Source organism: Cryptomeria japonica, chromosome 5 (assembly GCF_030272615.1).
Source record: "Cryptomeria japonica chromosome 5, Sugi_1.0, whole genome shotgun sequence".
Lineage (NCBI taxonomy): Eukaryota > Viridiplantae > Streptophyta > Pinopsida > Cupressales > Cupressaceae > Cryptomeria > Cryptomeria japonica.
The window spans coordinates 331191014-331263102 of record NC_081409.1 but is presented as its reverse complement, the minus strand read 5'-3'; the positions used below and the strand labels follow the sequence as shown (position 1 = coordinate 331263102).

The window sequence follows — 72089 nt, the reverse complement described above, 5'->3', positions numbered from 1 at the left end:
TTCTTACTACTCCATGAAACAAACCTTCCTCCAAGAAAAAATGCTCCACCGATTGTGCTTTTTCGGTTATCAACATTTCCTGCCTAATTTGCATCTGTGTACACCTTCAAGTCAAAATTTTCTCCATATGGATACCATAACCCATAATCAACAATACCTTTCAAGTATCTAAAAATTCTTTTGGTTGCTATTAGATGTGTTTCCTTAGGATTCTTTTGAAATCTAGCAACTATGCCCATTGCATGAGCTATGTTTGGTCTGTTGTGAACAACATAGTGCAATTTTCCAATCATTGACTTGTATTCCTTCTCATCAACAGATTTGGACTCATATTCCTTAGACAACTTACAACCTGTAATCATAGGTGTCCCAACTGGTTTAGAGTCACTCATGCCAAATGTCTTCAAGACCTTTTTCACATACTTAGGTTGTGTGATGAAAATACCATTCTTCATTTGTTGTATTTGCAAGCCTATGAAATTTTTTATTTCCCCCACTAAAGACATTTCAAACTCATTTTTCATTTCATTTCCAAAATTGTTTCTCATGTCATCATTACTTCCAAATATGATATCATCTACAAATACTTCGTTGACTAGTATTTTATCTCCTTCCGGTTTGAGATATATGTTACTGTCATCACTAGTTCTTAGAAATCCTATCTTTATCAAATGTGTATGAAGCCTTTCATACCATGCTCTAGGTGCCTGCTTTAATCCATATAAAGCTTTATGCAATATGCATACCATGTCTTCCTTATCAGACAGAGCATAACCACCTGGCTGCTCAATGTATACTTCTTCTTCAAGTAATCCATTCAAAAACACTGACTTATTAACATCCATCTAGTATACCTTGAATTTATTGTGTGTTGCAAATGCAAGTAAAGTTCTGACACCGTCGAGTCTTTCCACTGGTGCAAAAGTCTCACCATAGTCTTCTCCTTCCTCTTGTGCATAACCTTTGCAAACCAACCTAGCTTTATTGCGAACTACAACACCATCTTCATTCAACTTATTCTTGAAAACCCACTTAGTTCTTATCCAATTTTTATTTATCGGTCGGGGTACTAGGGTCCATGTGTTTTTCTTCTCAATTTGATCTAATTCCTCATTCATAGCTTTACCCTAATGATCATCACCAAATGCTTCCTTAGTAGTTATTGGTTCTATAGTGGATATCATGAAAGAATTTTCTCTTATTCTTCTTCTGGTTAGTACTCCAATATCCTTATCCCCAATAATCTATACAGGATTGTGATTCAGTCTCACATATCTTGGAATAACATGATCATTATCTTCAGGTTCATCTTCTCATTATCATTATCTTCTTCTGAATTTATTCGTTCCGGTTGGATTGGTACATCAATATTTGCTTTTTTGGTTTCAGAGTTAACAGTTTCTAGTTCAAAAATCAAAATGCAAGGATCTTCATCCTTTTCTCTGAACTGGTCTCCTCTAAGACTTCAGGAAATTCATCCACACGAATATCAACTCTCTCAACAATTCTCTGTGTCTGGTTGTTAAAACACTTGTAGGCCTTACTCTTGGTGGAATAGCAAAGAAATATACCTTCATCACTTTTAGCTTCAAATTTGCTACTATAATCACCTCTCTTAATAAAACATTTGCTTCCAAATATTCTGAAATAACTAACATCAGGTGATCTACCATACCAATATTTATAATGAGTGTTGTCCTTGCCTCTCTTTACTAGAAGCCGATTCATAGTGTAGATAGTTGTGCTGAAAGCTTCTCTCCTAAAAGTTTTCCCTACACCTCCTTATATCAACAACGTCCTAGCAGCTTCAACAACTGATCGGGTTTTTCTCTCTGCGATACCATTATGTTGTGATGTCCTCAATGCAGAAAGTTGTCGCTCTGATACTAATTGATGGTATGATGAAAGAATAAGTATCCGTTCAACTACTAAGAGGGGGGGGGTGAATCAGTAGATAGAAAAACTGATATTAAACTTCACCAATCAATCTCTCAAAGTAAACTTAGAATAATAACTTTGTCAAGATAAAAACTCATAAGATAAACCAGTTGTCTGTTACAACAAATTAATAGTAAACAACTTCTTCATATCACAATGCTTCTGGTTATCATGACTTATCAAAAATAGTTAAGTATTTAAGTAAATCAACCATGAAAACATAACCACAAAAACATTCACCACTTGACACAAATATTTTTGACGTGGAAACCCAAATAGGTAAAAACCATGGTGAGATGAGACTCACAAGATAATATCTGAACTCTTCTAAAGTTTGCCCTTTTAGGAGCCTAGCCTGTTAAAGCTTAACAAAAAGTCCTATTAAGAACTGATCCTGTTAGGAATCACCCGGTCAAGGGATTGACTACAAATGTCTTGTTAGAAGCAATACCCTGTAAGGAGTAACCTTGGTAGAGGATTTGTAGATCCAATCTAATTGACTACCTTGTTAGAGGATTTGAATAGCACCAAACTTGTTAGAGCTTACCCGGTTAGGGGATTTCAATTCTGTTGTAATTGTTAGAAAACAACAGGAGTTTGCTTATTTGTCTAAATAGCACTACAGTGTCTTGATCAGATCCATTTCATGCTCCTATCTGCCTTTACTCAAATTGCAGATACATCATCCGGTTCGACAACCACACACTCAACTGAACTGTGTCTATCTCTTTGCCAACTCTCTTAAAACTAAACAACTTCATAGAACTTAAATACAAATCAATCAAGTCGGTAACACAACAAAAACCTAACTCTCATCGAGATTACAAACAAATTTGGTTCAAGTATGACCACTGGATTACATAGCAATCTTTCCACATCAATCAAGAAAACCTTGATCGCTCCTTGATCTCCACTTCATTGAACTTAGTAACTCATCACGCGCTTTGCATTAGATGCAATGCATTTGTTCATTCCCTAGACAAAAACCATTACAACAACTCGCCAAAATCTCTTGGAATTGTCTTCATACAATAATCATGCGTGTCATCATCATTACTTCTCATCATCACATCATAAACCAATATAACCAATTCACCAAACTTAATCGGTCAGGGTTTATCAAAAACAATAGGTAGGGTTTACTGGTTACAACAATAGATAAGTTTTACACCGGTTATTGGTTCTCCTCACAAATTCTTCCTACCAGTTACAGTAACAATATTAGAACAATATCAACAATATCATTACCAGTTTAATTGACATCAATGACAACATAACATATCATTAATGCAATCTTCATGCAAATGCCAACATTGAGGATGTTAGTGCAACTTGAGCACACCAATGCACCTTGAAGACACCAATCTAGATTTTGTCTGAGGACATACATGGGGCCCTTGAAGGCATGCACACATCCTAGCTGAATGTGTTGCTACTATTTTTCCTACTCAAATAACATGCTACAAATGAAATCAAAACATACAAAAGTTTGGCCTACCTTGTCCAGTGGCACGTCCCCCTCTAGGAAGCATGTAGCTCCTCGACTTAGGTCGGATGCAAGTCTTATCAATGAGGAATTTTCACTAATACTCTATAGAAATGAGCACAAAATCATCATCATGAATAGTGAAAATGACCCTTCTGTGGCCCAAAAATTGAGTATATAGCTAAAATTTGCCCAAAATTTAATAATTTTTTGTGGTGGTTATGGATCATCTTCCTTCTTGTTTTTACCCTCTAGGTAGGGAGAAAAAACATGAGGGGGCCTTGGTCTTTATCAAATTTTTTTTTGGCTCACTAACACCCTCTTAAGCATTCTTCTCACCAAAGTAGCCTCTACTAATTTTGGTGCTAACTAAATTTTTATTTCTGCATTACCTATATTTTCACATCTGATATTGCAGTTTTTCGTTGAGCACTGGGGACATCACCTACATTCACCTGGTTGAAATTTGTGGCATATACTATATCCTTTCTTGAGGTAAATTTGCATTTAATGCACTTCATGAACTTAAAATTTTGCATCTTTTTAGCTTCTTTAGTGTAGCTAATCCTTTTGGATGAGCAACTCACTAAAGTGGGGGCGAAATATAATGTCGCAAATTGGACCCTATGCCAATTTACACTTACACATTTCAACTGGTACATTTATGATAATATTCATGATTGGGACTTGACAATTACAACTTCATGAAAATATGAAGCATTAGCAATCTATGGTTTGAATTTAGGATGAATTTGACTAGACGACCTCCTAGAGCGCAAACATACAAAAAAATTGTGAGATTCAAACAAGTATATTCCATATCATGGCTGTTATGACGTGTGTCCCTTCACACAATCAAATATGAAATGACTATTTTCATCCATTCCAAGCAACAAAACTCAGATTTCTTGCTCATTTTTTCTCTCTAGCCATTCTAGTTCTATATCTCTCTCTTTGATCTCATAGGAAAGCTTTATTGAATTTGTTTCACACTCTTGTAGTAGCCAAGACTTCTCTTGATCTACTATCATGCTTATTGTCTCAAGAGAGAAGCCACAACTTCGTAATGTTCTCTTGCTCATATTTGGATCTCATGCATTAATCTCGCATATATAGATGTATTTATATCGTATTTATCATAATGTGATCTCTAGTCATAGGGGTTTCCCTCCACAACGGGGATTGTTTCTATTGAGTGTCTATTTGATATTTTATCTGGCTATTTATGGAGGTGGAAACACCAAAATGGGGGTTGGACTAAGGCAAGCCCCTTTACAACCCCAACATTTTTCTCTATCTCCATATGTGTAGGTGGTGAAAAAGTTCAAGGAGAAAAAAGATACATTTTGGTAGATTTTTGGGTTCTTTCCAGACTTTTGAGTGTATAGATGACAATATGATATGCAAACGCCCCTGTAGTGCCCTGGCGTTTGAGGTTGAGGCTTCCTCTTTCAAGTATTTTTACCTTTGTGGTTTATGCTCTCTATTTTGGTAGTATAAACATTTTAATCTTACCATACTTTCCAGTTATTCTATATTTTTAGTTTATGTTAGTAGTTTAGTGTAGTTTCCTTCGACATTGTATTTTCTAGCTCACCAGAGTACTGGTTTAGTGAGGTAGTTGAGGGTCTTTTTTTCCTCAAGACCTCGCTATATTGAGCGTAGTGAATCCCCTCCTCTACACCTTTGTTTAAGCTAACACATTATTATCATAATCATCGCCATTATCTATGTTCCATATCATTGTGAAGGATAGTCTCGTGAAGGCATTAATTTAAATCACACTTTTTTCTTGATTGAGGTAGGTCTATTACCAATTAAGGACTCATTGATTATTGGCTATCCTCTTTCATATGTATATCACTTTCTTTTGATGACATATTACACACACACACACATTCTAATTAAGAGAAAGATATTATTTCTTTTCACAACTTCTATGTATTCATTCTTGCTCTCATTTATGGGAAAAGTGGGGATTTTTTTCAAACAATCTTTCATACATATAGATTGATCATGTAAGTAATTCCTATGTATGCAATTTCTACAAAAGTTCATTTTTTCACATACCATTCCAAGTTTCTAATTTTCTTTTCAATTTTTCTCTCCTTGATTTTTTGATATTCTTTCATAGTACACAATAAATTTCATTGAGTGGACCACTACTAGTTATGTTTCTATTTTCTATGTAGTTCCAAAGTTGGCCCTTCTTTCTTCAATAGTATGATGAACTAATGGATATTTGTTGCATGTCAAAGAGTAAGGGTTTCACAATTATTCTAGAACTTCTTATATTTATAGATTTCATAAATTGTATCTCTTCTTATCAGTATTATTCCTTTCATCTCTACTTAGAAATGTTTTCTTATATTTTCATGTACACCAAACTATGGCCAAAATGTAGACGATAAAAAGTGCACAATTTACCCTTGCACACTTATTTTTTACACCATTTTGTGTGGATGTTGTTAATGCATAATGCTAGCACATGTTTTTTGTATAGTATTAAAGGGCCTCTTCTAGAGATAGCTAACTTAGATGGCCTTAGGTCCTAAGAGGTCTAGAATTGCATGTTAAGCCCATGTATTTAAGGACATTATCTTGGAAAATTTGCAATTAGTGTTCATTTATTCAATCAAACACAATCTTAGTTTGCAATAATTATAGTTTACTTAGCATGTTGATATTCAAAATTATTTGATACATTATTTTGATATTGTTAAATTAACCTAGGGGGTTAAATATCATCAAGGAAGTTGACCAATCACTCTTCCTTTTGTACAAAGTAGGCTCCTAACAATTGCTCTTAGCACCACACAATTCTTATTTGAACACATTTATACAATAATGTAAACTTTCTCTATCTAGACATTGAAGGATAAATTTAATGTGATTTAAAACTATGATAGCTCAAATAGAATCAAATTAGTTGAACTAAATTTCAGTTGTAGTATATTCCAAGGCTTAAAGATTTTCAAGTTTTAGTTATATCAAGCCTTTGATTAATTATTTAGTTCTAAGTTTTGTTCCTTGTATTTTTCTTATAATATCACAATAATCAAAATCCATATCTATTCAAATTTCAAATTAATTTAGTTTAAAATTTCAATCATTTTCTATCAATAATCTTTGATTAAGTTATTGTTTATATTCCCTAAATTTAGTAGAATACTTTTAAAACCCAATAACAAAAATGTAAGCCAAACTTAGACTTATTTGTAGTCGTTAACAAGGAATGAATGGCACATATAAGTTATTTTGACTCTTGACATTTCATTTCAAAACAACATGTTCAACATACCCTTGCATGCAATTTTAGAAAGAATACTTGAAATTTATAAAAAAAAAAATTGACTTTCTATCAATCAATTTCAATTAAATCAATCTTAATTTTAATAATCAAAATAATATTTATTTTTCTTATATATTTTCATAGAATACTTTTAAAACCCAATATAAACTAAACTTAGACTTATTTATAATCATTAAGAATGACACATATAGATATTTTGACTCCTGACATTTCATTTCAAAAGAACATGTTCAACATTCCCTGTTATAGTGCATAAAATCTTAAGACAAAATCCTTGAAATTCATACTAAGAGACACATGACTTTAACACAAGGGCTAGGCTTTTTCCTTGTCACTTCCAGGTGACCTCCAATCTAAGAATTGTCTTCCAAACACAAATTCCATGTATAGTGCAAATGAAAAGGATTGTGTCCACACTGGCCAAAAAAAAATTCAAATCAACCCAAATCCCACGTTACATAACTTTCAACTTCATTGAATCCAAAATAAAATAAAATGTCCCCACTTACCTTTGATTTTTCAACAAATAAAATTAGTTACTTTCTAGTTTTGATTTATTTCATTATATCTTGCGATGTGAATAAACAATACTTCCAAAACTCCCAAGGTGGGCGGTGCATAAATAATATAATAAAAAATAAACAATATTTATTTATATGTTATTAAAGTGAAAGTGCATTGAAAAATAAAGTAAGCAATCAAATAAATAATGCACCCCGTTATGATAGGAGATGATTGATTGTGTACAATGAACGTTCGTTGAACAATTTGGTCTGCAATGACTGCTTTGATTAATTGACGAACCTTCCTTGAAATGTGTGCCTCCTCAACATAAAAAAAACACTGCCATAAGCTTTATAAAAAATAAAAAATTGTGATGATGTTAGAGATGATATAAGCCTTGATTTTAGGAATAGAATATCTTAAGTTCAAATTTCAACAAGAATTTTATATTCCAATGTGTTACTTTCTTGAAAACGAGGTTTGAAAATTGAAAAATAAATGAAAGAAAATTGAATGGTAAAGGTTTATTGGAGTTATCAGAAGTTATTATATTTTTGTATATTTTAATTGAAAATGAAAAATGAAAGAAAATTGAATGGTAAAGGTTTATTGGAGTTATCAGAAGTTATTATATTTTTGTATATTTTAATTGAAAATGAAATTAATAATAAGTCAATGTTTTAGATTTCATACAAATCTCATATATATTATAAGATCGTAAGTGATAAAATAGTGTTAATATATGTTTTATTAGTTGCAAAAATTAAACATATGTATTTAAACACATTGATTATAATATTTTTTTATCAAAATTTATTTATTTTATATCAAACCAAAAAAAAAAAAATTAAAGCTAACAAGAGACTCATTGCATCAAGTTCCTTTCTATAAGTGTTATAGTAGTTATTTTAGGTAGAATAGTTGATGATTGTAATTAGATTAGTGGAAACACGTAGCATTTATGTACATTGTGGCTTATTGGTAGTTATAGATAGTGATATAGTAAATGACTTTCTTTGTACATTCTAGCTCCTTTTTTTGGTGATGTGTTGGAAAGCAAAAGTTTGTAGCAATAAGCAACTTGAGCATAGAATTTTCATCCATCTTATTTTCAATTGACTTGGTCTACTTGAATGCATTTTTTCTACAAGTGTGTTTGGGTAGGTTTAGAACTGTGTGCAAGCAGTCATGTTAAAATTACAAAACACAAACCGTCAAGATTATTTGTAGCATCTTACACCCTTTTTTACAATTCACAACCATGTACTTCAAGAAATAGCTTGTTGATTCCATATAAGAAACATCTGCAACTTAAAAATAATTATTAAAGTAAATTAAGTATAATTAGTAAAATGTTGTTATTAATTAGAATTATTATACATGGATTTAAAATATTTGTAGCTATTTATTTTTATACAATAATAATGTATTGTATATTAAACAAATAATATATACATAAGGGGATCACCTATTAGTGTAACGGTGAAATGACTGTATTGTTTGTGGTGCAACCCAAGTTCAAGTCCCCGCTTGGATCAAAGCAGTATGTTAATATAACGGTTTGATCCCACCTTAGTAGGAGAAATTGATGGCGGTTGATCTTGGAGGATGAACATAGGATCTTGGTGGACTCATGAAGCCTATTCCTCGTAGGCATGTGATGCTCACGAATTTAGTTTCTCGTTGGCATGTGCTGCAAAACACCGTAAAAACTGAGGATCAAGCCCCTCAAAATCAATTACTGATTGACAATACATAAAGTAGGTAGGTATTTTTTAAATTACAAAGTGTCTAAGATTTTTTTAAAAAATTATATATTTAATTGGATAGATATGAATGACGTCACAAATATCATTCAAGGAGACAACAAAATGTTAAAGTCAATAATGTATTTTTATGATGATGTATAATTTTTTTTATATTAAACGATGCAAATTTACAAAGAATATGCTACCAACAGGTAGCTGGAAAAAGAATCAACCGACCTAACTAAATTACCAATAGCCACTATAAGGCTGAAAGAAATAGTAATTTCATCCACTTTAATAATCTTGGATTTGGTCCAAATCCATTACTAATCAGAAATCAGAGTATTCAATAAAATGAAATATTTAATATTTAATCAATTTTTGTCTTTATGTAAATGTAATAACCTTTCAATACTGGATTGTCTTTTCGACTTCCGATGAGGACATAAATGTAGTGGTTGTTCAACTTCTTTGAAAGCTTATAAATAAGCTCAATTTGAATCCAATCGCATGGAGTTGGAGAGTTATATAGTTACAGAATTATAGGCATACAACTCTTAGGACGAATTTGCAAAGCTATGACAAGCATCTCGTCCCCTTGAATCTATCCAATTTGGGCAAACTCTGTAAAAGAGAGTTGTATGTCTGAGCCTGTACAATTTAGGCAATCTTGTGAAGGAGTGTATGCCTATGGACTTCATGAGAGCTAATACAAATTGGCTAACGCAGTAGACGAGATGCATGTCATAGCTTTGCAAATTCGTCCTAAGAGTTGTATGCCTATAACTCTGTAACTCTATAACTCTCCAACTCCCTGCAATTGGATTCGAATTGAGCTTATTTATAAGCTTTCAAAGAAGCTAAACAACCACTACATTTATGTCCTCATCGGAAGTCGAAAAAACAATCTAGTATTGAAAGGTTATTACATTTATATAAAGACAAAAATTGATTAAATATTAAATATTTCATTTTATTGAATACTCTGACTTATTTCTGATCAGTAATGGATTTGGACCAACTCAAAGATTATTAAAGTGGATGAAATTACTATTTCTTTCAGCCTTATAGTCGCTATTGGTAATTTAGTTAGGTCGGTTGATTCTTTTTCCAGCTACCTGTCAGTAGCATATTCTTTGTAAATTTGCATCGTTTAATATAAAAAAAATTATACATCATCAAAAAATACATTAATGGATAGAAGGATCTTAAATACCTTAAATAATGGATAGAAGGATGTTAAATACCTTACATTAATGTACAAGAAAATCTATTGAAAATATATTACATCTCTTCATAATGGAGTTTGAGGAGTGAAAAAGAAAGGAAGGAAATCAAATGGCAAAGGCTTAAGGGAGATATCCAAATTTATTTAATATTTGTGTGTGGTCATTGTGTGTAATTGATTAATTGATATACATATTTTAATTAAAAAATAAAATAAAAAATCAAGTAAAAGTATTGGCCTTTCTACAACGTCTATAAATTGAAAAGGTAAGTGTCTTATAGATTATAAGCAATAAACCAATCTTAATATAAGTCATATTAGTTGTAGAAATTAACCACGAAGTGTGTCAAGTATAATTCTTATCAAAAAAAAAATTCTATTGCATCAAATGTAAGGAAAATAAAACAATAAACATGAGTACGATTAGAAGGGTCCTAATTAGTTTGTATCAATGATTAGAAATAAATCATCTCAATGGTGAATACCTTTAATAAACTCTAGGATCATGAAAGGGTAGATTTCTTACGAAATTAAACATTTATTTTTAAAAATATAAATGAAAATAGGTGTAGAGAAAATAGGGAGATTTTTAAAATTATATAAAAATGTACAAAAGATTAATATCTTTTTAAGGCAATGATTAATTGAAAGGAAATAAAATAAAACCCTTCTAAATAAACTAGATAAAATAATGGCCTCAACATAAATGAGCAATTAATCTTAATCTTTATTATATAATTGAGTCTCTTTTGATTGCTTTGATTAATGCACCTTCCTTGAAGATGTGGTTCTTCGACACAAAATACTAGTTAGCATATACTTTACAATTTTTTAGTTATTTTTAAGTAAGGTTACTATTTATGTTTCTTCTATTGATATAAGAGGTGATATAAAATAGTGTATTCCAAGTTCAAGTTTCAAACAAATTTTTATGCTCATATCTATTATTGTTTTTGAAAATGAGATTTGAGAAGTGAAGAAAAAGGAAGAAAATTGAATGGAAAAGGTTTGATGAAATTATCCATATTTTTTTTTTTTATTGTTATAAACTGGCAATTGCACCTTATTGTGCAATGGGCATGCCGAAGATGTGTGGAAGGTAAATTACCAAAAAAAATGGTCTATTTTTAGCATCCATTTGTGCAATACATGAAGTCAATTGATTTTTTTTGTTTTTGATAGGTAATGAGTTGAAGCCAATAAGGTGTACATACCCTACCCCCTTGTGGGATTTGAAATTGTGACCTCTTTTTCAAGAGCACAAGTTCTCCACCACTAGGCCAACTTAGGTTATACAATTGAAAAATGATGTTGTTTGTGCAACAAAGGTTACAATGGATAAGAGATAGCTTCATGTGAATTATGCATCCACTTACAAAGATTTGGAAAACTAAAATAAAACCTTTGAAATAATAAAATAATCAAGATCTATTACCAATAGGACCTTTGAAATAATAACATAATCAAGATCTATTACCAATAGGCTTATATTATGTTTTCAATGTAGAGAGAGAGAGGGAGAGAGATACATAGGAAAAATGAGGGAGAGATAGAGGGGGGAAAAATGAGGGAGAGATAGAGGGGGGAAGAGAGAGAGAGAGAGAGAGAGAGAGAGAGAGAGAGAGAGAGAGAGAGAGAGAGAGAGAGAGAGAGAGAGAGAGCGGGGGGGGTGGGGGCCATATAGAAAGACAAAGAGATACAAATATAAAGGTCTAGAAAGAGGGAGATCTATACAGAAGGATTGAGAGAAATATGTCAAGAGATAAATGGGGATAGAGGAAGATAGAGGTAGATATATCTATGAAGAGAAAGAGAAATAGAGATATATGGGAAGATAAAGGAAATAAGACATGAAGGTAGAGAGAAATATATAGGGGGACAGGGAGGGAGTGAGGGAAGGAGATATGGGTTGAGGAGGGTGGCTAGCCTCCGAGGTGGACTAAAGGATGAAATGGATCTAATTATATTTCAATATTCTCACAATACAAGGATGACCACCATTGAGATTGCAGTTTGCAAACATTTCCAATAAATTCCTAATGTGGTTCACTATAAGGAATATGCCTTGAACCAAATATTAATGATATTATGGTGTATTGATATGGATTTGAATGATGTTTATATGGATTTATATGCTATCATTGATTATTAATACTTTATGATTTTTAATGTCAATTTATAGTGATTAATATTGTTTGCAGGACCTACAACAAGATTATACTATTAAGGACATTACAATTGACAATTTTGTTATAAAGTAATATTTATAAATATAATCCATTTCTCATCTTAATTTAGAATTAATGTTTCAAGACTAAATTCAACTAAATCCCAAAAATGGACATTATAGAGTTCATATTTGCATAGATTAATGGTGTGATATCAATTTGGTATTCTACTAACACAAGTTAAATAGATAATAGACATCTCAAGAATGGTATCAGTCAACATACAATGATTAATGGCACACATAAAACTTGATCATGATTGTTGATATTTCAAGGACTTACTCAAGACCGATTCACCCCCACTCTCAGTCTTATGGTGTGTTGAACACCCATTTGATAAATATTGTTAGATGAGATATATTGTTTAATTTTAAGGTACATATATTATTGCTCACCTCTTATTTTATAATAAAGAGGAGCTTCTTTTAAGGTCACAAGCTCTAAATATTCCACCTCCTACTAATTTTATGTTTGTTTCTACCAAAAATGCTTCAGCCACAAGTATGCCTCAAATTTCATTCCCTATACATGTGTCATTAAACAACCCCCTTTGATAAATATTGCTACATTTGGTCATAAAAAAAGACATAAAACTTGATCATGATTGTTGAAACTTGAATACTTGAATCCTTTATTACAGACCTGTGCTCAATTGCCTTCAAGGTGATAGATTGAATGCTCAATTGATTTATTTGTAAAACTTCTTGACGATAGATATGATAACAAATGAGTGAGGGAATTGTATTTATATGCAATTTACACCTTTAAAATTCATTTTTTTGGTTAAGGCTGACATCGGGGAGTACTTTCTTGCTACTTGCAAAGCTAACCATTATAATTTCAAATTTGGGGCCAAAACGCTAGGACAAGGGCATTGGGCACCCTATTCTAGGAGGACAGGGTGCTAGGCACCCTAGTCCCAACATTTTAGGCCAAAAAAAGGTTTTTGAATAAGGGATTGCGTTAACCTTCTAGAAATGGTCCTAAAATTGAGCACAATTAGACAAGAACCAAGCATAACCACCAATGTGGGTCTAAAGTGAGTGTGAAATTGTGGAGGTATACGATTTACGACACTACATTTAGACCCCACTTAGTGGGAATATGAACTATGCTCATACTCCTAATAAAGTAGAGAGAATCAGAAGACACTTTCATCAAGAAATGAAAGATATAAAAGAACACCGACCTTGGTAAGGTAGTAGCCCATAATACTTAGGATCTTATCGATCTAAAATATCAAAATAAAAGTAAGAAATATGATCAATGCATTAGCAACACACACATGTAGCATGCAAAAAATTAAAAAAGGTATGACACCTAGGGATAGTAAGATCCTTGGGAACTTATTAGGAGCCATAAAATACAAGTCATGACCTTTAGGGCTAGTAAGAATCCTTGCATACTTCTAGGATTCATGGTAAAAAAGAAGTCACTCTAGGAGTTGCATTATGCTAGGTGACTCATGCAAAGGTGAAGGTTTCGCATAGGTCTATCAAGTTGTGTTATGCTAGGTGAGCTTCCCACCAATAGAGGTAATCTAAATATGAGACTACAAGATGGGTGTTCTAGTGACACCAATTAATTTTTTAGATACGGTATTGAAAAATGGGTATTGTAGTGGAACCAAGAAAATCATGGTGTGTGATTAAAGTGTTCAAACCAATATTGTGGTATGTGTACAAAGCGAAACAAATTATGGAGTGCATGCCCCCACTTAAAGTGATTGTGTACATTAACTCAGAGCAATTTATTTAAGGTAGCATACATTCGAAGACAAGCACACCATAATAGTGAAATGCCCCCAAATATAGGCAAATCAAAGGTGAAAGTCACATACAAAATAAGATGACATAAGGGATCCATGATCTAGGGTTAGTATGAACATTAGATAAATCATGTATATCATATGATTATTTTTAATTTATCTCGTCCCCCAAACGTAGTGAAAATACAAGTACAATAGAAGAAGAGCGCATAAGATGAACAAAGGGTCTTTTGGGTCAACATGGAAGAGACCAAAAATCCTCAACACTTTGCATCGTCCCAAAATACAATACAAAATCACATTTATGCTAAAAGCACATTTATGACACAACATGTATACAACATATAAAAGAATTAAGACACAAATAGAGGATTGTCTTAAGATCAATCTCTTTGTATCCTTGTGTTGATGGAGCCTCAAGGGTCATCCAAAGATAACCTAATAAACATAAAGACATGCCAATCAACATATCACAAGGAACCACATTGCTTGCAAGCAAACACACAAAAATCAAACAATACCGCATAAACAAGTTGGTCTAGCGAATCATTTTCCTTGCAATCTCTCTCATTATTATATAGGGATGATAGACAAGATGGTAAAGGAGCTATGATTAGTATAGTAGATAGAGCCATGTCTAGTGCCAAACATTGACCATGCTTTAATCATGGACGACACTATGTGTCACTAGTAGCTAGAGTTAGTGATTTTGAAAACATTAAATACAATTCATTATCATTTTTAATAGGTTCAGCCATATTATCATAATCATCATCCAAATTGATCACTATAGGTGATTTGATAGGAGGAACAAAAAAATCCCTTGGAATTGACAAATTCATCTTTTGACTAGGTTGGACAAGGTAAGGTTCCTATCTAAGGGTGGGTGATGGTAAGGAAGGTTGAGAAGGTGAGACCAAATCAATATTAAACTACTTAGGATAATACTTACTTCTCATAGTAAGCTCACGAGCCTTAACACAACATCTTTGTTGACATTCTCTTGCACTCTGATTGGTCGAGCATTCACCTCTTTATCCTTTATAGGATGGTGGAGGTGGAACTATAACATACATACTAGGAACTTAAGGAGTAGGTAAGATTCCCGATCTAGGATGTGGTTCACTTGTTACCTATGGGGTAGGAAGAACTACTTCTATATTTATAGATGTTATTTAAGATTTTTAGGGGTAATAGTTGAAATGGGTCCCAAAGGATTGCCTAAGAATAGCTTAGATATTATCTCAACTTTGAACTTTTGGTAGGATGGTAATAGGATATCTTCACAAGGTTTGGTTGATTTAGGTTGTTGAGGTTGAAAGTAATCAAGTGTAAAGTTTCTACATGGTTAGACAAGGGATAGAAACCACTATGATACATGGTTTTCACTTGTCCATCAAATAGTAACATTAAACACTTATGGACTATGGAAGGGAATTCCTTCATGGATGTGAGCCAAGGATAACCCAACTTCATATGAAATTGGTCTAAGGTAGGTATACTAGAATAATCATGGAACCAATGGTGGGAAAAGTGAAATCATCATGCACCTTAATCAATACTTTAGATTTATCATAAGTGTCTTGATATACTCCATGTGTTGAGATATAACCATGTTCACCATACATATTGGATCAATAAGAACCCCATGTGTGGGTTTGTCATTAATTGTAACAATAATGTATAGTGGTGCATTATTTAAGATATTACTTGAGGTGAAGGTGATGTTAGGTTCATATTTAGGCTTGAGTTTCTCTTGTTATATCACATTCACAAAATTGTTAGCTTGGTTGGATAGGTCATCAATGGCTATAAAGCTATCATCATTAAGCTCAACAACATTTGTGAAATGGGAAGGCAAAGGATTGGTAAATATTTGCAAGCTTTGATTAGGTGGTGCTACATATTTATTCCCTTTATCATTCACACCATCCACCACAATGATATTAGAGTTAATGAGGTCTTTTATTTTATTTTTAAGATGCATGCATCTCTCCATATCATGTCTAGGTGTGCGATGATATTGAAAAAAGGCCTTTGGGTTAATGAAGGAGACAAAGGCTTTGAGGTATCTAGATGATGGATGGAGATAAGCTTAATCAAATTTTATTTAATAATTTAAGAATAATTTGGTAAAGATTCACAAAGCAATGTAAAGTTGTGATTTTTCAATTTAGAAGAAAAGTGAGCTGCAATATAAGGTGTTGTAATTGCGACTTGACTTTCAATGTTGTTTGAAGAGTGGGTGTTGGTCTTAATAAATAAAAAATGTTTCCTAAACACTTGGCAAGTTTGATGAGCATCTCCAAACTTGTCAACTAGAGTCATAGATGAAGAACCTTCACATTGACTAACCCATAGTTGATAATCACAAAGTGTTGTGCATAGGTGTGTGAAAGGTATTTCATAAATAAACTCTTATCTCTAACACCCAGTTACAAATTACTAATGAAAACTCTTTGAATATCAACATCAAGAAGAGAATAAGAAATTTGTAAATATAATTTTTTTTATCTACCAAAGAAATTAGTCACTTTCTCTTTAACATCTTGTTTACAATGCACCAAATCAGTTAATGTAACTTATAGGCCAACATTATTTGAAAAATCTTGTAAAAATTTAAACACCAATTGTTTAAAATTATCAATTGAATTATTAGGCAAAGAGAAAAACAATTCCAAGGTAGTTTCTTTGAGGGATCTAGGGATTTTTTTTTGCAAACATAACTTGTTTAGAGAATAAATCACTGCATAAAGTGAAAAATTCTAACACATGACTATTAGGATCACCTTTTCCATTGTATTTCTCAAAATAATGTATCTAAATGTGTTGTGGGATAAGAGTCTTAAGGATGGAAATGGAAAGTGTGCTACTTGCACAATATGATGGGAAAGTGGTTTGGGATTGGGTTATGTTGGTCAGTTGTTGTTGTTGTAATGATGACACACATTATAACAAATGGTTTATGACAACTTTGGTAGGTGAATTGGCTTGTGAAAAGTTAGATTGTGATTGTGGATTTGAAGATATATTATGGTAGGTATGTGGAGCATAATGGTAAGTGGGTGGAGAAGATGCTTGATGGGGAATCATAGGTTGGGTGGTGATGTGTTGCCTTCTCTAAATGCACTAAATTTATTTGCTCCTTTGGAAATTGAATGATTTGGTAGCATAAAAATAGATAAATATATCTCTAAGAGAAATTAGAGCATGGTATAAAATAACTTCAATGAGCTAACATATAAAGAAAAATAAAAGAAAAACACTCAAACCAAAAATAAAGAAAAGAAAAAGAAATCAAGGGGTTCCATCTTTTACTAAGTCAAAATGAGGCATGGGTGCAAGGTGCAACACCACCATTTTTTTATTCCTCCCCTTAAATTTTTTTAATCTCCCCCTTCCCAAATATCTTGAATCGCGAGCCTCAACATTAAAAATAGAAATATAAACTTAGTCATAAAATCTGGTCAAGTTGTGTGCACAAGTTAAAAAAATTCAAAGATGGTATATAAATGCTTAAGTACTTGCCTAGAAAATCCTAAATTGCAAATTACTTGCTGGTCATATATTGAAATATTTGCATAATCAACCAACTAAATAGATATTTTGTCTTTCAAATGAAAATATTAAACACTTATTTTAGAGATGCGTTTTTGTTAAAAAATAACATAGAAACCTACTTGCTATTTAGTCGTCACATAAGCTGAAATTAAATTTTATTTATAATGGATTCAAATATATTACAATTTCAAGGCTTTATTGGAACATATTTTTTTAAGATTAAGTCTTTCTCTCTTTCAATTCCAAAAATGAAAAAGATAAACATAGAGATTGCCTATTAGATAGACGAAATCAAATGACAAAGTAGTCAACACCAAATTTGTCAACAACAAATTCAAAAAACAACATTACTCACATAACAACCACAACAACTGCTAAATTATATAAAATAAATTCACTAAAAAATAATATATATTTTTATAATCAACAAATTATATAATTATACTTATATATAACATTTTATAATAAATCTTATATTTATATAATCCTCTACATATAATTTTTTCTTTTTATCTCTACTATACATATCTTTTTATAATTTACCATAACAAAATTTCAATTCTTCACAACCTTTTTTTAACTACTTTCACATTACAATAAAAAAACATCACTAACCCCTAATCAAATTTATTGAGGATTAATGTTCGTTCAAAAAAGTAAAGTTGGCTCTAATATTATAACCCTAAAAATTCAAATTAGATTTTGATGTTAAACCTTAGCCAAAATGTGCCAATACAATTTTAAATCAAATACCCGTACAAGTCATTTTATCCGTAGCAGCTGTTCTTATTAGATAAGAACCAAAAAAAACAGCTGTTCTTATTAGATAAGAACCAAAAAAAAGCAGATGACAAATATATAAAAAAGGACGAAGAAAATAAATGCAGCAACCATACCCAAAAAGTATCCTCTGATAATAATAAAAATAATTAATTGACTTTTTTTTTTCAGTTCAATATAGCACAACTGTGTGCAGGTCAGGATCCGCACAAAATAAATAAATAAAATGGGCTCTGAAGGCCACCATAATTGACACGGCTGAACTGATCGTCATACCTGACGGCCATTAGCTGTCTCAATCCGTACCGTTTGATTTATCAACAGTGATTTGAGCTCACAATTATGACGAATTAATGTCTGCTTCAATCAAAACAGGCAGCGCTTAACACAGTCAAACTTCTTTGTAATCCGCGTTAAACCGACGTATCGCGCAAGAAGCATTCATAGTTTTACCCCTTTTAAACTTAAATCTCAGAAAGTCAATTCAAACTGCCTTACCCAGAAAATTCTCGTTTTTTTCTACGGGTCCGAACTTGCACCATGCCTTCCTCTAACTCTGCTCTGTACTATATAATGAGAGAAACCATAAGGTCTATATGCCTCTGAAATAACCAAGAGAAATCTTTTGAGGAAGAGCAAGCGCCTTAAGAATTGGGGTAAGTGCTCATTCAATCAGAAAATTACTTTGCTCATAGCATGATTTAGGTGCATATTCTTTGCGATTTTTGCAAGTTAAATTTCTTGTTAAAACCAGCCGAAATGAAATTTTGGTGTCTGTAATTGGCATTATTACGAGTTGCATGAGTTTGCGAGTTGTTTGAATTAGGCATTACAATTTTTGCAAGGTGAATTTCAGGCCACCCGAGATGAATTTTTAGTGTAAGGTATTTTGATCATGGTTTTTGGGCTTTTCCATTTCAATTTTAGTTATACAGATTTTGGGAATAGCTATTTATTGCATTAGTAATACAAAATTTTGGGATTTTTTTCTTGCCGAACATCGAAGTCTTAAATAGAGGACCTTCCATTGCATTGTAAGGTGTTAATTACGTATCTGTTGTTTCTTTTTCTGTCACGAGCATGGATTGTTCTTCTAATACTCCTTAAGTCATATATTTACGAAGGGATCTTAGTCTGAGTTCTGATACTGTGTTATTTTGTTATGGAACACTTAGTATTCAAGCCCAAAGCCTCCTTTTTAAGGATATAAGTAGTCAGATTTTGTCAATAGCTTTGTGTTATTTTTATAGATAAAGATTTTCTCAAGCCAAGTTTAGTTTTGAGAAAGAAATGGAATTGATTTGGTTTCACAAACAGGCAAATTTTGTAAATTATATTTCAGTCATATAGGTTTGGCCTATGAACAATTGCCTAGATGTTTTTTGGGATGCAACTTCTGAGCTCGCAGTCCGTTGTGAATGGGAAATAGTGTTTTGTTTACTTAAAAGGAAGTTTGACGACTTATAAACAGTAAAATAGATTTTCATGGCTGTATCTTCCTAATGGATAGTCACTTGTCTATTGGAATGGATCTGATTTGCTTTCATTAATATGTGACTCTTGCAATAATATTTACAGTTATAAAGGTGCAATAGTACTACAATTGTTTCATCTTACTGTTCGACCATGGCCAGCTGGATGGTTGGCATTTGCAAGTTTTGCTTTTTTCCATTGAGATTTCTTCTAAAATTTCAAAAATAGAAGTACCCTTTTAGGCTTTTGTTTTTAGTGTACATCTAATGAGTAATCTCTCTGCCCGGGTTTATAGAGTTGAGATTATTGGGTTTCTAGCATTGACTCTCTCAAGTCTCTGCAACTAGGTAAAAATCCCAAAGTCACCGGGACCACCTGGCTCTGGTGGCTGGTGCATACTCCTTGAAATTTTTCTCCAAATGAGTTTTGAACTAGAGCATTATGATACTTATGAGTTAGGTTTTGAACCCTGGGCCTCATTATTTTAAGCCCAGTTTGCAAGTTTTAGCTTGCTTCTCATTGTGGGCCTTTAGATCACTGCCTGCTGGGTATAAAATACCTCATCTTAATTTCTTGATGGTGAGGCAAGAGTCTGGCTTCTTTATGTTCTCAAGCATTGTAGCATTTTTTTTCTGTTAATGATTTAAATTTTTTGATATTTTATTTAGCTGTCATGGTATGGATTTTTTGTTCAATGTTCCACTAATGATTGGGGGTTGATGTGAAACTTATGTTTTACAATCTGATACTGATTTACTTGTCAGTTATAGTTTAGATGCTAAATTGGGTGGGTATGTGCAGACTCGGCTCCTGTTAGTAATGTTATAAAGGGCTAAAATGTGTTTTGAATTCTCGGCCTATTTACTAATTTAGTACACCAGGTTTGGCATTGAGACACCCTACATAGGGGCACACCCACTTAACTACCTACCCTTTTGGTTTCAACCTTCTGACCAATCTTGAGAGCAAACTGAGCCTTGCCAATGCTTCTGCATCTCACGGTTCTTTCAGAAAGAATGGTGGAAAAATATCTCTTTTTACTGAATACAGACATCCATGCATAAATATTCTTTCGCTATAAGCAATCAATTTTTAACTAGGTTGAATTTGAGATTTAGTATATAATAGTTAGAGCCTGAGCATAGAGTGTGAAGTTGAACCAATTTACCTAACAGCTAATGCTAGATTGAAAAGAAAACTATTGAAAGTGTGCAAATATGCTGCCAGCATAAACAACAACAGAACGAATAACCTCAACTATTGAAACATATATTTTTTCTGAGATCCCAAGTCCTTCTGATCTTAGCATGTCAAGGTTGTGAAATGCTTGAAGTTTTTGTCCGACACCTCTCTGCTACAAAAATAAAAGAAAACAAGTTATTTGTTCCTATACATATTCAACAAAATCAGTGCCTTATTTTGATGGAGTGTAAAATGGTACATACATTATACCATGATCCAGATGGGCATGCATCTAATAAATTGTTCTTGTTTGATGTTGCAGTGAACTTGTTCATCCAACATTCAAACAGCTGCTAATCCAGAGTTTTAGGATCATCTCATTGAAGAAGGAGGAGTTTTTGGAGAAAATTCACATCATCTTGTATGGGAATTGTTGCTTCCTTGCTGAAGGAAGCTGTCAAAATTTCAGTTGGTCATAGGATATTTTTATTTGTACTAAATAACTTTAGAAAGGAAAATTTAGAAACAGCTGAAGTCAGATCTATAAGCTCAAAAGATATGAGATCACAAATAGCAATGCTAAGAGCATTAAGTTTCAAACGCAGTAATCTAAGATCTGATGCTGAAATCTCAAACAGTTTTGATCAGAAGGATTCTGACGTAGACATCTCAGACAGTCATAAGCCAAAGGGTTCTGATGCAGGCATCTCAGAAAGTCTCAAGCAGAAAGAATCTGATGTGGCTTCTGTAGGATCAGAAATCAATAAAGAAAAGGATGTGGATGCAGCTGCATTGACAGTACAGAAAGTGTATAGAAGTTACCGAACAAGACGAAACCTTGCTGACTGTGTGGTTGTGGCCGAGGAGCTCTGGTCAGTTTCAAACTCTATCCTCTAGATGTGTTTTCTTTCTGGTTATTTCAAGGATAGCTTTCATCATATCTTTTGTTTGTATGCCTAAATTATTTTTCCCCTCATCTCATTTTATAATATCTTGACTCAAAAAGAAGATGTAAGAATAGCTAAATTTGCAAGGGCATAGTATTGCCTGTCTTTAACATTAATCTATGAACTAACAAAACAAATTTGTACTGATCACACAGGTGGCAAGCCATAGACTTTGTGACACAAGAGAGAAAAACCGTCTCCTTCTTTGATATTGGAAAACCAGAAACTGCTGTTTCCCGTTGGTCGCGCGCTGGACTAAAAGCTGCCAAGGTGTGATAAATAATATTTGGCTCTCTGTGTATTTTAACTATTAGTCTTGTCATTAGATTTAAGTTGGGACAGTACTTGATGCCACTGCTCTCTGTTTTTGCTGGATCATTACTAATTCCACGGAGTCTGTATGTTTTTATGGCTGTGGTTGCAGTTTTCAGATAGGCTTTGTCTATAACATAAGCTTGAAATTGATTGGTTTGACTTCTGAAGTAATATTTATGATCTTGTTCACAGGTGGGCAAAGGCTTATCAAAAGATGAAAATGCTCGTAAACTAGCTTTTCAGCACTGGATGGAGGCTGTAAGTTCTTTATCAATTCTCATTTTAAATTTTTAACCAGCTGACAACAAATTTAGTGTAATGTTACATTGAACTGAACTGAGTAGACAAAAATTAGTATATCTCTATCTTGTCTTCACAATGGACTTTATTAGGGCCAGTCTTGTAGAACAAAGATGCAGTGAGAATGAGATGTAGGAGAAAAGCAAGAAATAAGATGGACTGTTATATGCTCATTGCTTACTTAAGATGGCATTGAATGATAGGTGCCACATGATGTCTTCCATTGATTGTTTGTTTGGTGTATGTAGATTGATCCACGACATCGGTATGGGCACAATCTACATTTTTATTATGATGCTTGGTTTGAAAGTGACACTAAGGAACCATTTTTCTATTGGTGAGTTTGCTTTTAATAGCCATTTTTATCCTACATCAGATACTTTGTGCATTAAACACTTCAGATATTATGCATTGTTATGAATAAATTAAAAGAAATGAAAAAACAAACTCTCTCTATGCAAAGAGAGATTTAAAAATAATAATCTGGGGAAGCTCTACACAATGACCTTTAAAATATTGTTTTCTAAAAATTTAAGTGGAACACCAAAGTTTTCTAAAATGTAAGCCAATATTTTATGTATGTCTGAACTGATTATATCAAGATGGCAATAATAAATAGCAAATAGTGTAATTTTTTAATGGTATTTTTGTTTTCAGATTTCTCACTTAAAGCTGAAAGATTAACCAACTATTGCAATATAATTTTATTATTATTTAAACTTTGAAAGTTGTCTTTGATTTTCTCAGATGTGTTGTTCCCCTTACCTTCGCATTTTATCTGGTTCACACTCCTTACTCTGACTCGATCTTTTATAGGAATTGAGTCAGGGGGAAGGAGCATGATTAATTTGCTAAATTTGCCAAATTCCTTGTGCTTTTATATTCTGTACAAATAAGCCTTTATAGGCCTTATGCCAATGACTTGCAATGCATTTCATTCATAATACTTTTTGTGAATAAATCTGGTTTAACAAAACTTATTTGGCATGTTATTTGAGCATTGGAACTGAGTAATCTTCTTGTTAATACAGGTTGGATATTGGAGATGGAAAGTCTTTGGACCTTCAGAATGTCTGCCCCAGGTCAAAACTACAAAAGGAGCGCATTAAATATCTTGGTCCTGTAAGATTTCAACCTTTGCTTGTTTTACTGTTTGTAACATACTCATCCTAATAAGTTGAATGGGAACTGCTAGGCTGGTGATTATGTTGGCTTTGCAAGCCAGACAATAAACTCCTGCTGTGCAGACTGTGTTGATATGCATTTTCAATTCAAAAAGGTTCTGATGTTCCAATATTCTTTAATGTAATTAAATCTGTGCTTACCTCTCTCGCTAGGCAATTTCCCTCAAGGATTCTTATGCACAAGAAATAGAAACATAGTTTGAAAATGGTTCCATTATATATTACTTAAAATTTCCTGGATTTAGCAGACAAAGGTGAAAGAAAAACATTACTGTTTTGGCTTAAGGTCTTGTCAGAAAAATCAAAATTGTTATTCTAGCGAGAATATTGGAGTTGTGATAAAAGGTTTACTACATCAGGTTGCTATTTGTTTTGGCACAATGTTGTGTTATCTTATAGAGGTTATCTGAGTTGCTTACTGTCATAAGAACAGGATTTTCACAAATTATATGTTTACTGCCCAATCTCCTATATTTAAATTAAGTTGCTTTTTCCTCTCTACAACTGAGAATTGATTGATCCTTGCTGCCTCCTTGGACATATGTATTGAAATACGAAATTATAGAAATGTGAGCTTGCTCTGTTCCCACGCCATATGACAAGCTTTGATATTTGGCAATGTGTTAGCTACATAGCATCAGAGATGATGACCTATGGGTAGATTTCTGTAGTTTATCTTTCAATATAGACATAATACAGTAAATTAGCATAGGTTATTTGTTTAACAAATCTGATAGTCATCTACTTCTTTCTGTACTTCTTGCATTACAGAAAGAGAGGGAGCAGTATGAGTTCATTCCCCAAGATGGGAAACTTGTATACAAGCAAAATGGGCAATTGCTTGACACAAGGAGTGGCTCTGAACGATTAAAGTGGATATTTGTGATGAGCACATCAAAAAAGCTGTATGTTGGACAGGTATTTGAACCAGCTGTATTGAAAATTCTCATTGAAATTAAAATTTGGAGCTTTCTTGTTCTTATTTTCTCAAACATTGGTATCTCCTCATCTTTGGATATGTACATGTGGAGTCTTCATTTCTGAATTAGGTTTAGGATTTATTTTTGACAGTCCTTATTTTACTGCCTATTCAGAAAAAGAAGGGGACATTTCAACATTCTAGCTTTCTAGCTGGAGGGGCTACATCTGCAGCTGGAAGATTCAGAGTAGAAGATGGAATTCTTAAGGTAGTCTATAGGATTCTTAAAACATATCTATAATGAGTGGGAAATATAAATATCAGGTTTTTCAATGCTCTGGTAGTTGTTTTCTATGAAGGTCTTATTGAATTTCAAGATCATGTTTTGTGTTGTGGAACTGGATATGTTACGTCTGATCTAATTTGAAATTTCATTTGCTTATTTCTGCAGGCCATTTGGCCACATAGCGGACATTATCTACCAACTGAACAAAATTTCACAGAGCTTCTCAATTTTCTGGAGGGAAATGGGATTGACCTTTCTAATGTTGAGGTGTGTATTTTCTTTGATAAAATATAACTTTATGTGAGCTTATCTTCTATCTGATCAATATATACTTACCATTCAAACTTTTTTGTACATTGTCTTTTGCTTTCATCTTCTTTCACATATTTAATTATCTATACCGTTGTTTGCAATTTGACATTATCAGAGTTTCCATTTCCATTTTTTTAAATGTCAGAAGTTAAAAGTTTGAAGCAGAAAATCAGAGTTTTAGAAGCAAATACTCAACAAAATGTTTTGGTTTCTTTGTGCAAAGTGGCATACTTTAGCTGTATGTATATGGAATGCCCTCTTTAGAAATGTTGAGCCAATGGATTTACTTAAATTTTCCTGGATATTGATCTTCTTTCGCATGTGCCTTATTATATTGTACACTGTACATGGATGCATTTTTTATTGACAGTGACCTGCATTAGGTTCTGTTGTAATCTAAAATAGATTTAGTTTGTTCACATAGATAATGAATTTTCGTTTGAAATGATAGTTGATCATGAAATAATCATTCTATAAGTTTTCTGAAGCTGTGTTGTGTTCATTTTACAGAAGGGTACATATGAAGTTGACAGTCCAGAGTTAGAGAGAGACAAAAGCCGTCATACTCAGAAACTGGAAGGAAATGTTCAATCTGAGGTGTGCATTGAAAATAACACTACTCTTTGTGAGCATGAACAGAACGCAGATGAAGGCAAATCTGGGGATAGGTTTATGCTCTCTCAGCTGGAAAATCCAAGTGAAATATCCAATTCTAATGCCTCAGCTCAAGTAACTATTTCTCAAGAAAGCTCCATGATAGAACAAAGCACTATGGGTACAGAAACAATAACAACTGGAGAACAGAAAGAATGTCAAGAGTCTGTGCCCTGCAATATAAGTATGTTGGAAGATCTTGAAATTGAAAAGCCAGAAGTTCCTCATACAGCATTGCTCAAGAGGTTTAACTCGAAAAGAGCAATTCAATCATATCAGCTGGGGAAGCAATTATCTTTGAAATGGTCTTCAGGGGCTGGTCCCCGCATTGGATGCGTTGCAGATTACCCTGCTGAACTTCGTGCCGTGGCTTTAGAGCGGGTGAACCTATCACCAAGATGTGCATCTCCTTCTAATTATAAATTACCTGAGTGTACGACTCCCTCTAGTAACCAAACACCAAAATCCCCATCCCCATCAAATTATAAATTACCTAAGTGTTCGACTCCCTCTAGTAACCTATCGCCCAAATGCAAGTCTCCCTTATTAATTCCTTCGCCTAGATATAAATCTAATTTGCAAATTCCTTCACCTATGTGTAAAACTCCCTTGCTAATTCCCTCACCCATGTGCAAATCTCCCATGAATTTTCAAGGCGATAAAATTTTGGATATCCCAACACAGCCTATATCCACCATATAATCCTGAAGTAGGGAGAGCTACTATTTTTTTCTGCCACAGTCAAGTCAGTTTTGCTTGTATATGTTATTTTTTTATGCGCAGGTTCAGAAATTTTTTTATACACAGCTTCAGAATTTTTTTTTTACACAGCTTCGGAACAGAAGTATTGTGCTCATGTAATTCTTTTATTCTTTTTGACAATAAAAGCTTGAGCCCTAATTGGGCCATTTATTTTTCGACAATGAATGTGCAAATCTCCCTTGAGTTTTCAGGGTGATAAAATTTTGGATAATCCAACACAGCTTATATCCACCACATAATCCCGAAGTAGGGAGAACTACTGTTTTTCTATGTTGCAGTTGTCACTTTTACTTGTATATGTTATCTTTTATACACAGCTTCGTAACATAAGTATTATGTTTATGTAGTTTTTTCATTTTTTGACAACAAAAGCTTGAGCTCTAATTGGGCCCACTTATTTTTCTACAATGAATACAGAGCATGCTGTGATTATAATATTATATTCAGGAAGAAAAAACCTATAACTCTTAAGTCGTCTCACAGCTTAATGATGAGTCAGACAGTAGAACATACACTCCTATGCTACGCTTCCTGAAAATAAGATGATAAATAATGAAAAAAAATTCTTGTCCAAACAGCTAGATCTAGCTCCTACATACCAAATCCTAGACAGATGGGCGTCTGTTCTTACTAACAGTAAAGATGACTACCCAAGAACTTTAATCAAGATTAAGTGCTATATCTCTTTGTATCAATAGTTAAAGACATCGTGATATCTTTATTTCAGAATTTAGATTTGAGATGACATAGAAAACAGTTATTTGCTCAACAGGTGCAACAGCACAATTGTCAGATTTAGCAGGAACTACATTATGCTTGGGGATTGTATGAAGTACTGAATCCTGATCGTAGGTGATATTCAAATCATTTAATACATCAAGATTTCGCAATTCACTTCATATTGCAAGCAAATTTTTTGTATTTTCATGTTTTAGTTTCTTGTCTATATTGCTTGTGCTACTCAGTTTTCATCTGTAGACTATAGAGTAGATGACGTTTTCCATTGTCCCAAATTATGTGATCTTTTATGAGGAATCAACTACACAGTTTTTTTTTGTCAATCTCATTGATCAGATTTCATGATCAGAGTTTCATAAGAACCCATCTCTCATGAGCATGAATGGTTACATGCGATCGAGCCAGAGTAGTATTGGGATGGGTGACCTCTTGGGAAGTTCTAATAGTTCACGCGAGACGTAATGAGTGCTAAGTGAACCATTCATGCTCATGAGAGACATATTCTTATGAATCTCTATGAAATTGAAGAAAAAATCTACACAGTTAATTCCTGATAAAACATCAATTTCCAGTTTGTTTATGTGTTATGGTCTTAGTCTTCTTTATACTTCAAATTTTATTTCAAGGATTTTGATTGCAATTCTTTGAAAAAGTGTCCTCATTCCACAGCCTTTCATTACTGCACTTGATTTGAGGTTGTCACAAATAAGAATAAGCACCGTGAAGACATGAGATGGACACAAATATCAAAATATCATATGCCCCTTCTAATTAGTGAAGTGTATAACGTTTAATTGGCATCAAACAGGGATTAAAAGATAGTAAACTGTACAATGCATAATATTTAATTGACTGTAATTAGTGATTAAAAGAAATTCTCTTGAATCACACTTGATTGTCACTTTTCACAAATCTGACACATACATCACGGTTAAGTCTAAAAAACAAAAAGAAATCACAAACTCTGCTTTAACTCCATGGGGTCGCTGTGAAATGAGATTTCATTACACATTTTGCTCGCTGTGTTTTTCAATTTTGTGTTTTCTCTGAAAGCTTATGAATCAACGAATATGTTCATGAAAGCTTATGAATCAATGAATATGTTCATCAAGATGCAATTAATAGTGTTGGACTTTGTGCTAACCTTTTTTTACCGCTCCATGCTCTTATCGTTACCATGCAATGCATCCAACACCGAAACTCCATTTTAACCATTCATCGATATATTTGAAGGCCCCCAAAGATTCACCTACTCGTAACAGTTTATGCTACTCCAATCTACTTTGGGATGAACCATAGTTTTCATAATTATTTAACTTCACCAAGTTGGTAAAACACCCTTATTCCCTATTCAAAGGTTACCATCGCAAAGTTGTATTCTATAAGCTTGGTATATGGTAACAATTGTAGGGTTTGATTCTTGGTGGTCACACCACCACCACTTAACCCACTATGGAGAGCACTTACTAATTGAAACTTTTTATTTTTCAATAAGTAAATGACTGTAGGGGGCAGAACCCATTTATATTAATATAAAAAAGTTTTTTGTACATAGAGATATTCCAGAGTCTAGTATAGAAAGACCAAATTTAAACACCATATTCGACCACTAGTCTGCCCTACTAACTCCAAAATGGACTAACTACACCTGTATTATAACCGACAATATCGCCAAAATCTGCCAATATCTAGACAGCCCTGTCAACTATGGCCAATGTATACAATCATACTGGAAGCAAAAAAAAAAACATAGAAAGAATATAGCACTACTCAAAATCAAGGTTTCCACCCTGCAAATACTCATAAGACAAAACAGAACCATAATCTTCACACTGCCCCGACATTCGCATCCTCGGGTTCAATGGCATCTAGATCGCCCTCCTTGTCTTGATCAAGCGCCTTTGCTTTTTGGGCCATAATAGCTCTTAGGACCACCGGGCACTCCAAACCACAATTTGCATGAGCTTCAGAATCTGCCATTTCTTCAGGGAGACTCTCATCATCCGGGATCCACTCCTCGCCATGACCAAATCCCCACTCATTCTCTAGGTCTTCCTCTCCCTTTTCCAGAATTCCAATATCTTGCCTTCCACACAAACCCTCCGCCACAACATACTACCTCCTCCAAGATTTGCTAAAGCCGGATAGTATGCCTATAACCCTTTAACATGAAGGAGATATTTCGGTCCTTTGTCTCCCATTCTGCAACCAGACTCTCCTGGTCAATAGATTGCACTACCACAAATTTCTTAACCTCAACCCTTGCACCAAGAGACATGTAATAATTTTAAGGAAGGGGGGTGCGCAAATTAGCATTGACATTGTCCAAGATAGTGTCAATCTCCCCTAGAAAACAATAACTGAAGATCATCTGGGTGATCTTTTTCACTCTCTACTTACTCACCCCCATATAGATCAGCATGGCTACAAACATGGTTGGGATATTCGAATTTACTCGATATTGGTGATAAGCTTTGAGAAAATCCCCACCCAAAATTCTTTTCACAACATGTAGAATGAGAGGGTGTTTAGTGGTCATAACTGCTAACAACCACTTGGCAGAAATTTCCCCCAGAAATGCCATCTGGCGTTTTGTATCCTCTAGCATGATAGGCGTGTCCATCCTTAGCTATACTCAATCTCACAGCCCTACCACTTCAATCTAACTCTCAGCAACCAAATGCAGTGTGAAAACAGAGAAACGAAAAGGCTATAAATAGACACTTCCATGTAATGTCATGAATGTGAAGAAAGTAAGAGATGTCCAATCACCCTCATCATTAAATGCTCCTACATGCCAAACAACTTCCAAGTTGCCACAACTTGAGGTTTCAATGAGCTTGGTAATCCGACTCTTATTAATCATATCAAATCATATCTAGCCCAAGCATACAAAAAATGAATACTTGACTCCACTCGTCCTTAAATGAAAACGGGAGAAGATAATGCCACCTCGGGACATTATTAAAACACCAAGCTTGTCCAAATTATCTCATGATGCGATCCATAGTACAAAGAAATTATGGATTGATTAACATCGCTGCCGCTTTTGCCAACTTATTTGCCACCTCATTGCCTTCTCGATACATGTGGCTTATGTGATAGTCTTCCAATCCTTCCAAAATGGTTTTGATTGGGTGAAGCCATTGGTTAAGGATCCATCTTGGGGTCTCATTCTTCCTAATTGCATTAATCACATTTAATGAGTCACCCTCCAAGTGGATTCTTCGAGCCCCACCATCAACTCCAGCCTGGAGGGCACACAATGTAGCCCGAAATTCTACCACATTGTTTGTGGCAAACCCAATATGCTTTGTCACCTCAGCCAAAGAATTTCCATGCTCATCTTTGATAACACAGACAATATCGCTAGGGTCTGGATTTCCAGTCGATGCCCCATCAAAATTAATCTTGACCTAGCCAGGTTCAGGGGCACTCCACTTGACTAAAGGTCTGGAGTTGGTTGGAAGTTTTCTGCAGTCGCTCCCAAATAGAGTAGGAACAAAAAGGTTCGAGAAGGTTAGTTTTATTTTTCTATCCCATCCAGTGTATGAGTTCTTCTTCAAGGTTTTCAATTTGGCAGCTTCATTTGTAAGATCAATCAATTAGGTTTCAATCTTTTGACAAAGGCATTTAGAGCCCATATTTTTGTCTTGAAAAATTCTTCGGTTGTACTCCTTCCAAATCTCCCAAATCAGTAGAGAGGGAAGGATCAACCATATATCCCTAAAAAATGTCTTTGAAGAATATCACAACCACATCCTAAACCAATCACCAATCCCGACGAGGAAGGGGCAAGAAAAAAACAACTTTTGCATGAAATGCCACCAACAATTGTTTACATATTCACATGACAATAGTAAGTGGTCGACCGACTCCGAGTTTTGCCCACAAAGAACACATTTTCTAGGCCCCTGCACACAAAATCTCATGAGTCTATCACTAGTTAGAATTTTCTTTTGTAGAGCCAACTAGGCAAAAACCCTCGCCTTCGGCAAGCAGTGCTTATTCCATAGCAGTTTTAACGACCATTCTCGGTTGGCTATCACAACTTCTTTAAGCTTATAACCCCAGCTGACTTTATACTTCCCATCTTTTGATCCACACCATCAAATTATATCCTTTTCCCCATAAGGGATAATCATACGACTACTTAGAATGTTGCTCAAGGTATCCTTTTGTTGCTGATCAACATTTAGGTTGTCCAGGGACCGCCACACCCACTTGCTTACTCCATTTTGTTGTACTATCTCACCAAAGTCATTGACCTTGCATCCCCATAGCCTAGATGTCACATCCCTGATCTCGTTCAAATTAGGGAGCGAACTCAAAATCTCCCCAACCCCTAGGAATTATTCCGAAAGGAAGTATTTTGTCCATTCCTTATTGCCCAGGTTAAATGGTTGCTGATGATTGTTAGGTCCCGGAGACAACTGAGAGGGCGAGGGGGAGGGGGGGGTGAATCAGTTGTCTAATAAATTCAAACCAAAATCAATTTAGCCAAACTTAATGCTTAATACCGATAAACCAAACTTTATGCTGGTAGATAGTTTATCAGTTAATTGCAGTACCGATAAAGATTAATGCATGAAATAGAAAGACAATAGCATCCACAACACATAACACCAATATTTGTACGTGGAAACCCTGTAAGGGGAAAAACCATGGTGGGAAACCTTACCCACAATCAGATGATACTACTGCAGATAGTATGTGTGTACAAAATGAGGTCTGCACATGCAGAAAGGCCAAGCGCCTAGAGCTCACTGCTCAATCACAAAATGAGAGTCACACTGACTACAATTGGATGATTAAATCCAATGATAATGTATTGCTCAAAATAACATCTCCATATGCTGGATTCAGTACCGGTTTAGCTCTAATATGCCTTCTTCAAACCTTCCTTCAATCTTGAATGATGTCTGCGTGTATGGCTCTACTGATATTCGCATATACCAAATTACAATTTTTTCTCAATCACCTATTGATCTCACAAATGAGATCTTACATTTATACCATATCCTAAGATCAATTAAGTAGGTCGGCTCAATAAAAGATATTACAATAAAATCAATTACAAATAAAACAATATCCGATGCATGATGTCGGCTCAATGCATTTACAATAACAACAAAATCATCTCCTTGACGTGTTGTGCTGATCCTGGACCTATTTGCCAGTAACAACAAATATGCAAACTCGAATAAACCAATGAACAAATCATCAAGACAAAGTGTACGAATGATGTCTTCGACATAACCAAGTAGTCTTCAGGGCTTTCTAAGTGCCGGTGAGCCAAATACCGGTGATTGTGCATAAATCACTTGCTTGCTAGTGAACATAACCAATTCTCCAAGTGCTGATAGGTATTGATAAGTGTTGACATCAATGACAAAACCATATCAACATATCCAAAATACCAACAATCTCCCCCTTTGGCATTGATGGCAACAACACAAGATGGAAAAACCATCAAAGTGCCAAAGTAGAAATGCCAAAAACCAACAATCTCCAAAAGAGATCATAACCATAAATCATAATATCTCTCCTAAAGTAAGAATCTCTCCCCCTAGGAAAAATATGTGTTTTCCAAGTGTTTTTTCATATCAATCTCTCCCCCTTTGACATCAAATGCCAAAGCAATACAAAAATTAGATTCAAATACAAAATACCAACTCAAGATAGTAACATATTACAAAATACCAACTACTCCCCCTGAGAAGTAGCTCTCCTCATCAAAGTTGGAATAAAAAATTTCTTTGTTAATTTTATCGGTTGATGACAAACATCAACTGTCTAAGTCTCTACCGGTGGGGGTATAACCTCAAGCTGATATCTAATATATTCAAAAGTCTCCTTAGACAAAGGCTTAGTAAAGATATCTGCAATCTGCTCTTTAGTATTCACATAAACCAATTTCACTTCTTTTGCTTCAACATTCTCTTTCAGAAAGTTCAATTTGATAGAAACATGTTTAGTTTTAGAGTGTAATACTGGATTCTTAGATATATCAATTGTTGCTGTGTTGTCACAATAGATAGTTATAGGTTCTTTGCATTTTACTTTTATGTCTTTCAACATTTATTTAAGCCATAATACTTGTGTGCAATTAGTTGCTGCTGCAACATATTCTGATTCTGCTGTTGATAAAGATGTGCAACTTTGTTTTTTACTCAACCAAGAAATTAGTCTACTACCAAGAAAAAATGCTCCACCAGTTGTGCTTTTTTTGTCATCCTCATCTCCTGCCTAGTTTGCATCTGTATATGCACATAATTCAAAGTTTTCATCTCTAGGATACCATAAGCCAAAATTTGTGGTGCCTTGTAAGTACTGGAAAATCCTTTTTACTGCTGATTCATGATTTTCTTTAGGATTACTTTGAAATCTTGAAACAATACATACTACATTCATAATATTAGGTCTTGTTTGTGTCAAATACAATAAACCTCCTATCATAGACTTGTATCTAGTCGAATTAACAGGTGTTGATTCATCTCTTAGTGATGATTTATCAATTGTGGTCATAGGTGTGCTTACCGGTTTAGAGTTCTCCATGCCAAATTTCTTTAGCAACTCCTCCAAGTATTTAGATTGACTCAAGAATATACCTTTATCAGTCTGTGAAATTTGCAATCCTAAAAATAATTTTATCTCTCCAATCATAGACATTTCAAATTCTTGCTGCATTTCATTAGAAAAGTCTTTACATAATCCATCTTCTCCTCCAAAGATTATATCATCAACAAAAACTTCTATAACCAAGATGTCATCATTAGTCACTTTGTAGTATAAGTTGCTGTCAACATTACCTTTAGAAAAACCAATCTTCAAAAGATACTTATCCAATCTAGCATACCAAGCTCTTGGAGCTTGCTTCAACCCATACAAAGCTTTCCTTAACCTGCAAACCATATCCTTGTCATTTGTCAAAAAAAATCCATCAGGTTGTTCAATATAAACTTCTTCTTCAAGATCTCCATTCAGAAATGCACATTTAATATCCATTTGATATACTTTGTAGTTCTTGTGTGCTGCAAAAGCCAAGAATAATCTTATTGCCTCAATTTTAGCTACCGGTGCAAAGGTTTCATTATAATCAATTCCTTCTTTCTGTGAATATCCCTTACACACTAGTCTTTCTTTATTTCTGATTACTTTACCATCTTCATTAAGTTTGTTTCTGAATACCCATTTTGTTCCAATTACATTTTTGTCTTTAGGTCGAGGAGCTAATATCCATGTGTTATTCTTTTCAATTTGTTCTAATTCTTCTTCCATAGTTTTAATCCAATGTTTATCTTCACATGCCTCATTAACTGATGCTGGTTCAATTTGAGAAATAAGACATACCTCTTCATTTGCCAGTCTCCCTCTAGTCATAACTCCTTGATACTTGTTCCCAATTATCTGATCTTCAGAGTGGTTCAATCTTACATATCGGGGTGTCTTTGTTTGTTGTTGTTCCTCAGTTACTGTGGAATTTTCAGATCATGTCGATATAACTGAATCTTCATTCTGTACTGGTGTATTCATGGTAGGTTGATTTGTTAGTATATCTATTGCCGGTTCAGAGTCTATGTACCTTGAAGTTCCTCTGAATTGTTCATCAATCTTCACATTTGTACTCTCAACAATTTTCTGCAATCTCTTGTTAAAACATCTATATGCCTTGCTCTTAGATGAATAACCAAGAAATATTCCTTCATCACTTCTAGGATCAAATTTACCAATGTACTCATCTCTTCTAATATAGCATTTATTTTTAAATATTCTGAAATATTTAAGAGTAGGAGTAAGAACAAACCATAATTCATGAGGGGTCTTACTGGTTTCACCTTTGATGTGAACTTTGTTGAATGTATAGACCGTTGTACTTACTGCTTCTCTCCAATATACATGAGGTAGATTTGCTTCTGATAACATACTTCTAGCTGCATCTAAGATAGTTCTGTTTTTCCTTTCTACAACTCCATTCTGCTGGGGTGTCCAGGGTGCTGACAACTGTCTTTTGATCCCATTCACTTCACAGAATGTATTAAATTCCTTAGATGTAAACTCACCTCCTTGATTTGATCTCAGACATTTGATTTTCTTGTCGGTTTCATTTTCTACCATCACCTTGAATAGCTTGAATTTCCCAAGTGCTTCTAATTTCTGCATGAGAAAAGTAACCCAACACATTCTAGAATAGTCATCAATGATTAACATAAAATATCTATCTCCTTGTAAGCTTCTAGTTCTTGCTGGACCACATAAATCAGTATGAATTAAATCAAGAGCATTATTGGATTTCTCTGGAATACTCTTAAAAGACGCTCTAACTTGCTTTCCAAATTGACATTCTTTACATACCGGATTGTGAGGTTTGACAATCTTAGGTAAATCTCTTACTACCTTAGTCGTACTGATTTTCACAATGCAATCAAAATTTACATGACAGAGTCTCTTATGCCACAACCAACTTTCATCAATATGTGCAATCAAGGATGTCTTTTCACTGTTATTCAAATGAAAGATGTTACCTTTAGTTTTTATTAACCAGTTTTGTTTATGATTTTGCATTTACCATTCTTGAATTGTAACTGAAATCCTTTTTCAATTAACCAACCAACACTCAAAAGATTATGCTTCAATCCTTCAACATAGTAGACATTATCAGTATTGTGCTTACCATCAAGTGATATAGTCCTTTTTCCTCTGATCAAACAAGTTTTATCATCCCCAAATATTACTAGACCTCCATTGTATTCCTAAAAAGTTAAGAATTTACCTTTATCTCCAGTCATATGATATGAGCATCTGGAATCAATAATCTATTCATCCTTTTCTTCAATTATAGCTGTCAGGGCTTGCTCTATCGGTTGAACAGTAGGTGCCGGTTGATCTTCTGTTATTGCAACAAAATCCCATCCATTGTCTGCTGGATCCTCATCAGAATCATTGGTGACTCCTTCATTAGCAAGATAACAAGACTTGTCTCTATTCTTCTTAAATTTGTATCTCTGATATTCAGGGTTAGGCTTGTATGTTCTTTTAGCTTCTTCTTTCAATCTTGCATGTCTATATGGACACCTAGATGCCATATGACCAATCTTATTGCAGTTAAAACATTTAAAGGGTGCTTTACCTTCATACTTACTTCCAAGAGGACCTTTAGGCATTTTCCTTGCAAATAGTGCTTCAAGTTCTCTTGCATAAAAGGCTTTCCAATCAGATTTGTCAAATGATGATGATGATGATGCAGATGATGTTGATGCCTTGAAAGCTAGATCTGTCTTTATAGTAGCAACAAGACCAAACTCCTCAATTTCAAAAGCTGAAAGTTTTCCAATCAAAGTATCTCTAGCTACTGATGTATTAGACATTGTTCTCAATTCATTTATAGCAGTTACTTTCATTTTGTATGCCAGTGGCAATGCTCTTAAAACTTTAGAAACAATTTCATTTTCACTTAAGGTTCCTCCACAACATTGTATACCCAAAACAATTTCATTTACTCTTTCCATAAAAGCAGAAATTCTTTCATCCTCTTCCATTTTAAGATTTTCATACCTGACCCAGAAGGATTCAAGTTTTGCAATTTCGATTGTGGTATCACCTTCATTCAATGTTTCCAATCTGTCCCAAATAGCTTTGGCAGTAGACCTATCTAATAATCCCATGAGTTGTTGATCTGACAATGCGCTCAAAAGTGCTTCTCTTGCTTTGCAATCATTTTCTTCATCTTTAGTCAGATTTGGTGGATTAGGCTGACCTTGAGTAGGAGAAGTATAACCATTCTTTGTAACTTCCCAGATGTCTTTTCCAATGCAATTTAGACGAGTCTCCATCCTGATCTTCCATATGCCATAGTTAGTTCCATCAAGTTTAGGATTGTCCTTCCTGAAATAGTTTGTAGACATTGGATCTCCTCAAGCCGTTAAACTTCTGCAAAAAGAGGACTAGGCTCTGATACCAATTGTTAGGTCCCGGAGACAACTAAGAGGGGGGGGGGTGAATCAGTTGTCTAATAAATTCAAACCAAAATCAATTTAGCCAAACTTAATGCTTAATACTGGTAAACCAAACTTTATGCCGGTAGATAGTTTATCAGTCAATTGTAGTACCGGTAAAGATTAATGCATGAAACAGAAAGGCAATAGCATCCACAACACATAACACCAATATTTGTATGTGGAAACCCTGTAAGGGGAAAAACCACGGTGGGAAACCTTACCCACAATCAGATGATACTACTGCAGATAGTATGTGTGTACAAAATGGGGTCTGCACATGCAGAAAGGCCAAGCGCCTAGAGCTCATTGCTCAATCACAAAATGAGAGTCACACTGACTACAATTGGATGATTAAATCCAATGATAATCTACTACTCAAAATAGCATCTCCATATGCTGGATTCAGTACCAGTTTAGCTCTGATATGCCTTCTTCAAACCTTCCTTCAATCTTGAATGATATTTGTGTGTATGGCTCTGCTGATATTCGCATATACCGAATTACAATCTTTTTCTCAATCACCTATTGATCTCACAAATGAGATATTACATTTATACCATATCCTAAGATCAATTAAGTAGGTCGGCTCAATAAAATATATTACAATAAAATCAATTACAAATAAAACAATATCCGATGCATGATGTCGGTTCAATGCATTTACAATAACAACAAAATCATCTCCTTGACATGCCGTGCTGATCTGGAATAGGTAAGCCTGCCGGTGTATATCCTGGACCTATTTGCCAGTAACAACAAATATGCAAACTCGAATAAACCAATGAACAAATCACCAAGTAGTCTTCAGGTCTTTCCAAGTGCTGGTGATCAATATATTCTGTCGGTGAGCCAAATATCGGTGACTGTGCATAAATCACTTGCTTGCCGATGAACATAACCAATTCTCCAAGTGCTAATAGGTATTGATAAGTGTTGACATCAATGACAAAACCATATCAACATATCCAAAATACCAACAATGATATCCCGACATTCCAATATATAATTCCAAATAGTTGATTCCTTGGGAGGATTGAGAGTTGTGAGGATCCTCTTTGGCTTAGTTGAATCCAGATACTTGTGCTTAAGTATCCTGACCCACTTTTGTTCTCCACTGTTGCAAACAACCCAGACTAATTTTGCTCCCATGGCCAGGTTCATTATTGAGAGTTGGCGAATGCTTGTACCCCTCGCATCCTTGGGTTGGCTGAGCTTTTTCCAGGCAACCAGAGGAAATTTGTTTTGGTCACCGAACTAATTCCAGAGGAACTTATGCATGATCTAGATGATCTCTTCTTCTACTGCCATAGAGATTTTCAAACATTCCATTGAAAATACAGGGATAGTAGCCAACACCGATTTGATCATAGTGATCCTCCTAGCCGAAGATAGCCACTTTCCTTTCCAATTTTCAAGTTTGGCCTTGCATTTCTCAATCAATTTATCCCAATAACTAATCTTGTTTAAACCTACAAACAAAGGTGTGCCTAAAAATCTTCTCGAGAAATTGACAACTTTTAAATTTAAAATCCTAGACAGAGTTCTCTGTAATTTAGGTTGGGTATTGAAGAAAAAAAACTTCAAATTTATTCCAATTAATGCTTCGCCCTGATGCCTTACAATAATCCTCCAGGAAGGACTTGATGGTTCTGGCCTCACACCTACTTAAAACACCAAACATAATTGTATCATTTGCAAATTGGAGGTGGGTATTATGCTCAACTCCATTTGCCACATTAACTCCAAGCCAAAGCCCATCCTGATAGAGCTTGCAGATTGATCTTCCAAGGGCCTCTACCATAATGATGAATAAAAAGGGGGAAATTGGGTCCCCTTGTTGAATACCTCTTGTGGAGGAGAAGAAACCATGAGTAGACCCATTGATTAATACAAAGAACTTGGGAGTAGACAGAAAACTCTCAACCCACTTAATCCAATAGCTTTCGAAGCCAAACCTATCCAATACTTCAAAAAGGAATTTCCTATCCACCAGATCATAGGCTTTCAGGATGTCCAATTTCAAAATCATACAAACATTCTTGGTTTTTCTGGCAGTGCAGGGTTTCATGGGCCATAATAATACCTTCCACAATCAATCTCCTAGGGGCAAATCCACTTTGCTCATCAGATACAATGTGATTAATAATTTGTTTCAACTTATTTGCAATAGCCTTCGTGACTATCTTATATACTATATTACATAGGGAAATTGGTCTAAAATTACCCCTCTCTTGAGGGTAGCTCTTTTTTGGGATTAAAGCTAGAAAGGTGTGATTAATTGCTCCCATCGTTGTCATCTTCCTCCTTGACTATTCCATAGCCAGATGGAGATCCTTTCCTATGATGCCCCAATAAGCTTGAAAGAAAGCTGCAGGGAAGCCATCAGGCCTAGGGGCCTTGTCCGGGTTGAGTTGAAAGGTATCTTTTTTGACTTCCTCCTCATCAATCCTTTTGTATAGGTCCCTATTTTGTTCTTTTGATATCAAGGCTAGGATGGAGTCCAAGATCTTGTCCCTGGTGCCTCTGTCCACCTGATTGACTCTATTCAAAATTGATTCAAAATAATTTACATCCTATTTACTGACATCCTCTAAGTTCTGGGCCAAGCTGCCATCCACTCTCTTAGTTTTTGAGATCATGTTCTTGTTCTTGTTAGCAATTGCTAATTTGTGAAAGAACTTAGTATTTTAGTCCCTTTCCTTGAGCTATATCTCTCTAGATTTTTGCCTCCAATGTGTTTCTTCCTCTTTCAAAATTTGATTGAGTTCATCCTTAAGCATTTTTTCTCTCAGGTAGTCCAAATTATCCATTCCTCTGTTGATCACAGCTTCATTGATACTTTCAAGTTCAGTCTCCACTCTTCTTTTCCCTACAAAAATATTTTTGAGCTGATCTTGATTCCTTTCTTTGAGTTTTGTTTTAATATATTTTAGCCTCTTACAAAATTTGTAGAGGTTTGAGTTATTTCCCACATCAATCTCATTCCACCAAGTTGCAATCCAGTTTTGTAATCTAGGATATCTGCTCCACATTTTCTCAAACTTGAAAGGGGTACCTCCCTGAGGGTGACAAAGCGATGCGGTTAGTCAAACATGAAAATGATCCAAGCTAGCAAGAGGAAGGATGGAAGTTTCCATAAGAGGACCTTGCAAATCCAATCCCCATACATCAGGAACCTATATAACCTTTCGACAATATTAGTGAATCCTGCCCTCCTGCTTGTCCAAGTGTAAAAAACATTCTTGGGGATAATGTCCATAAGCTGATTCTGATCCACAAACTTCTGAAAATCCCTTTGGACTGCATTGGGTCTTTGAATGCCTCCCAGTTTCTCTTGGTTGTTCAAAATAGCATTGAAGTCTCCTACTATTATGCTCCTTTCATTTCTACTACCTTCCAACTTGCTAGTAATTAGATTCCAAAGTTCCCTTTTTTAGAGGTTGTTGTAGGTCCATACACATTGATAATGAAAAAACTTTCATTGTTTCTTAGAAGAGTTATCTTAGTATGTTGCCAATTCCTGCCCTCGCCCACTACTTCTCCTTTTATAGCTAGCGGATTCCAGATGATGCCAATACCTCCTGACACCACCTCAACTTCTACAAATTGTCCAGACCACTGCCTCCACATCCTCATCTTTCTATCAATTTCAGCCCTACTCCACTTCGTTTCTTGTAATAACCATATGTCTCCTTTTGCCTCATCTATTTGACACTTGATCAAGCACCATTTGTCAGGGGGAATTTAAGCCCCTAACATTCCAAGTTGTGATCATCATTGCCCCTGGGGAAGGGGAGCACCCTTCCCTGTCAAAAGTTTGGTTTGCCCTGCAGCCTTTGCTGCTATTTACAACATTATTTTATTTGATTTGCGCCCTCTCCTGCCTTTAGGTTTGATGTCGGGTTTATGGATTTTGGAGGCAGTAACCTCAAACCCCTTTGTGTTGCAGTCTCCTAACTCTTCAAGCTCAATTTCATCATAATCTTCCCACTCAGATCCAGTTTCCTCTTCCCCAACAGCTTCCAATTGGGCTTCCAAGTTTTCTATAACTGTATCACCTTCATGTTCTACATAGGTGTGATCATCTTTCCAGATCACCAAAGGGGGTGATTTCGACTATTTGCAGGCTGCCCTCTGCATCCCCTGCACCAATTGTTTTGATCCCCCAATGGAGGCAACTTCTCCCGGTTCCCCCATAGTGATTGAACCTAGATCATCTCCTTGTGATACTGGTAGAACCCTCATCTGCATTTCTATCTCAGATTGTAAAGTTTTAGCTTCCATTAGCAATGCTTGCAATCCTACTGCACTGCATTCCAATTTTGTTTCTGGATGATCCTATTCTAGGCCACTTTGGTGTGGCAGTTCCAAGTGAGGCTCAGAGATGGGGTTAGAAATAGCGACAAGGGCTCCCATAATTTCATCGATCGACAGATCCCTCTGTGACCCTATAGAGTCCTTATATTCATCCATCCACCCTGGCATTCTTGGATCAATGAGAGGATCCTCAGTTTGACCCTCTACACTAGAATTGATAGTGCTTCCCATATTGGTAAAATACTTGCTTTGGGTGCATGCATATGCTTTAGATATTTTTGCAGTAAGTTCACACTCCACACCTATATGTTCTCTAGAAAAACATTTTTGGGCATATAAATATTTGATCCTCTCTGTCGACCCTTTGTGTCCACACCTCCCCAACACCCAAAATCCTAACTTTGCTTGGCATAGCTGAGATTTGGTTGACATTGATGCATAATTTGACAAGGCTTCCCTAAATCCTATCTTCCAAGATGTCATCTACTGAGATAAAAGCTCCAAGGATTTTGCAAATTTCTTTTAGTATCTCTCTGTTCTAGTAATCTGATGGAATGTTGTAGAGCCTTACCCAAACCAAACTTTCACGAAGGGTATGAGTCCTAGGGTTAAAGTTTTGCTTCCATTCAATCAAATGGACTCCAATACCATCCAACATGTATAGACCACTGTTTAGGGTTTTCCATTTATTATTGTTGTTTGGAAATTCAACCAAGAAGTAATCATTTGGGAGCAACTTGATCCTAATCCCATCTCCCCATTGATTTCTACACCAATTTGCAAAATTCCCTCTACCCCAATGACCCCCACCCCATTTTACAAACAATCCTTTATTTTGAAGACTATCGCTAATCTCCTTGATTTTATCATCTTCCAAATGAATTGTAGCAAGGGATTTTTCACTTACCTGTTCTTGTGGTTCAACAGGTTTCGGGATATTTCACCATTTTCTTTCAAATTCACTTTCCTTTTCCATACTACACTAGATCGGGGGGGCGAACATTGGGTTCCTGGATCTCCAATTATGAACCTGATCAACTTTAGGTATATCTATTTGCCTAAATCACCCACTCCTTCCTTTCTTGAAGCCATGCTTTTTGAGATACTCTGTAACACTTGTCATGGGGGGGAGCCCCTTCCTCCTGAAATCATGCTGAATATTTGCCCTTTGCTTGGTCCATGGAGGCCTTGATCTCTTATTCGACTGCTGCTTATGCCCTGTGTTTTGACCTCTGCCCATCAGTAGATCCACATGATGTTGATTTTACACCCAAGGATGAATTGAACATAAAATTTCTAAGGCAAGGAAGGAATCAGGGATGAACTGAACAAGAAATTTCCCCTCTAGGGAAAAATTTGAAAAATCCATGCTCGGGCATCAAATCACATCCAAATTTCAAAAGTTTTACAAATTTGGATTCGTAGGAGAATTTTCTCTCTCCTGGACCGCGGAACCCTAATTTGGAAATTTTCCTAAAAGATAGGAAATGTGCAGAATTGATGAAAAACCTTCTCTGAGCAAGGAAAGTTGAAGAGACTTCAAGAAAATTCTTCATGAATCGAATTTTCCCTCTCCAACAATTCCAGATGTGCAGGAGCAGATATACGACGCCGGGGTCCACTTGCATGGCGAGGATCTATTGAACACGTGGCAGTAGAGTGGCGCATTCATTACTAGAATATTCGACAAATGGCGATCCGGTCATTGCATGTTGAATTTATGGCAGGTTCCTTTTGCATGCAGTCGCCGCATGTGGAAATGATGGATCATTTATGACATAGTGGGGTGATTTTTGCATGGATGAATATTCAACGCATGTTGGACGAATTTGAAGGAGGTGGTGCATTTAATGCACAATGGATGCTATTTTGGGTACTTTTGAGTTAATTGTATATGGGCATGATGGGTTATTAATTGGAGATTCCCACCTTGTTGCATCATGTGTGGAGAATCTTTTGGGCAAACCCTAATTAGGGTTTTGCATGTAGCTAGGGCTTGAAGCCTATATAAGGGGTGACCCCCTCATTTGAAAAAGGGGGGAGTTTTGTATGAAATTGTTGCGATAAGTTTTTTGAGAAAATAATAGTGAAACATTGTTCTCTGATGGTGTCCACTTAAATTATTTTTTCAAAGCTTGCATGGTTTCACCTTCCTCACTTAGATTAGAAATAGTGAAGTGCTTTGATTTCAATGGAGAATGTAATGGTGTCTGATGAATTTCCATGGTTCATAACTATTTTTATTACCACAAAGATTGATGAATTATTTGAAATGAATTCACCCATAGATAATATGATTTTTATAATCAACAAATTATATATAGCTTCTATAGATATCTTAAATATATCTATTTAAAGAAATGGCAAGAGATCTCATTTGGTGCTAAATACCTTAAAATTATTTTATTTTACTTAAAATTGTTTTTACTACATACAAAAATATTTAAATTTTATTGTATATACACTTTTTTTTCTCATAAAATTTTTTATTATAATTTTTAAAATATGATTTTGTTTTATAGTTAAAATTAAAAAAATTATTATTTAAAACAATCATGAAAAATTAAAAATTAAAAATTAAAAATTAGAAGTAATATTATCTATACATTGTAATTATGAAAGGGTAGATTATTTTTTTTAAAATATATTTATTTTATTTTATATTTATACATCTATCTAAAACTTATAATTTTGAAATATCATATTTATAATAATATTAATATTTTGACATATAAATCATTGTCAAATTTAATATAAAAGACAAAGAGTTTTTGTTGACATGCTTGTTGGCAATTTTTGTGCCAACCTTAGCAGGTTTGGACCATGCGGGGGAAGGTCACACAAGATAAGGAATATCAACAAGGGGAATTTTGCTTATCCCATGGGGTTAGTAAGACATCAACAACGACCTGCAGGATAAGAAAATAAGTAAGGCGAGGCGGGTCCCAGTTGGCTATGTGTTTGGTGGGTCCAAATAAAGTCACATGGGATAAGCTTGCTAGGAGCATTTTGCTTATCCTGCGGGGTTAAAAGGGCAACAATGACATCTCGTGGGATAAGAGTTTGTGACCGACAGTAGGGTTTTTTTTAATCTCGAGGAATAAAATGGAGACTCCTAAAGCCCTGTGGGATAAGGAAATAAAGGTAAAGCACGAAGAGACCTTTATCCTACAGAGTGGAATAAAGGCTCAACAAGGCCCACAGAATAAGAAAGCGAGGTAGAAACAAAGCAACCCTTATCCCACAAGGTAAAATGGAGACAAAGATGATGCCACGGGATAAGAGCGATCAAAAGATATAGAGGCTTTTTGCTTATCCCGCGAGGATAACAGACAGTGCATAAGGTCACGCGGGCCAAGAGAACAAAGTGGAATGGAGGACTTTCTTATCCCACGTGTTCCTGTGGGATAAGAAAATAAGGGTAAATCACAGTGACCCTTATCCCACATAATAAAATGGAGACAAAGATGATGTCGTGGGATAGGCAAACAAGGAAGACAAAACAAGCAAAAGCTTATCTGGCGGGGTAAAAATAGACCTACAGAGATGCTGCGGGATAAGAACTCAATGCAGCTTAGTGGTCAAACACAACCATGGAAGCGTGGAATTGGGATGCCACGTCAGACATCTGCAGTCGTTGGATCTTCATAAAGGCTCAATTCGACGACCATGTTTTAATCACAGATTGGGCTTGCTGGATGCCTATGTGGATAGATTTCATGTGTCTGTCTTCGCACGAATCTCTTAGATCGACGGTGGATGTTTGAATTTGTCATGGCCATTGAGTTTTGAATGCTCTGTGTAGGGTGGTTATCGACCCAATGGTCAAGGACATTTTTGACCCAGTTAGCGCCCAATTTCAGATCCGATCTTAATCGAACCACCAGATTGGCTTGCCTTTACTCCAGATTGGACCCTGCAGGCCGATTTTGGATGCCACTCATGCCTCTTCAATGCGATATAGAGACTTGTTGTCCCTGCAAGTGTTCTTGACCATGCTTGTTGACATGGATTACTTCACCGAGGGGTGATTTTGCTCTTTTTTAGGCTGAAGGACGTCTTTTAGAGGCTGTTCTAACATGCTATCAGATCTGTCCATCTGATCTTCTCCTCTCTCAGAAATTTTGTAACCCAACCTTGGTTAGGGTTAGTGTTTCTTGATTGCAACCATCTTAGTTATGCCTGAACTATAAAGGCAATTTTGTAACCTATTCTTAGGATCTTCTTCCTTTTCATTTTCAATTGAATACTTTTTTTCATGATTTATAAAAGTTGCCTTGCCTGTGATTATGCTTACTTTGCCTCTTTCATTTCTTACAACCTGTGTAATATTTTACCTCTTTGTATGAATGTATTCTACTTTGTTTTCCTTAGTTGTAAGTGTCTGCGTTGATCCCTCTGTGGATGTTGACTGTGAACTTAACTCAATTCCTCTCTTCATTTCATAAGATTCCAACCTTCACTCGCACATAGGTGGCTAACTAGGATATGAATTTGTGCATACTTAGAGCAATTCTATTGATGTTCTATGCAGATATAGGCAAGAAGATCAAACTTTCAATCTAGGTGCAAACATTTTCCCTTTTCAAGCAATCCTCCTTCCCCTTTTCCCTTAGAAATTAGTAGTGTTATATTATTTGTGTTGGGTTGGTCCAACACCTACATCAGATTGGAAAGGAAGATGGCTTTCTCTGGAGACTCAACCTCACTTCTGTAAGTCCCACACTCTGATCACCAAGGGTGCAAAATTTTGTGACAACAATTTTTGGCATGCCTGGTGGGACAAATTTCAACATACTTGTTAAGGATTGTGTGCTTTTCCTGAGCAATTTAGCCTTTGGAGGCAATCAATCAAGCACTTGGCGACTCTAAGGAACAATTGAGTCTGTTGGTGATACTAGTTGCAACTTTATGCCAAGGATCCACACTAGATCATCATCTAGAGGTATTTTTCAATTCATTCAGTTCCCTTATTCTAATTATAGGAGGAGAAGAGGTAGACATTCTTTATCACCTATTAGGGGAACCCAAGCATAAACATCCACACCCCTAAGGTACTAGTCTACCCCTCCTATTACAAGATTAGCATATCCTAAAGGCCCTGCCATCCATATTAATAGACCCTTATTTGCAATGGTGGTCCAAAGAGAACATACCTTTGTCACCTTCAACGGTGGCGGTCCCTTAGTCCTAACTCAAAAGAATGACATTCCAGTGGCAACCTTGAAGGCTATACCATTTTTTACTGGAGAAACATCTACCTCCCCTGAAGAACATATCCAAGATGTGTCATGTATTTGCACAATGTTTGATGTCACTGAAGACAATGTTGCAGTGAGGCTTCTTGCCTCCTCATTGAAGGAAAAAGACCTCCAATGGTATAGAGGGCTATCTCCCAACTCCATTCACAATTGGGATGAGTTAGGAGAAAAGCTATGCAAGCATTTCAAAGACAAAAGTAATCATCTATCACTTATGGAGCAGCTGACCACAATAAAAAGAGCACCCCATGAGTTCATGGGTGATTTCAATTATAGATTTCAAAAGACATGGGATAGAATTCTATCACTAGTAAAGACTTCATCAAACCATGCTTTTCTATATTTTCTTAAGGCTTTGAATAGTGACATAGCTGCGATGATTCAATCTATGGGAGGAAATAATCTCCCATTGGCATATGATATCTCCATAAGGGCAGAAAATTGCTTAATACATGCAGGAAAGTTGTCTCCTAGGCCCCCAATGCCCTTATTTCCAGAGGCTCCTCCACAACAACCTATTTGGCTCCTATTCTAGTGGCTTCCACAAGCCATCTACTCACACTTGCGCCCTCTCCCTTATCTTCTGAAATTAAGTAACTGCAGGCCTATCTTGAGACATCAATGCAAAAAATGATCACTCCATTACAACAACAACTACAGGGGTTTGGGAATAATTTGGTCTCAGTCAAGAGACAGTTGCCATAGGCTAACAATAGGCCTTATCAGCCCCAAAACTAGAATTATCAGCAACAGAGACTAAATTTTCAAGGGTAGAACCAATGGAGCAATGCTAGGCCTTTGAATAGCTTGAATCCATTAGGTGCAAGTACCTCAAAGGCTATAGTGCCAACATAGAACAATCTTTCTCAGGAACAAGATTGGTGTGACCCATGCAATCAACCACATAATCAAGTGTCATGCTAGAACAATGAGTTTTCTTAGGCCTTGGTGGCACAAAATGAACCAACTACCTCAGGGCAGCAATAGTTTTTTGATGGTTCTAGTCATCCATAGGGGGATACAACTTTTGTGAATTGGCAGGAGGCTGATTTTTGTGGTATGAATAAGACAAGTGGGGATAGTGTGGCCAACAACACAAGATAAAAAAGGAGGGCCATAGATCCTAGTGCTAATTCTGCAGCAGCAACTCAGACTCCATCTGTAGCTCAAGCTTCACAACCTCTCCTACAATATCAATGCCAAAGTCATTTGATAAGGTGACTACTCCAAATAAAGAGCGAGACTTGACACAAAATGTCAAGGAGGGAGAGCCATGTAAGGTTCCTATCACACCAAAATCAGACCTAGTCACTACAAAGGTCCCTGCTAAGGCTGCCATCCCCTTTAATATTGTTGAATAAATGAAGAGGGCCAACCTCAATATATCAATGTGCGATGCTCTAGATATCCCATCTCAAAGAGACCTACTTTAGGAAGCCCTAAAGGGGATGGATGTTGCAAAAGGTACTAGTCAGGGTTGCAGTTCTTCAACTTCCACAAGCTTGGTGCAACCTTTGGATGCAAAGAGTTCAAAGAAAATCAATAAGCCTCCCCCTTTTTATCTATCATTAATCATAGGAGATAAAAGTATTCATAATTACATGATAGTTAGTGGGGCTAGTAGTTCAGTTATGCCAAAAAGGATAACTGACCGCCTAGGTATCAAGTATGAACCTATAACAAGAGGGGTGGTGCAGCTTGATGGCACATCGGTTTAGACTGTGGGAGTCATTCAAGATTTAAATCTAACCTTGCATGCCTGCTCAACTTGTAGTGTGTTGCAAGACATCTCAGTGATTGACCTCCCTGCTTATTTTACCATTTGTTTATCTAGGGAATTCAGTACCAAGATAGGTTGCTACCTATCTTCTGATTGGTCACACATGTTTTTTAGGACAAGATATGGTACCAAAGTAACCATTAGGGATGAACCTATTGGCAATGATCATATAGAGCCCTATTCCCCAAGTCCTGTCAACATGAATTGTACTCTCCATGAAGAGAAAGAAGAAATTTTAGTAAGAGAGCCTACAGCTCAGTTGGATGAGGTTCCCGATTGCCTACTTGATGAGTAGGCAAATGCATTTCAGTTTGACCCCATTGATGAGGTCAATAATACCGGCTTGGGTACATATTGTATACATGAAGAAGACACCCCCATTCTCAATCTTTTAAAGGAAGACAATGATATGCAGGGGATATGGGACATGTTCTTTGATGGTTCAAGGAACAAAAATGGTGTAGGAACCTGTGTATTGTTGATCTCTCCTAAGGGGGAGAAATATTTCTTTTCTTTTAGAGTTCAATTTAGTTGCACTAACAATGTAGCTGATTATGAAGCTTTGATTTTGGGTCTCTAAACAACATAAAGGAGAGGGATCAAATCTTTGAAGGTGCATGGAGATAGTGAGTTGGTTGTAAATTAGGTCAGAGATCATAATATCACCAAGATAAACCTTCTCAAGTCCTACAAACATAGGGCATGGGACCTAATTGAGGGATTTGAGGCCTTCAATATTTATTATGTCCCTAGAAATTAAAATAAACATGTCGATAGACTAGTAGCAGTAGGTGCCCAGCTTGACATTCCATCTCATTTGCAGCAAAGAAAGAACAACATATCAGACTTGTGGTGAGACCTGCAGTGCCTGATAACTAGGTAAATTGGCAGGTCTTTGATTCTAACCAACAGATTGTGAACTTCTTGCAAGATGAAGAAGAGTTCTCCCATAGGAAGCATGGCATGCTACAAGACCAGTATGGAGATCAAATGATGTAGCTCACTTATAACAAGCTGCCCAAGGGGCTGATCACCTTGGAGGGGATCTTCAACCATGATGATCAAATGAATGGGAGAGCAATGAACCTGACCACCAAGAAAGGAGATTACAAATCAATAGCCATGGTAGAAGGAAAAAGCGTCAATCTAGGGAAGGCATGCTCCCAATCAGATCAAAATAATTTTGTCAATCTCTGTCAAGAGTATAATGATAGTTTTCATTTTACCTATGAGGATATAAAAGGGTTTGATCCTAGTCTATCTCAACATACTATAGAGTTAGATCCTAATGCTAAACTAGTCAGACAAAAGAAAAGGCTTATAAATCCCAAAAATGAGCCTTTGATGAGGAGAACTATCCAAGCTTATAAAATCTAGCATTATTTTTCCAATTAAGCATTTCTCTTGGGTAGCCAATCTTGTCCAGTTAGGAAGAAAAACGGGGAAATCAAATTGTGTGTAGACTTTAGGGACCTCAAGAAATCCTTCCTTAAAGACCATTATCCCTTTCCTTCCAGGGAACAAATTTTAGCCAAGTTTAGTGGCTCTAAAAGATTTTCATTCTTGGATGGATACTCAGGGTATAACCAAATCTTAGTCTAAGAATATGACCAATACAAGACTGCATTCACTACTAAATGGGGAACTTATGCCTATTGTAAGATGCCTTTTGGACTAACAAATGTAGGTGCAACTTTTCAAAGAGCCATGGATATGGCTTTTAAGGGAGTATTAGCAAAATTTGTACTAGTATATCTTGATGATATTACTATATACTCCAAGCATGCAATAGACCACTTTGATCATCTTGAGAAAGTTTTCAAAAAGTACAAGGAATATGGTGTGTCCTTGAACCCCAACAAGTGTGTGTTTGCCACTGATAAGGGAAAACTAATTGGACAGATTATATCCAAAGATGGTCTCACCATAGAACCAAAGAGAGTGGAAGCCATTATGCCTCATCCACTTCCACATCATAAGAAGGGACTTCAGAGCTTTCTGGGTAGAATCAACTTTGTTATAAGGTTCATCCCAAACCTTGCAGCCTTGGTCAAGCCTCTCACAACCATGATAAAGAAGGATTTTCACTTCAAACGAACTTAGGAGGGAAATGAGGGTTTTGATCAGATCAAACAGGCCATTGCTCAGGCTCCTACCCTAGTAAATCTAAACTATGAGAAAGATTTCATCTTTTACACCTCGAGAGGAGAATCAAGTATATTTGCTATCCTAACACAGTTAAATCAGGATGATTTGGAGTAGCCCATAGATTTTTTTAGTGAAGGCCTAAAGGAATATGATCTTAGGTACACCTATGTGGAAAAAGAATCATCACAGTTGTGAGAGCACTAAAAAAGTTTAGACACATGCTCTCAAACAACAGGATTCAATTCCTAGTCCCACATGCCAGCGTTAAGGATTTCCTTCTCAACAAGGACATTAGTGAGAAGAGAGATGGATGGATCACTAAGGTCATGGAGTATGACCTTGACATCAAAATTACTAGGTTAGTGAGGGGAACAAAACTCTGTGAGCAGTTCAATTCATCTTTTGGGAAAGAGTCAGAGACATCTCTCTTGCTGCAGGAAGAAGAATAACTTGATAACTAGGGAGATGCACAAACTGGTTGGTTGGAATTTATGTCTCCCTTCTTAAAGGATGGTAGCTATCCTTCTCACTTTGATAGAACCAAGATAAGGCATCTTAGATTGCATTCCATCCCCTATACCTTACTGGATGGTATATTATTCAAAAGAATCCTGGATGGTGTCTTGCTGAGGTGCATCCATGGAGATCGGACTGATAGGCTATTAGAGGAATTCCATAATGGGCCCTCTAGTGGCCATTTCTTAGCAAAAACTATAACTATGAAGATCACAAGAGTAGGCTATTATTGGCCTTCTCTATTCAATGATGCTCACAAATGGGTTAGACAGTGCAAAGAATGTGCACTTTTTATAGGAAAGCAAGGGTTGGCTACCCTTCCTCTTCATCCCATTTCAACTGATCAACACTTTGCACAATGGGGGCTTGATTTCATTGGCCCTATCAATCCAATGTCAAGTGCAAGACAAAAGTGGATTTTGGCTGCCATAGACTATTTCTCAAGGTGGACAGAGGTTGTTGCTTTGAATGATGCAATTGAGAATTTAGTGGTTCAATTCCTTGATTGGATTGCTACCAGATTTGGAGCCCCTTCCACTATCATATCAGACAATGTCAATGCCTTTGTGGGCTCTCAAATTAGCTTATGGGCAGTCCAACATCATGTGTTTCTAAAAACATCATCAAATTATTATCCTCAAGGCAATGGCTTGGTTGAGTCCCCCAACAAGAATCTAGTCAGGATCATCAAAAGGACTCTTGAGGACAATCAAAGAGCATGGAATTTAAAGTTGGGAGCAACCCTATGGGATGATAGGATTACTCCCAAGAGAGAATTGGGTAATTCTCCTTTCATGCTAGTATATGGGAGGGAATCTAGGCTCTCCATATCGCTTGAATTACCATCCCCGGACTTGGCACATCAGTTGGAGTTCCTAGAAAATGATGCCTTATCGGTAAGATATACAGAACTTACAGAGCTTAAAGAGGTTAGGGAGAAAGACATGCAGGCTCTAAATGTCCATCAGGGACAAGTAAAGAGATACTTTGACAAGAAAGCCATTTTGAGGACATTCAAAGTCGAAGATTTTGTCCTACAATGAGATGCTGATAGAGTGAAACCTGGGAGGCACTCAAAATTTGACGCAATATGGAGTGGTCCCTATGTGATTACAGGTTGCAAGGAGGCTAATGCTTTCAAGTTAGCCAAGTTGAATGGGGAAGATCTCCCCATTGCGGTGAATGGTATTCAACTTAAATCATACGCTTAAGGGTTGTTGTTGCAACTTCTTTTGTAAATATTGTAATTTATGTTCTTTTGCTTTCCAACAAGTGCAGGCACATGGGCTATTCTCCTGAATGGTGAATTTTTGACTTTTGTTGGGATATAGATTATCTTTTGCTTCAGGTGTTGACTCTTCTCCCAATGGACTTCATAAGGCTACTGGTCAATGTGCCAAGCAGGCTTGCCATCCTCTATGAGTCGCTAGAAATATTGGCAATTTTTGTGCCAACCTTAGAAGGTTTTGACTGCATGGGATAAGGTCACGCGAGATAAGGAATAACAACAAGGGGCATTTTACTTATCTCGCGGGATTAGAAAGACATCAACAACGACCCGCGGGATAAGAAAATAACTAAGGTGAGGTGGGTCCTAGTTGGCTATGTGTTTGGCGGGTTCAGATAAAGTCACGCGGGATAATCTTGCCGGGGGCATTTTTCTTATCCTGCGAGGTTAAAAAGGAAACAATGACATCTCATGGGATAAGAGCTTGTGATCGACGATGTGTTTTTTCTTATCCCGCAGAGTAAAATGGAGACTCCTAAGGCCCCGCAAGATAAGGAAATAAAGGTAAAGCAAGAAGAAACCTTTATCCCTGTTGTCCTCGATTTTAGCATGGCCAAAACCATGAGGCAACCCTACAAAACTGGTCTATTTCGTACCTTACGACATCCGAGAGAGCTTGATCGGCTCCATCGGTTAGCTCATTAATCTTTTTGCTTTTCATTTTTATCGTTTTCTAAGTTTTTAAGATTTGCAGTTTTTCCTACAGGTCAGACTTTAAAGTCCAAACTACAGGGTTCCTTCTTTCCAAAGGGAATTACACATTGGACTTTGCAAAGGTTTGGTTTTCCCCTGTAGATCGGACTTTAAAGTCCGACCTGCAGGTAATCCTTCCCCTGTAGTTCATACTTTAAAGTCCGATCTGCAGGTTGATTTGTCAAAAGTTGCATGTCGGACTTTAAACTCCAACTTGCAAGGGTTTTAGTCCTGCATGTTGGACTTTAAAGCCCGACATACACTGCACAATTAACTTTAATGAGCACATTTATTGCTAATTTTTGGGGTTATTTATTAATCTTTTGAGGTTATTTATTCATTTGGTTTTGAGTTTTCTTGTCTGTGTGTGCCCTCCTGCTCCTCTCCTTGCAAATTTGACTTCGATTCATCGCTAGTTGCTTGATTTTCTTTGGCCGCGTGGATTCAAGTAGGGTTTTTGTTTGTTTTATAGTTTTTTATTTTCCTTTCTTTTTTTGGGTTGAGGGCTTTCATTTTTGTTGTTGTCTGTTGGGTGAATATTTTGTCACCAGAATATGAATGGCAAAATATATGATTCACACACAGCTATGTTGAGAAATTAATCTCTCCTCTCATCAAGGGGAGGTTCCCTTTGAAATTTCTTCTCTAATTAATAAGAAATCAAAATCCATGGGTTGGTGTTGGGCATATAACTCTCTTTTTTCAGAGTCTATGTATTCTCCCTCCACCTTGTTACAATTTCTCTATCTCTTTAGATACTTAAAGAAAAGAACAATGAATCTAACAAAATACACTAAAACTTACTATCAAGTAGCACAAAGTCTCCCTTGAATGTAATACTAACTCAAACAGATTATTTCAAATAATTAGAAACTTAACTTGCAACTCAAAGTCTTCAAGTACAAATTCCTAATCCTTTAAACTACAAGTAGTTGCAATAATACAAAGCCTACCACTAATCACTCAATTATCAGAAGATTTCCCAAATATGCTAGGAGCACATAGTCTACTTGCACAATTCAAGAGCTCTTTTACCCACATAACAATATCTCCAATATCGAAGAAGTAAAGAACATCTATAAGTAATGGACATAAGAACATTAACTCATATGAACAATTTTCTTGACACAACACAAAGTTTGAGATCAAACAAAATTGCTCTCTTTATTTGCTTGATAGAATCTTCACAAGAAAATCTCAAAGTCTTAGTTGAGGTAAAAATTCTGCAGAGTTTTTCTTAGCATGCAAAAGATAAATATTTACAAATGAAGTCCTCCTTAAATAGGAAAAGAATGGAGAAAAATGTGGGCACAGTTGACTAATTCAACTACACAATCCCACTTTACTACAACTACAACATGAGGAAAATGTGTAGCTACGAAAAAACTAGTAGCATCTAATGATGCAATTGCATAAAAAGAAAAAGCTAAAAGGGGACACTTTATTCATCTTTCTCCTCCTCATTCGATTTATGGAATTCTTTGAAATTAGTTAGGATGGCTTTCATCTCTACTTCGTTTGGCATTGGGGTAGAATTTATGATCACATGAACACGGGAAATCACATCCTTAGTCTTTACCTGTTTCTTTTTCCCATCCTTCAGCATGGATACGAGGGCTTCAAAACTGACCTGGATCTCCAGTAACTTATTGAGTGTGCTAAGTGAGAAATCCTATCCCGTGCAATGATCCATTAGAGAAAGGAATTCCTGTGTGATGGCTTCACTAGTAACGAGATTCTGATTGCCATCATATAGATAACAAGGAAGATCGATGATTTTGGCAAAAATGAGATCAATCTCATCATCACCTTCTTTCCTTTTTCGGTCCTGCTCTGCAATCATCAACCTTGTTGTCTCTTGCTTGTGAGACAACAATGACAAAATTTGGATATATTTTTCCCTTGTAGGAATTACTTTATTTTCAATGAGGACATCTATTCTGAAGTCCTCCATTTTGCTCCAAAGGGTCGTACTTTTCTCAACTTCCTCAATCTCTTGAGATAATGAAGTTTTGAGTCCTTGCATTTGGCTTTGGATTACTTTAAAATCTGCCAATAGCCCAACTGTTGAACTTAGAAGATGAGAGCCTTCTGACCTTAGCCATGAAATCCACTCACCCATCACCCGACCCTTGGCTCCTACCTGTTCAATTTTCTTTAGAGCTTCACTGTCCATTGAGGATCCTATGGGATCAACTTATTGAGAAGATTGTGTGACTTTCAGAAGAACATTAGTCAATTGTTCACATTTCTGCTTTAATTCGTTCTTCTCATCCCTCTCTTGATCAAACCTCCATAGCAAAGAGTTGAAAGCTGTCTGAGAATCCAACTTAACACTCTCATGTGTTTCCACCCCAAACTCTACGGTTTGCATGGTGTAATCATCAGGCTGTATATTTCCTTTATCCTTATCTAATGATGGTACCATGACCTCAACATACTTCCTTTTAGAAACCGGGTCTACTAACACCCAAGATACCGTCTTTGGATTCTTTGTTCCTTTAGGATTCAGAGGAATCAACTACTCAAAATAAAACTCATCAGGAGAAATTACTTTTTTTTTCCTCTTAGGGATCACTACCTCTATCCAAGGTGGTAATTCTGGATTGGCCGATGGAGTAGTAGCTCCTTGCTGAATTTTGGTTAAGATTTTGGGAGCAAGCTGACTAGAGCTCGTAGAAGTTATGAGTGTTGTCATTGGCACCAAAGTTGAAGTATCTTGTGGGACACTTGTCGATGTTGCAATAGTTGCTACTACTGACATCTCTTTAGTCATAGATGGGAGAATTGAAGGCATCGTGGATGCAACCTCAGTACTTACCAATGGTGGAATTTCTGTTATGATTATAGTAACAGGTAAGTTCACTATAGATTGTTCTGCAAATGCCTCTTCCATGGCTTCATTAAAATCCAACATCAAAGATTCAATGGTGGATGAAGGAAAATCATCCAAATTGGAGAAATCGGTTAATGTAAAAAATTGTTGAGCAGTCTCTGACTGCGCCATGCCCATACCTAGATCCCCATCTTGGAACTCCTCATCCTCTTGATTAGAATCATAATCAATAGAGTGGATGATCACCTTTGAATGAGTTGGTACCTGTGAAGTTATCAGGGCATTAACTTCACATGGATGTGATGTTTCTTCAACCTGTGCTTCCTTTCATTTAGGAATTTCACCTTCTTTAGTCTCCTTCCCTTTTTCAATTTCAATGGCAAGCTGCTGTTCTAGTTCCTTTGTAACTGTCCCTTGGACTCACCCTTCTTGGACCCTTTAATTGTGAATTTAATATTGGGCCCTTTCCCCTTAGATTGTGTCATGGGGGCCGAGGATAGTGCTTGTGGATCTGCCCTGCTTTTCGTTCTTGTCTTTGCCGTAGCTGTCTTACCAACTGCGCCATCACTATTATCGTCATCCCCAGAACTAGTAGGAAGCTGTTTCATCCTAAGATTCCTTTTTAACAACCAAGCATTGGTATTTTCTAGAATGGGAGAGATTCTTTGGTTGATAGATTTACTTTCCTTTTTTGACCATTGCACCGGTGGGAGTAGAGAGTCGACAATCTTCTTTTCATAATAGATAGGGTCTATTATGTCATCCATGTCTTCCATGGTCATTGGGATCTTTGCTAAATCCAAGTTTTCAATCTGTTCCAGGGTAAGACGACTAAAGTCCATCCTTCTTATATCTTCCTCCTTTTGATAGTCTTCCCATACATCTTCAAACCTATAGACATGGGTGTAACTCCTCTTGAGTTTGTTCTTCATGCCATGAAAATCAAAATTGTTTCATGCCTTGAATCTTCTCATAGTATTCCATTGCATTTCTTCCTCCGTGTTTTTGGCTTTGGGGTTAGTTAGAACTGAGTACCTACCAATTGATTCCGGGAACTTCAACCCAATATTATGTGCTTGTGATTTCTTTTGATGCACATAGATTAGTTGCTGACACAACTCCATGAGAATTATCTTGTCAGAAGGATACCTTGGTAGAATGAAGGGTTCACCTGAGAAATATCCAATCCAGATGTAAGTGAATGTTGGGAATTGAAGGAAAACACATCCAAAATGAGACACCCTGTTATATGCAGCCTCTGATAATCTTTTCTTCTGCAAGATCTTATCAAACATGCACTTCCACACAACAAAGAAGGCATCATTAACTCTTCTAAAGTGGCTACCTTGATTCTTGATCGTAAGTTGATCATAGTATTCCCAGACATGCACTAATCTCCTATCACCCTTGGTAGACAAACCTGGATATTGCCTCATAGAGGCATCTGCATAAACTAGGTATGAGGTCATATAGAATTTCAACATCACTTTGACTTCCTTCAATTGAGCACATAGTGCATCACTGATCTATTCACCCCAATCAATTCTCGCAGCCCCTTTCCTGATTATATTCATGTAATAACACATCCAGCTCTAAAAGCAGTGAGAGTCTTTTAAACCCTTCACTCTTGATAACATGGTGACCATGTCGTTGTACTCATCATTGAAGTTGTTAGGATTCCCACAGATACTGAGAGGGGGGGGGGGTGAATCAGTATCTAACCGATGAATAGAATTTCTTATCTTCAAACATGTAGAGCATATTATAACAGTGTACCAGTATGCAAGAAATAATGCAATAAACAGAAATGAAAGAAACCACATAAGAAACACACTATAACACAATATTTTAATGAGGAAACCCAGTGTGGGAAAAACCTCGGTGGGATTTATGACCCACAATATTTTCTTATTGGCCAATAAGAGAATATTACTTACAAAAGGGGGCCTGCACATGCAGGAAGGCCAAGTGCCTAGAGCTCACTGCTCAATGGGAAGTCTCAATGACTTACAATGTGGATTATACAAATCCAATAACTTGTACTGCTTTACAATATCATCTTCAATGCCAGATTCAGTACCGGTTTCTACTCTGTTCTTTACATATACCCCTTAACCTATATTTTGCATAATAGGTCTGCCTAATTTTGCCTTACTACCTTATTACAAATTGTCCTACAATGACTTCTTATATATATAAGTCATTTTACAATGATATCAAGTTGGTTTACAAAGTTTTTCAATAATAAACAAAATATAATATATCAAAAATCCTATCGGCCTTTGTGCCGGTATGCTTCCTTTCTCTGTGCCGGTGCCAGTGTTCTGAGTGCCGGTGTAGAGTGTGTTCTGCTGATGTCGATGTAGTGCCTTGCCGGAGCCATAGGATTGTAAGGTTGCCATCAATGACAAAACCTTCAATCACCTTCAATGTCTCATTGGAGTGTGCATATGCCAACAATCTCCCCCTTTGGCATTGATGGTAACACTCATGAGAAAATCCAAAAATGTGTTATCCAAAAATGTGAACCAAAATTGTGTGAACTCCCCTTGAGTAGATGAGTCTTTTGCTGGTTATTTTCTCATATTACTACTCCCCCTTTGGCATCAATGACAAAGGTTGTCAAGATGTCAGCAGAGTTTGTAGTTTCAACCTTGTAATTGGGTAGATACAATTTGAAATAGATCTGCCAAAATTAAGTTTATACTCTCCATAAACTTTTTATTGTCTCTGATAGTTGTCTCTGTCCTTTGAACTGTACCGGTGAGGTGCTGCATATGCTCTACCGGTGTCCTTTGTACCTATACAAGTGCCTCAGATATCTCCTTCCACATGAATGCTAGATAGTCCAATCTTGGACTCAGTCTTAACCTTAAACTCTTTGCCTTATTCACTATTTTCTCCTTTTCTCTTCCCAACTTTAGTAATTCATCCTCAAAATTTGTTATCTGCTGTTCAAAAACTGACAGTGTATCTGGTAAGTTAACAAAATTGTCTGCAAGTTTATTTATCTCATCCTATATCTTGTTCATCTTCTTATCTATGTCTATTGTCAAAAAGTTTGTCTTGCAAGTATCTTTATACAAAGTTTTTAACTCCTTCAAAGAGTTGCAAAGTTCCGGTAGAAGTGTGTCAAATTCTCTGGTACACTTCTTTATTTGATCTTCAAAGAATTTTTGTTTTTCTATTTCCATTTTATCCTTCAATGCCTCTTCCTTTACTTGCTCAATTGTCACTGTGTTTTCATTGATGTATTTGGACAAAATTTCAATTTGACTCAATGAATCCTTATTGTCTATGTTACAGTTAGGAGCTAGCCTCTTCAAAATTGGTATGGTTTCATCTATAACCTTATAGGTTTGTGAGCTGCAATCTGTTATCCTCTTAATTGAATGTAAGAGTACTTCAGTCACATTAGTTGATTTAAAGCCTGCTGATGAGGAACTTACATTTTGAATACCGCCGGTAGTGGAAGTAACCAAGCTTGTATTGACCTCTGGTAGGTCTGTTTGTGTTTGCATTTCCTTAAGCAATGGTTTATCTACTTCTCCAGTTACTGGTTTCCTTGTTTCCACATGAATTTGTTCTTGTTTTTGTTCCGGAGCCTGTTGCTCAGCTTGTGTCTCTGATGGTGTTCCAGTTTGTTGCCCTGTTTGTTGCTCTGTCTTAGTCTGAGTCTGTGTCTCTACCTGTTCTCCTATGTTATCATCTGCCGGTTTCTTTTGTGTGTTATCAGTTTGCTCAGCTACTAGTGGCTCACTAGCCATTTCAGTCTTATTAGTTGTATCTTTGTCTACCACAATGTTGATCTTTTGTGTATCAACATTTACTGTATATAAGACTTCAGGATTAGGATTGACATCCTCTACATCCATACTTTCAACTGCCGGTTGATCTTCTGTAGTTGTTGTTATTACCGGGGGAGTAATCAAAGGAGGTGGGGGTAAGTTGTCTTTAACTTTGATACTAGGTGGTCCACTAACTATACCTTTACCCTTGTCCCTTACCTTCTGGTATACCTTTATTGGTTTGGGGATCATGTATTCTTCTTGTTTTTCTTTTTCAACTAGAAATATGTCCCATGCATTTTCTGTGTCCTCATTTACCTCATTGATTCTTCCAACCATTAATGCAATGTGCTGGTGTGTAGTAGAAAATACTGACCGGTTGGCTTCAACAATTAAATCATCAATTTCTTTAGGTGAGTTCACTGGGTATACAACAAGTAGCTTTTCTATCTTGATTTTCTTGTCAAGTTCTATTAGTGCTTGCCTCCTTGCTTCTAATCTGTTAAACAATTCATCAGGTAATTCATCAACTACTTCCAATAAAAACTTCTTGTACATGTCCATGTGCAGTATAACACTATTTTCTATTGGTTCTTTTTCATCTGAAATAAAAGTATCATACAATTTTTTTACATTCTTTAGCTTTCCTTCCTTTGTAATTTCATTTAGCAATTTGTCAAGAGGGGCCATGTCTTGTTGAGTCCTCTTCTTCTTCTTAGGTGTAGTCTTTTTAACAAGAGATCTCACTACTTGTTGTTTCTGTCTTGTCCTCCTAGGTGAGGGTGTGGTTGCCGGTGAGGGATCTCTTTTCCTTACAACTCTTTTGAAAGTTGCAGGCATGTCATTCTTCGAAGATGTGCCTACCGGTGATAGGTGAGTTTTAGGTTGTTGAGCTGCTAACTCATCCTTAGTGATGCTGGTTTTCTTAAGTACATCTTCTTTTATTGCCTTAGCTTGTCTACAACCTCTTCTCACAACAACTTCAACCTTTTTGAGATTTTTCTTTGATTGAATTTGGCTCTCTATGGTCTGAGCATTTCCAAAGATTTCTTCCTCTGGTTCCCTGGGTTCTTCCAGAAGTGCTTTAGCATATGTTTCAATGATAAGGTCATCTGTCTCATAACCCATCTCTGTTACCCAAACTGTCCTAGGGACGACTGCTTCCATCCAGATTTTATCCTTTTTAAGCACAAAACAGATTTCCTTTTTGTATTTGTTCACAATTTCTTGTGACAGTTTGATTCTTTTCTTCATTTTGGCCTTAAGTGCTTGAAAGTAGTCTTGAATATTCTGTTCCTTATCTTCTCCCATATTGTTGAATAGTTCTGTTAGCTATTTACCTACCGGTATATCAAATCCAAGTTCTTTGTAGCCTATACTAGGAACTTGTTTGGTTATATGTAGCATCAAGCATACTAGCAGATTTCCAAACCTAAAAGTTCCTTTCTCATCCTTCTTAATCTTGCCTAGGTTGTCAATTAACTCATCCTTCAACCACTCACATACATCAATCTTTGCATTATTTGTGATCGTGTCATAAGCACTCTTAATGCATAAACTTGAAACTGAATTGAGTCTATTTGCATGAGTTGCCTTATACCCTATTATCATGATGATAAACCTTACATTGGTGTCAGTTACATCATTGACTCTTAAGGACCTTTTATTAGATGTAGCACCAACCAGTTTAGTAACTAGGTCATTTGAGACCTTCTTGGTTTTGTCTGGCCTTTTACCGGTTGAGGGTAACCTTGTCACTGCTTTGATAGCTTCCTTGGTAATTTTATGAATTGCATCTAACCAGAAAAATTCTCCATGAACCCTGCTTAAAACTATCCTAATCATATCCTTGGGAAATTCAGGAATGCTAAGGATCTCTGTAAATCCTAGGGTTTCAACAATTTTATGTTCATCTTTTACATTGACAGATTCATCACATATGACAGATTTAAACATGGTTTTATTGTCTTCATCTCCTAATTCTTCTATGTTGTAGTGGATGTATATTCTGGGGTCTTCAGCATAAACAACTCCTTTAGGAATTTGGGAGAAAGCACCTGCAGTATCATCTTTCTTTGCTACTTCAAGAACGAGTTGAAATACAGGCCTAGGGCATTTTATAAGCTTGACTACAGTAGGGTTTGGTATAATTCAAGTGCAGAGGTGGATGCCATGATGATAAATACCTTTTTCTGCCTTAGGATGGATGAATGCTGAAATCCTTTGCTTCTTCGCTTTGAAATGCCTTTTCTTTGGAGATTTTGTGCTCTTCGGGTGTTTGAATTCACAGTGAAGTGAAATGGAGCTAAAACCTCTAATTTATAATATTTATTTTTCCATCTACCACATTTAATGCATGCCGGTTAAGTAATCACTCAACATGTCTGCCGGTATAGAAGTATCTTTCAACTTTTCATCTTTAACCGAGGGAATAATAGCACATGTGTTATTAGATTGCCAAACCCTCAAAGTAACTTTCTTCAATTTGATGAAGAACTTCTTGCCGGTGGAGCACTACTCTGTCCTGCCAGTGGAGTAATACTCTGTTCTATCGGTGGGGTGTTGATTGGTTCTACCATTGGAGGAGTATTCCCAACATTTAGATCTGCTTTTCTAATCCATTGTTTTGAGAATTCTTGTTTTACCTCTTCAACTTTTTCTTTCCCTTTCAAGCTAGGAATTTTGTTGTCTACTGGTGATCCTTTACTTTTACAGAATTTTGCTATATGCCCAATCTTGTTACATGCATAAAAAGTTACATTATTCTTCTGAATAGCTTTGCCATAGCCTATGCTAGTTTGAGTTCTGCATTGATTAGATAAGTGTCCATATCTTCCACAAACATAACATCTAACATTCATTCTGCAATTTTTAGAGTTATGACCAACTTTGTTGCATTTTGAACATTGACCAGTGGGTGTGTTGATGTTCTTATAATTCCTAGATCTACATTGATTTGCTCTATGACCATACTTATTACAGTTAAAGCATTTGCCATTGAATTTATAAGCATTAGGTTGCCTTACCGGTTTGCTGTGATCCTAAGTGTTTGCAGTACCAAAGCTTCCACCAACTTCAAAGCCAATTCCATTAGTGTCACCATTAGGTTTCTGAATTTTCAACAAGTCACCAAGTTCTTCTGAGCTTTTCTTGAATTTATCTTTGTGTTGATTTGCAGTATCCAATTCTCTTTCCAAGAATTCTTTCTGTCTCATGAGTTCATTTGAATCATTTTGAGTATGCGTCGGATCTATCTTCAATAGGTCATTTTCATAGCTAAGTCTAGTGTTCTCATTTGCTGCATCACTTAATCTTCTAGTCAGATCTTCTTCATTCTTCTTTCTATCTTCAATTTCTTTACAAAACCTCATAGTCATATCCTGCATTTCATTCTTTGTTGTCATGTTTTCTTGCTTCAGCTTGCTTATCATATCATTAAGAGTTTCCTTTTCATCATTCTCAAATTGCATATTTTCACAAAGTTCTCTTCTCTTGTTTCTTGCAATGGTGAGATTTTCTTGAAGTGCCTGAATGATATCCTGAGTTGCCTTTAGATCATCTTCAAGTTTGATGTTTTTCAATTTCTCCACATCATAGTCTGAGAGAGCTGCTTCAAGTTGCTTCATCAAATTTTCCATCTCTACTGGTGTCAAGATCTTCCTCAAGTTGTTAGGCTTCTGAAAATTGAGGACCAAGCTCTGATACCAATTGTTAGGATTCCCACAGATACTGAGAGGGGGGGGGGGGGTGAATTAGTATCTAACCAGTGAATAGAATTTCTTATCTTAAAATATGTAGAGCATATTATAACAGTGTACTGATATGCAAGAAATAATGCAATAAACAGAAATGAAAGCAACCACATAAGAAACACACCATAACACAATATTTTAATGAGGAAACCCGATGTGGGAAAAACCTCAGTGGGATTTGTGACCCACAATATTTTCTTATTGGCCAATAAGAGAATATTACTTACAAAAGGGGGCCTACACATGCAGGAAGGCCAAGTGCCTAGAGCTCACTACTCAATGGGAAGTCTCACTGACTTACAATGTGGATTATACAAATCCAATAACTTGTATTGCTTTACAATAGCATCTTCAATGCCAGACTCAGTACCGGTTTCTGCTCTGTTCTTTACATATACCCCTTAACCTATATTTCGCATAATAGGTCTGCCTAATTTTGCCTTACTGCCTTATTACAAAATGTCCTACAATAACTTCTTATATATATAAGTCATTTTACAATGATATCAAGTCGGCTTACAAAGTTTTTCAATAATAAAAAAATATAATATATCAAAAATCCTGTCGGCCTCTGTGCCGGTATGCTTCCTTTCTCTGTGTCGGTGCCGGTGTTCTGAGTGCCGGTGTAGGGTGTGTTCTACTGATGCCGGTGTAGTGCCTTGCTGGTGTAATGCCTTGCCAGTGTAATACCTTGCCGGAGCCATAGGATTGTAAGGTTGCCATCAATGACAAAACCTTCAATCACCTTCAATGTCTCATTGGAGTGTGCATATGCCAACAGAAGTCACTCCTGTGAAAAAACTTGGGCCATCGTGAGGTAGTGGAATTTCTGGCAGCAGAGAGGTACACAATATTGATCACTTTCTTGTATTTGACCTTATTTTTCTCATAGTAGTCTTGAGCACTTTCTTGAGAAATGTCAGCTACTTCTTCAACTGGAGAACGTTTGAAAACACTGTTGAAGAAAACACTATCCAAAGTCATGACAATATTTTGATCAACATCCCTAACCTATCTTGTATTTGGATCAAAGTGATCCGCTATTGCAACTACAAATTTCGGATCATGAGCTGCAACTGGGAAGGATGCATATTTATGCAACTCGGATTTGATCAGGTTTGTTAGGCGGGCAGGAGCTTTCTCAACTCGGTCAATAAACTCCTACATACTGACATGACCAATTTCTATATCTCTGATCTCCTTGATGTTTGAGTCTACTGAAATCTCTAGGTACAAATTCAAGTACTTATCATACTTGTACCTCATCTTTTTTGTTGATGTTTTACCCAGAGAAGATTCCAACTGACTCGAGGAAGGCTCTAATTTTTCATGAGAGGTCTTTGACATTCACAAATGACTACATTCGACACTAAGGATTAGCTCCTTTGATAGTTATCATCATCAATAAAATCAACTTTTCTCAATCGGATCAAAAAATCGGACTTAGAATAGGCTTGGGAGTAAAATTGTCAAAAATAGTAGGTCGGGGAAAAAAGTCCAATCTGCACTTTAGGAGATAAAATTTACACATCAGACTTTAAAATACGATGTGCGAGGATAAACATCTTTACTTGCATATCGGACTTTAAAGTCCGATGTGCAAATTAGGGAAAGTCATCAGCACATCAGACTTTAAAGTCCGATGTGCAAGTTGGGAAAAAATCATTAGCACATCAGACTTTAAAGTCCGATGTGCTAGTTGGTAAAAAAGTAACCGGTTGACATGTCAGGTTTTAAAAACCGACATGTCAACCGAACAATCTCTTCCCTTTCATATCGGACTTTAAATTCCAATTTGCAAGGGTTATCCTCTTGCATATCGGGCTTTAAAATCTGATATGCGAGGGATTCCCATTACTCAGCTTGCATACCGGGTTTAAAAACTTGGTGTGCTGGCTAGGGGAAAGAAAAATTAAAAAGGGTAATCAGATTTTAAAGTCCAATTGCCCTTCGAAGACAATGACCAAGCAAAAACAAAAACGAAAACGAAAAGGAAAGAAAAATCACGGAAAACAAACAAAAACCCGAAATAAAATAAAAAACCTAACTCAATCTACCACGATGAGAGAAAAAATCTATGAAGACCCGATAAATCCACAAGGCCGGTGAGCAAAAATGGAGGAGAGAAGAGGAGGCACGCACAAAGGAGAAAATAAAAATTAAAATGAAGAAATAAACCCCAAAACTTAATAAATAAACTCCTAGATTAGAAATTAATGCAACATTAATTACTAATCACGCAGTGCATGTCGGACTTTAAAGTCCGACATGCTGGAATAAAATTTTGCAAATTAGACTTTAAAGTCCGACATGCAACTTTTAACTGGAAGGCCTGCAGATCGAACTTTAAAGTCAGAACTGTAGGGGAAGCATTACCTGCAGGTCGGACTTTAAAGTCCGATCTGCAGGAATAAAACCAAACCTCTGCACATCAGCCTTTAAAGTCCGATGTGCAATTACCTTTGCAAAGAAAGAACCCTGCAGGTCGGACTTTAAAGTCCTACCTGTAGGAAAAACTGCAAATCTTAAAAACTTAGAAAACAATAAAAATGAAAAGCGAAAAGCTAAATGAGCTAATCGACGAAGTCGATCAAGCTCTCCTGGAGGCCGTAAGGTATGAAACAGACCAGTTTTGTAGGGTTGCCTCATGATTTTGGCAGTGTTGAAATTGAGGACAACATTGTCAAAGGGCAATCGAACATTAAAATCCGATTGCTCTTAAACCTTCTTTTTGGGTCAAAAATGGCAATTGGATTTTATTGTCCAATTGCCCCTTTGATCCTTTTTTCTCTCCCCTCGCTTGGACGTCGGGTCTTAAAACTCAACATGCAAGCTGATATGCAGGAGGGTAAACCTGACATATTGGTCTTCAAAGTCCGATATGTGAGAGGAGATTATCTGATTGACATGTCAGGATTTAAAACCCAACACGTCAATCGGTTCCCCTTCCCTAGTACATCAGACTTTAAAGTTTGATGTGCTGGTCTTTTGAATGATTTACACCTGCACATCAAACTTTAAAGTTCAAAATGCTAATGATCTTTCCTAAACTTGCACATTGGACTTTAAAGTCTGATGTGCCGATGACTTTACCCAACTTGCACATTGGACTTTAAAGTCCTATATGCAAGTAAATATGTTTTATCTTTGCACGTCAGACTTTAAAGTCCAATGTGCAAACTTTGACTCCTAATGTGCAGATTGAACTTTTTTCCCCGACTTGCCATTTTTGACAGTTTTACTCCCAAGCCTGTTTTGAGTCCGATTTTTTCGATTCGATTGATAAAATTTGGTTTTATTGATGATGATAACTATCAAAGAAGCTAATCCTCAGTGTTGAATGCAGTCATTTGCAAATGTTGAGGCCCTCTCACCACAAATCAGAGCCTTCTTCGAGTCAGTTGGAATCTTCACTGGGTAAAATATCAGCAAAGAAGATGAAGCACAAGTAAGATAAGTACTTGAATTTGTACCCATAAAGTTCAATAGATTCAAACATCAAGGAGATCAAAGATACAGAAATTAGACATGTCAGTATGCAAAAGTTTATTGATCGAGTTGAGAAAGATCCTTCTTGCCTAACAAACTTGATCAAATCTGAGTTGGATAAATATGCTTCATTCCCAGTTACAGCTCATGATTTGGATTTTGCACTCACAGTAGCGGATCACTTCGATCTGATTACAAGATAGGTTAGGGATGCTGATCAAAATGTGATCATGACTTTGGATAATGTTTTCTTCAATAGTGTTTTCAAAGGTTCTTCAGTCGAGGAAGTAGCCAACATTTCTCAAGAAAGTGATCAAGAGTACTATGAGAAAAATGAGGTCAAATGCAAGAAAGTGATCAATACTGTGTACCTCTCTGCTGCTAGAAATTCTACCACCTCGCGATGGTTTAAGTATTTCCACAGAAGTGAATTAAATGAGGAGTACAATGATATGGTCACCATGTTGGCAAGAGTGAAGGGTTTAAAGGACTCTCATTACTTTCAAAGTTGGATGTGCTATTACATAAATATAATCAGGAAAGGGGCTGATAGGATTGATTGGAGTGAGCAGATCAGTGATGCACTCTATGCATAGCTAAAAGAAGTCAAAGTAAGATTGAAATTTTATATGACTTCTTACCTGGTTTATCCAGTCACTTCTATGAGGCAATATCTAGGTTTATCTACTAAAGGTGATAGGAGATTAGTGTCTGTCTGGGAATACTATGATCAACTCATGATCAAGAATTGAGGTAGCCATTTTAGAAGAGTCACTGATACCTTCTTTTCTATGTGGCAGTGCATGTTTGATAAAATCTTGCAGAATAAAATATTATCAGAGGCTGCATATAACAGGGTGTCTCATTTTGGATGTGTTTTTCTTCAGTTTCCAACATTCACTTACATCTGGATTCAATGTTTCTCACGTGAACCCTTCATTTTACCAAGGTATCCTTCTAATAAGATCATTCTCATGGAGTTATGTCAGAAACTAATCTATGTGCATGAAAAGCAATCACAAGCACATAAGACCAGGTTGAAGTTCCCAAAATCTATTGGGAGGTACTCAGTTTTAACTAACCCCAAGGCCAAGAACATGGAGGAAGAGATGCAATGGAGCACTATGAGAAGATTGAAAGAATGAACTAATTTTGATTTTTGTGGCATGAAGAATAATCTCAAAAGGAACTACACCCATGTTTTTAGTTTCAAGGATGTGTGGGCATATTGCCAAGATGAGGAAGACATAAGAAGAATGGATTTCAGTCATCTTACCCTGGAGAAGATTGAAAATTTAGATTTGGCAAAGATCCCAATGACCATGGAAGACACTAATGACATAATAGACCCAACTTATTATGAAAAGAAGATTTATTAATCTCCACTTCCACTGGTACAATGATTGAAAAAGGAGAGTAAGTCTATCACTCAAATAATTTCTCCCATTTTGGCAAACACCAATGCATGGTTGTTAAAAAAGAATCTTAGAATGAATTAACTTCCTGCTAGTTCTGGAGATGACGACACGACTGAAACAAGAACCAAGGGTAAAGCAGATCCAAAAGCACTATCCTCGGCCCCTGCAACACAATCTAAGGGAAAAGGACCCAAAATAAAGTTCACAATTAAAGGGTCCAAAAAAGGTGAACCATCTTCAACAGCGCAGGAGACAACCACAAAGGAACTAGAACAACGAACTGCTAGAGATACTGAAAAAGAGAAGGAGACAAAAGAAGGTGAAATTCCTCAACAAGAGGAAGCACAGGTTGAAGAAACATCACATCTTGGTGAAGTTAATGTCCCAACCACTTCACAGGTGCCAACTCATTTAGAGGTGATTATCCATTCCATCGATTCTGATTCTGATCAAGAGGAAGAGGAATTCGATGATGAGGACCTGGGCATGGACATGACGCAGTCAGAGACTGCTCAACAAATTTTCGCATTATCCAGCTTTTCTAGTCTAGATGATATTCCATCAACCACCCTTGAATCTTCAATGTTGGAGTTTCCTGAAACTATGGAGCAAGCATTTGCAGAATAGAAGATGATGACTTTACCTTCTACGGTGGTCATAACAAAAATTCCCTCTAGTAAGCACTAAAGTTGTTTCTACTATGACGGTCATAACGAAAATTCCACCTCTGGTTAGTACTCAAATTTTTTCCACTTCACCTTCCACTCTCTCCTCTATGGCTGTAACTAAAGGAGGGTCAACATCACCAGTTGTTACTATATCAACAGGTATATCACTGGATACTTTAGCATTGATATCAATAACAACATCTACAATCACTACAAATTCAATCTAGTTTGCTCTTGAAATACCAAGTGAGACTCAACAAGAAGCTACTACTCCACCCGTCAATCTAGAATTACCACCTTGGATGGAGGTAGTAGCACCTAAGAGGAAGAAACAAGTAATTTCACCTGATTAGTTTGATTTTGAGTAGTTGGTTCCTCCAAATCCCAAAGGAACAAAGAAGCCGAAGACTGTCTCTCGGGTGTTAGTAGACCCGACTTCTAAAAGGAAGTATGTTGAGGTCATGGTACCATCATTAGATAAGAATAAATATGATATACAACCTAAGGATTACATCATGAAAACTGTGGAGCTTGAGGAGGAGCCACGTGAGAGTGTTAAGATAGATTCTCAAACAACTTTTAACTCTTTGTTACAAAGACTTGACCAAGAGAGGGATGCAGAGAATGAATTAAAAAAGAAATGTGAACAATTGACTAATGTTCTTTTGAAAGTTATACAATCCTCCCAAGAAGTTGAGCCCATAGGATCCTCCATGGACATTGAAGCTCTTAAGAAAATTGAACAGGTAGGAGCCAAGGGCCGAGTGGTGGATGAGTGTATTGCACGACTGAAGTCAAAAGGGTCTCATCTCCTAAGTTCTACAGTTGGGTTATTGACCAGTTTTGAAGTGATCCAAAGTCAGATGCAAAGTGTCAAAACTTCATTATCTCAGGAGATTGAAGATATTGAGAAGAGTACAATCCTTTGGAGAAAAATGGAGGACTTCAGAATAGACGTCCTCGTTGAAAATAAAGTGGTTCCTTCAAGGGAAAAATATATCCAAATCTTGTCGCTATTGTCTCATAAGAAAGAGATAATAAGGTTGATGACAATAGAGCTGGATCAAGAGAGGAAGGAAGGTGATGATGAGATTGATCTCATTTCTGCCAAAATTGCCGACCTTCCTTGTTATCTGTATGATGACAATCAAAATCTTGTTACTAGTGATGCCATCACACAGGAATTTCTTTCCTTAATGGATCACTGCACGGGACATGATTTCTCACTTGGTGCATTTGATAAGTTACTGGAGATCCAAGTCATTTTTGAGGTCCTCACATCCATGCTGAAGGATGGGAAAAAGAAATATGTAGAGGCTGAAGATACGATTTCCCATGTTCATGTAATCACAGATTTTACCCCAATGTCGAACCAAGAAGAGATGGAGGCCATCCTGACTAATTTTGAAGAGTTCCACAAATCAAACCAGGAGGAGAAAGATGAATAAAGTGTCCCTTTTGACATTTTCTTTTCATGTAGTTGCATTGTTAGATGCTACAAGTTTTCCCGCACCTATATATTTTCTTTTTGTTGTAGTTGTAGTCAAGTGGGACTGTGCAATTGAATTAGTCAACTATGCCCACATTTTTCTCCACTCTTCTTATATATAAGGGGGACCCTCATTTGTATATTTTTATCTTGGATTATGCTAAGCAAAACTATGCCAAATTTTTGCCTCAACTAAGACTTTGAGCTTTTGTTGTGAAGATTTGATCAAGCAAATAAAGAAAACAATTTTATTTGATTCCAAACTTTGTGTTGTGTCAAAAATTGTTTATATGAGTTGATGTTCTTACGTTCATGACTTATATATGTTCTTGAATTTCTTGATATAGGAGGTAGTGTTAAGTGGGTAAAAGAGCTCTTGAATTGTGAAAGTAGACTTTGTGCTCCTTGAATATTTGAGAAATTTTCTATTGTTAAGTGATTAGTAGTAGGCTTTGTATTGCTACTATTGCTTGTAGTTTTAAGGATTAAGCAATTATACTTGAGGACTTTGAGCCGCAAGATTGAATTCCTTACCATTGTGATAATTAGTTAAGTTAGTGTTATATTCAAGAAAGACTTTGTGCTTCTTGCTTATAAAATCTTGGTATAGTTTGTTGGATTAATTTGTTTATTTCCTTAAGTATCGAAGTGATAGGGAAATTGTAACAAAGTGGAGGGAGAATACATTAACTCTGAAAAAAGAGAGTTGTATGCCCAACACTAACAAATAGATTTAAATTTCTTATTAATTAGAGAAGAAATTTCAAAGGAAACCTCCCCTTGATGAGAGGAGAGATCAATTTCTCAACATAGCTATGTGTGAATCATATATTTTGTCATTGGTATGCTAGTGACAAAATATTCACCCAACAATCCCGTAGAGTGGTACAAAGGCTCAACAAGGCCTAAAGGATAAGAAAGCGAGGTAGAAATAAAGTATCCCTTATCCCGTGGGGTAAAATGAAGACAAAGATGATGTCGTGGGATAAGAGAGATCAAAATATATGAAGGCTTTTTGCTTA

At 36.1% G+C, this 72089-nt stretch overlaps 1 protein-coding gene across 1 annotated transcript; it reads left to right on the top strand.

Moving 5' to 3' along the window:
• Positions 1–18756: 18756 nt before the first annotated feature.
• LOC131062067 (IQ domain-containing protein IQM3) lies at positions 18757–27049 on the top strand. The gene is made up of 10 exons (XM_057995876.2): positions 18757–19210; positions 21532–22081; positions 22312–22426; positions 22664–22729; positions 23020–23108; positions 23803–23893; positions 24727–24873; positions 25050–25142; positions 25326–25427; positions 25983–27049. The coding sequence occupies exons 2-10, from the start codon at positions 21633–21635 to the stop codon at positions 26826–26828; spliced, it is 1998 nt and encodes a 665-aa protein (XP_057851859.2). The 5' UTR covers positions 18757–19210; positions 21532–21632; the 3' UTR covers positions 26829–27049.
• The last annotated feature ends 45040 nt before the right edge of the window (positions 27050–72089 follow it).

Excerpts from the sequence above, each read along its gene's own strand:
- LOC131062067 (XM_057995876.2), top strand. The coding sequence starts at position 21,633 with ATGGGAATTGTTGCTTCCTTGCTGAAGGAAGCTGTCAAAATTTCAGTT. Across the intron at positions 22,427-22,663 it reads CTGGACTAAAAGCTGCCAAG|GTGGGCAAAGGCTTATCAAA; the intron begins GTGTGATAAATA and ends TCTTGTTCACAG. Across the intron at positions 23,894-24,726 it reads GCATTAAATATCTTGGTCCT|AAAGAGAGGGAGCAGTATGA; the intron begins GTAAGATTTCAA and ends CTTGCATTACAG.